At 36.8% G+C, this 72,089-nt stretch overlaps 1 protein-coding gene across 1 annotated transcript; it reads left to right on the top strand.

Annotated features, from left to right (window-relative positions):
* Window positions 1-18,080: 18,080 nt before the first annotated feature.
* Window positions 18,081-46,961, top strand: HPGD (15-hydroxyprostaglandin dehydrogenase). Its single transcript, XM_012454688.3, has 7 exons — window positions 18,081-18,210; window positions 18,518-18,641; window positions 21,668-21,774; window positions 30,676-30,772; window positions 41,585-41,661; window positions 43,861-44,024; window positions 45,089-46,961. Exons 1-7 carry the CDS (start codon window positions 18,118-18,120, stop codon window positions 45,225-45,227), a joined length of 801 nt encoding a protein of 266 aa, XP_012310111.1. The 5' UTR covers window positions 18,081-18,117; the 3' UTR covers window positions 45,228-46,961.
* Window positions 46,962-72,089: the final 25,128 nt, after the last annotated feature.

Genomic DNA, 72,089 nt, shown 5'->3' on the forward strand with positions numbered 1-72,089 from the left:
ATGGCTGGAATCTTAATGTGTTTTTTTAATTATTATTCTTGTTTTCTTCATGCTGCATAATTATTTTAATATTTATAAATGTTGCTTACGTGAATAGTTCATTCTTTTCTTGGTGAGTCGCAATCTGTTCTATGGAAGTTATCACTATTTGTTTACCTATTTATCTGTTAATGGACATTTGAGCTGTTTCTGGTTTTGGGTTATTACAAATAAAATGGCATATTTGAAGTATACAGTTTGATGTTTTGATATGCTTATGCTCTTGAAACTGAAAATTTCTTCCTGTACTTACAACATATAAAATTACGTATACAAAGACAGACTTGACCTTTTGTAATGGATATTTTATATGTAGACACAAATGGAGAGGGATGTATTATGAAGCTCTAGGAGCCCTCCTCCAATCTTCTATCATTATTTATCATTTCATAGCCATTCTTCTTTCATCTGCCTCCACACATTGCTAGGTGATTTTACTTACAATTCCAGACACCACGTCATTTAATGCATATTTTTTTCAGGATACACTTCTATAACATAGGTGTTCTTTCATAGCTCTAATAACTCTAATACAAAATAAAAGTACATTAAAATATTAAAAATGGATAAGCAAATGAGTTGATAACCAAATAAAAATACTATACGTGATCAGTAAGCATATGAAAAATATTCAACCTCACTAACAATAAAGATATACACATTTAAATAAAAACAAATATTTAATTTTTTCTTACCCACATTTGGCAAAGATGTAAATGAGTGACACTATTTGATAGTTAGAAGGGATATGGTCACTTTCAAATTAATTGGTGGGAGAATACATTGGTATCTCATTTTTGATTTTTAGTTTTTGCTTTGACAGTCTGGGTCTCACTCTGTTGCCCAGGCTGGAGTGCAGTGGTGTGATCACAGCTCATTGCAACCACGAACTCCTGGGATCAAGCAGATATCCTGTCTCAGCTTCCCAAGATGCTGGAACTAGAGGTAAACACCACCATGCCCAGCTAATTTTTAACATTTTTGTTGTAGAGACAGAGTCTCACTATGCTACCCATGCGTGGTCTTTAACTCCAGGCCTCAAGGCTATCCTCTCACCTCAGCCTCCCAAAGCACTGGGATTACAAGCATGAGCCACTGCATCCCACCAGTATCACACTTTTGGAAGGTAATTTGGCAAATTCTTTTAACTCAGAAATTTTACTTTTAGGAATTTAATGTAAGGACATAACTAGAAAACTTCAAAAAAGTGTAAAAAATACAAATAATCTAAATGTCCAAAAATGGATATTGGTAAATTAACTTATGAAATTTTGGTATATTGGAATACATATAGAATGCAGTTTTGTCATTTAAAATAGTACTGTTAATACAATGGCAAATATATTTTAATTTATGTGCCAAATTTCAAAATATCTTCTTAATAACTTCACTTGTCATGAACAGAAATGATAAAATTAGCAAAATATGTATGGTTTATTATGTATCACATTAATTATTATATAAATACAACTAAGATCAACTTACATATTTAAATGTGAACATTTTGTTTCATGTGGTTAGCAAAGTCATGAATATTTTGACAATATTCTGTCAATCCCAATCAATATTTAGTCAATTATGTTCTCTTTGTAGACCACATAATTATTTTGTTTACTATTTTTTAATTAACACATTGTAATTGTACACATTTAGGGGATACAATTTGATGTTCTGATACATGTATATGTTGTATAATAATCAAATTAGGGTAGCTAGCATATACATTACCTCATGCATTTTTCATTTCTTTATAGTGAGAACATTCAAAAAACCTTTCTTTAAGCTATTTTGTAATATACAATATCTTACAGTTAACTATCTTCACCCTATTGTGCAAAAGGACACCAGAACTTACTTCTATTTTCTTGTAACTTTGTACCTGTTGACCAACCTCTCTTCATCCTCCCCAATCTCTAATTTTCTCCCAGTGTATGTAACCAGTGTTCTGCTCTCTACTTCTATGCGATCAACCTTTTTATAGATTCCATTTCAAAATGTTAACTTTAAAAAGCAAGTTATTAAGCCACATATTTTTTTCATATGCCTTCTCAAATCCAGAATTGTTTTGCCTACTAGACTTTAAAGTCTGGAAATTATATCAAAAAAGAGGTTAGTTTTGTACGAGAAATTCTTATTGAACCTATGCTGGCTCACTAAGAATGGGGGAGGAAGAAGGATGCCATTCATTATTGTTGAGCTCACTAAGAGCTCAGAAATAATTGGTTAAATATTGAAGCATAGAATTATGCTGCAGATGGATATCAACGTCACCTCAGTATGATTTCTGGAATTTATAAATGATAACCACTTTCCTAGGCCTACTCCCCTTACCATCTTGACCTGTCTTTTGAAAACATGGCCATTTGTACATTTCTGGTATCTGGTACCCATCATGTTCTCCTCCAAATTTGTTCACAGCAGTTCTTTAATCACAAAAGAAAATGCTTAGACACTGAAGAATGTCATTCATTGGGATTAATAATTATTACTCATTCTAAAAGTATCCAGATCATCTGTTCATTCTTCTAAACCCCTTGTGGTTTCAGACCATTTTTGCTTTGTTCTTTCCAGTTCAAATAATGTTCTCCTGGATAAAGAAGACTATAAATAAACTAGCACTGTGAAACAGGGGTTCATCTGACTGGGTCTGCCAAATTTAGCCTGCCTGCTTGCTTTTGGTTACCTGCTTTTTTTTTCTTTTATGACGCTGAAGGCCACAGTAGGTGAAGGCTGTACCACTGAACAATGAAACTTAACCTTCATTAGCTACATTATAAATTGAACATTTATAATGGTAATGGTTATTTTTCAGGAATGTGGAACAGCTCCTGACCAGTTCAAACTGGTTGACTCTTCAGCTGTGCCTGTGTAAAGGCTGGAGAGATGGCATTTTGATATCAGAGGACAAAAAATTCCACCCTCAGATCATAATACCATCATTTTCTACAAATACGTCCTATGAAATGCCATAAACCCCAACTGTGTTTGCATAGATCACTGATTGTCTCATTTCCACCCCCCCACCACTGGCAATCATCTTTCCCCACGTCTTAGACAACCCTATTTCTGTAACCTATTAATATCCCTAAGCCTTATCTTCAGGGAGGTGGAGCTGAGACCTGTTCCACCTTCTCACTGGCTGCCTGGTGAATAGTCCATCTCTTTTGCAAAACATCATCTCAGTGATCGACTTGCTGCAGTTGAGCAGAAAGAACCTGGTTGATGATCATTGTAGAAGCTGTAGATACTCGATTATTCACTGTCATCTGTTGTATCAACTATTCTGTCTCCTCTCCACCTTCATGTAGACATAGATACAGATATCTTGTTTAGCATAAGAGCATTTTTAAAGAGCATTTTTTATTTTTAAAGAGCATTTTTAAAGAGCATCTTTAATTTTAAAGAGCATTTTTATTACCCTCCCCATGATGTAGAAACCTCAGTTATTTGGAAGCCTTCACCTTCGTAAACTTTTCTTCAAACCTTGTGCATTTCTTTCCATCCTTCTACCAATCTCCAGGTAGACAGCTCTTTCTTATTGCCTTCTCAACTCTGGTGTTTCTTCCTTAGAAGCCTCCTTTCACAACTGATCTCATGGAATCCTTCTTCCTCCCCCATTCATGTCCCTCTATGCCAATCTTGTGTTCTTAGTTTTGTTTCACTTATCACTACCTGCAATAATTACTTTTTCTAGCTCCTTCAACTAGAAAGTGAGCACCATGAAGATAGGAATAGTACTGTCCCCTTAGAGCCTATTACTGACCCAATCACATACGAAATGACACATAGTACCTGTTGAATACAGTGCTGATATTCCAAACATTAACTGATACAGCACAGGCAATAAAGAATCAGAAGAGATGCGAGCTGTGAACGATGGGAGGTGCCCTACTGGTGAGTATAGACTGCAGAGTAGCCTTCGCCAAATGAATAGGTAAATTTAAGCATATCTCATCTACTACCTGACTAAGAATTATCCCTGTTTTTCCTGTTTGCTTCTTTAGAACATCTTTCATATTCTTATTTACAATATTGATCATTTTTAGTTGGAAAGCAGAACTTCATTTAAGTCTCACAAATATTTTAATAGATTTTTTATATTGATCTGTAGTCATTAGATATCTTTCATACTTTCTCTGAACTTTCCACAGTCTCAGGTTGGAAAGACTAATACTAATCCAAGCATTTATCTCTTTGGTCAACAGGCATACTGAGACGCCAAAACTATTTTACAAATCAGTTCTTTTTTTTGGATTAAAATTCAACACAGAGTCATACTTTTCACCTCATCTATCTTCAGACACTCAAAATGGACAATGTTTATCAGATTTTTTCATATGCTTTGTTCTTTCAGTAGAAAATAGACAAAATTTACCACCCCCTCAGATAAAGCTTTCACTCTGTGCCACATGTTACTCACTCTACTGACATTCATCAGATAATAAATTGTTTAAAGTCAGGACTTATTTCTTCTTACGTTTCTTTTCATTCCTGCCAACAAGCACCAGACCTTGACTATAAGCGAGACCATTGCATTTAAGTTGAATTGAAATGAGTGTACTGATTTATCCAAGCTAGCCTTTTTTTTTTTTTTTTTTTTTTTTGATATGGACTTTCACACTGTCGCCCAGGCTGGAGTGCAATGGTGCAGTCTCAGCTCAACTGCAGCCTCTGTCTCCCGGGTTCAAGCAATTCTCCTACCTCAGCCTCCAAAGTAGCTGGGATTATAGGTGCCCACCACCACACCTGGCTGATTTTTCGTATTTTTTGTAGAGACGGAGTTTCACTATGTTGGCCAGGCTGGTCTCAAACTCCTAACCTCATGATCCACCCACCGTGGCCTTTCAAAGTGCTGGGATTACAGGCGTGAGCCACCGCGCTTGGCCTAAGCTAGACTTTTATAGGTACTACAGATAAATAATAATTTCACATTTCTCTTTATCCTTTATCCTTTATCCTTTTTTTATTGGCCCACTTAGTCCTTTAGATTTTTGGCTTTCATTTGTGCATATGCTTTCTACCTCCTTAGGCCCTTTTTCAGATCTGTTTCCTTAATACAACAGATAGGCTGACCCTGCCATATTTCAGTTCCGACTGCCATCTCACTAACTCAGTAATGTTGAGATCCTGTTTACCTACTTATGGTTCAATCTAAATTTCATTGTATTCATTACTGGCACTCACATTTTATAATCCTTCTTCTTTTGCTTTCATTTAAGAGTTGCAAGGAAACCCAAAGTATCTGGGTTTAAATTTTATCTAGTAATTTCCCCTTTCCTCTAAACATGTTGCTAAAGTCCAGTCTCTCAAAACGAGTTCTAGTTTTGCAGGAATTCACTGAGTTCAGCTAGGATTTGATGATCTTTCTAGTACTGTGCTATGTGCTTCACATACATCTTATCATTTAACCCTCGTGAGAATACCCTATAAAAACTATTATTGCTATCTCAAGTTTTATACAACTGATCTGGAAAAAACTAAGAAACTCACCTCTGGTTACAGGCTGTAAGCTGGTATCCATGTTTCCTGCTTTATTTAGGAAGAGCTTACTTCCCATTCTTCATTCTGAAACTCAGTGCAGAAAGTCTTGCTGCTTAGCACCACCTAAACATATAGTTATCTTATGTCCAAGATCTTATTCCTAGTATAAAAATTCTAAAATTTGCTTACAGATAGCAAATATTTCTTCTAGAAATATTATTCGTTTCCTGATAAATCACAAAGAGTTGGTAGTAGATAATGAGCATAAGAAAATGTGGCAGTCTCTCAGATGTGTAGCAGAATAATACTGTCACAAGGCATAGGGTGGCGTTATATTGGTCAGTTCTGGCATTTACTTACAGAGTGAAATTGGAACAATTTACCAAATATCTCTAAGGTTCATTTTCTTCTTCCATAGATTGGAAGAAATAATAGATCCAATCTCATGGCATCATTTTAGGAAATAAATGAGATAATGTGTGTAAACCTTTAGGTATAATGTCTATTGCAAAGTAAGCCTTTAAAAAATGAGAACTGTCATCATCATCATCATCATTGCCATCACCATTATCATTATTTTGGAGACTCTGGGAGAGTAATATACACCTGTTTAACTATATCAAGCCACAGTAACCCTGAACATCATAATACGTACCTCTTCCTAGTCTAATGTGAGATTTCTGGGTAGCTTCCAGTACCTATAAATCCTGTTATTTTTCTCTTCACAAAGACAGCTATGCAGTACAAAATGTACTCCATGGGAACGCTTGATCTAGCTTGTAAGTATAAGCCCATCAATAATAACTGTGTGACACAAGAAAAGATACTTAATTGTTTTAATCTACTTATCTATAAAATGAAGGAAATGAAACAGACCATAAACAGCAAAGTCTCTATCCAAACTAAAGTTCTGAGATTTCTTATTGCCCAGCTCTGTCTTGTGGTAAATAATTAACATCTATGGTTGCAAAGAATAAATTATTCTCCAGTTCCAGTTCACCGAACTGATGTCTAGCTCTCTGAGAATATTACATTATTTTAATTCCAAAAATAACAAGATGCAGCAATTCTGCTGTCTAGTAGAAATTAATAAGCTAGTGACCTGAAAAAAAATCGACGTAATGCCAAGTAGACATACTGTAATAATGCATTCTTGAAATAAGTATAGTCACTTGTGACTGTTAACAGCCCCATTTATCCTGACAAAATCCCTGCAAAGTATCTAAATAGTTTGTAACAGAAACATTGTTTGTTTTGGCAGGAGAAAGAAAAACCTTATGCAAAACAAGAAATTTGCATATTTTGCCTAAAATTACCCATAGCATTGAGGAGCAATCTAGAAGAAACTGGACCTGTGAACTTCCAGCTGAGTGTCTGTAAGGAGAAAGAAAACTGAGATAAACAGATGGGGAATAAGGAAGGAGACGTTTTCTTCTTTCCTTCATTCATATCTGAACTCCCTACCAAAAAACAGATGAGGCCAATTCCAAAAGTGTCTTTTCTTAAAAGAAGTTTCACAATAGTGCTATATTCTCTCCACACAGTGAAACTGTACAAAAACTGAACTTGGGTCACTGGGAAGATATCTGATCTTATCCCACTGTCAAGCCAATCGCTTTCTATTATTAGCATTACTTAGAGCTTCCCCTCCTGGACAATCTCTTTGCTTCTGAGCAGAGGAAGAACTTGATTTCTGGGCAGGACACTAAGATGCCTATTCTTGGAAACTTATGCTATTGTTTTCTTCCTTCCTTCCTTCCTTCTTTTCTTCTCTCCTCCTCCCTTTCTCTGTCTCTCTTACACACACACACACACACACACACACACGCCAGAATGACTATAATGTTTATAAAATGGACACCAAGTATTATCAAGTATATGGAGCAACCAGAGTCCTCACATGGTTTCTGGTAGAAGTGGGATTTAGTACAATATCTTTGGAAATCAGTCTGACACATTATATGCCAAAATTGAAGATACAGACATTCTAGAACCCAGCTATTGCTGCACTCCTAGGAATGTATGCAATAGAAAGGAATACATGTGTATACCAAGAAATACGTACAAGAATGATCTCCACAGTGTTATTCCTAATAGTCAGACAACCAACAGGTTCTTTAGCAATAGATTGCTAAATAATATGTGGTGTTATCACACAATGGAGCAGCTCAGAGCAATGAACATGAACAAACTCTGCTATATACAGTAATCTAGATAATCTTACCAGTGTGGAATACTGAACAAAAGAATAGAAAAAAAAAAAGGAGTGTTCTAACTCTCAGAACCAAAAATATATTCACTGATTAATGTTTCGTTGACCTTAGTTTATAAAGGATATTAAATTTAAAAAGTCTTAAGACTTTATGAAAGATGGAAAAAGGGCCTTCTCAAAGTTGTCTTTGAGAAGCTTCTGAAAATTGTCTTCTCTTAATACCAGGTACTGAGAAATAGGGCCTGTTTTGACACCAACTGAAAAGACACTCAAGTCACTAGTGAACCATTAGTAACATATTTCCATTCAAGATTCCACCTCGTTTCTCCACAGAGGACTTTGGTTGTTCATTTGAGTGTTTTGAGGTTTAGGTCAGTTTTGCTAGGACCTTCCAGAGGGCCTCAGACAGGAGTGTCTGATAAGATCTCCTATTGGATAATCACAGGATGAATAAAGTCATTTTCTCCACTATGCATGGGAGGGTCCAAACAGTATGTGGAATTGCTTAAGTGCAGAAAACTTGCATTTCCTTCTCCCCATCATAATATGAAATTAGAAAATGCTAATCTGACTACTCGTCCATAACCAAGAGGGTTACACTGTAAAAAGGGCCAGTCCTAAAGAATTTTCTAGGACTCGTATGGTTTGGCAGTGTCCCCACCCAAATATCATCTTGAATTGTAGCTCCCATAATTCCCATGTATTGTGAGAGGGAGCCGGTGGGAGACAATTGAATCATGGGGGTGGTTTCCCCCATACTGTCCTCATGGTAGTGAATAACTCTCACAAGAGCTGATCATTTTATAAGGGCTCTTCCCTTTCACTTGGCTCTTATTCTCTCTTATCTGCTGCTATATAAGGCATGTCTTTTGCCCTCTGCCATGATTGCAAGGCTTTCCCAGCCACGTGCAACTGTGAGCCCATTAAACCTCTTTTTCTGTCTAAATTACCCAGTCTTGCGTATGTCTTTATCAGCAGCGTGAAAACAGACGAATACAAGGACTACCCAAAAGTTCAGAAAGAATAGATACATCTCAAAGATGAAACATCTCAGTCAAGTAGAAAGAAGTTTCCTTCCCCAAATTTAAAAACCAAATGTATAAGCTGACATCCAGTATTATACACAACATATTTTCTTTTCATTATTATGAAGAGTATGACAAAGGCAAAAATGGAAAATGCAGATAAGAGTGGGTGATTGTCACTGGAAGTTTTACTGATGTTCTTCCCCTTGAATCTGTCCTGTCAAGTCAGTTCTTGTGGTTAGCATCATGATGGAGCATTCTACTCCCTTTCTGTTCTCAGGAGGGATGCCTGAATTTCTTTTAGATTCTATAACAGTCAAACAGGCAAAATACAGTTGCTGTGGTTCCATTGCCCCTGAGTGCAATTCATTCTCCAAGTTAAACCGAGATAATCCTTCAAACACCCAAAGCTGAGTAATCTCTTTAGGTTTTAAAGCCATTCAGTGACTTCCCATTGTCTGAGAATGAAATATGAAGTCCATTTCATGGCTTAAAATGTCCTTAGTGGTCTGCCTCCTTCCTTTTTCTCCAGCCTCATCTGCCATTCTGTCATCCCTCATCAGCATCTTATGTTCTAGTCTTTCTTTTAATTGTTCAGATACACAGTATTCTCCCTTTCTCCTAGATACAAGAATTTTCAGCTCCCTCTGTTTGTACTACCCCTTCTCTGCTTCTCCTAACTTCTGTTTTACCCATAAACATTTTTCAGACTTCAGGAGAAATAGCACTTCCTACAGGAGACTTGCCTCTCCACCTCATCATGTTAAGCCCCTCTGACATGGGCTCCCATATAACTGCCTGTGACCAAATTATTGTCTGCATCCCCAAAAGGGCTCCAGGCTCCAGGGAGGTAAGACCATTTGTTTTATTTACTGCATGTATTCATGGCCTAAAGCAGGACATATCTTTGTTGAATAAATTGTACAAATTATATGAGCACAACATATTAAGTAAAAGTTACTTTAAAGTAGTTGTTTATAGCTGATACCACCCAATATTGGAACACATGTGTAGAAATTCTTCAAAGATTCTTCTTCCTTGGTCTTCAGGTCTGCCTGTAAGTGATGAATTTCTTTTCCTCTTTTTCTGCATCACAGATTATCACCACTTGAGCATTTGGCAACTGAATAACTTTGACCATTAGATTCTTCTCCCATTACTGAACTGGATGGCCTTTCAACTCTTGCCATTTCATGGGAATGCGTGACGCTTTGCTAATTACAAGTCACAATACTGGCTCAATCCTTAACGCATCCGTCTGTCGGTTTCTCCAATATCGCTTGGTCAATAAACAGAATGCCATTTCCAGACTGGAAAATCTATATGTTGTGGGCTGAATTGTGTATCCCCCGCCCCCAAATCCTTATGTCGAAGCACTAATGCCAAATACCTGAGAATATTAGAGCCTTTAAAGAGGAGATTAAATTTACTTGAAGGTAGAGCCTTTAAAGAGGTGATTAAATTAACATAAGGCCAAGAGTGTGGGCTGTCATCCAAGCTGGCTAGTGTGCTTATTAGAAGAGGAAATTCGGACACTCACACGGGCACACATTCGCAGAGGAAAAGCCATGTGAGGACACAGCAAGAAGGCGGCCATCTGAAAGCCAAGGAGAGAGGCTTAAAGAAACCAAACCTGCCAACACTTTGATCTGGGACTTCCAGTCTCAGGAACTGTGAGAAAATAAATTTCTGTTGTTTAAGCCACCAAATCTATGTTGTTTTGTTATAGCAGCCCTTGGCATTTCTAACACCAAGAAAAGTTAGAAATATTTCACTGGTATTCTGGAGCTGAAAGTCTATCTGTATCATCATTCTTTCTCCATTTTCAACTAAGTGTCTCTTAATCCAGAAATAAATATGAATATTAAGGAAGAAATTTAATAAGAATATTCCATTGATTGCCAAATTTGTGCCAGGCATTGTACTGGGTGCTTCAAGGAATGTCAATTTGTTCTCCTTTTAACAGCTCAGGATCAGAGAGGTTAAGTAATCACCCCAAGATCATACAATTAGCAAAGGGGATGAGATAGCATTTGAATATAGATCTGTCTAAGAGAATTGAGTGGAATAGACAGAGCAAAGGCTTTGGATGTGTACCCAAGTTTGTTGCTTATTTCCAGAATCAATTACTTGTCTTTCATGAGTCTCAATTTCTTCATCTATAAAATGAGGATAATACTACTTACCTTGCAGGGTTAGTAAAAAGACTAAATGAAATAACATAGAAAAGAACAAAAAACAGCCAAGCGGTGGCTCGTGCCTGTCACCCCAGCACTTTGGGAGGCCGAGGCTGTCAGATCCTGAGGTCAGGAGATCGAGACCATCCTAGCCATGGTGAAACCCTGTCTCTACTAAAATACAAAAAATTAGCCAGGCTTGGTGGCACGTGCCTGTAATCCCAGCTACTCAGGGGGCTGAGGCAGGGGAATCGCTTGAACCCAGGAGATGAAGGTTGCAGTGAGCTGAGATCTCGCCACTGCACTCCAGTCTGGCAACAGACCAAGACTCTGTCTCAGAAACAAAAACAAAAACAAAACAACAACAACAAAGAAAAAAGCAAAGAACAGAAACAGCAGCTATTAAAAAAAAAAAAAAGCTCCTCTGTTGTAGCTTGTGGTAGCAAAGCCAAGACAAGACCCTAGACGCCAGTACTCACAGTAACTGCCTTATACCAGCAGTGTTTTTGTTTGTTTCAATAAAGAAAACGCTTATTTTTGTATTGATTTATATGTGATTATTCCAAAATTCAGTAAACATGTCTATCAGGTGAGTGGCTGGCCTCTCTCCGAGCCGGGGCCTGTGAGTGAGTGCATCTTGGAATGCGTGTGCTCACCACTGTGCATGTGGTAAAGGAGAAATCAGTTTAAGACTAGGCTGGCCCAATGGGTCAGAACTGAGCTGACAGACACTGGAGTATGTGAAAATATATATTTGCTCAAAGAGTAATGATTTCAGTCTATTCTCAACTTGTATTTCTTAAATAAATCACTATTCAAACAGGGCTAAAAGTACTGCTCAGCTACAGTTATCTCAAAATGCAAAGTTGAAAAAAGAAGTAATACTCAGGGATCGGCCACGCCTTGAGTCAAAGCCTCCTCCCTCCTCCTTCATTTTCTAGATAAGTGACCTTGACCAGACTTCCCAAACTCCTTAAACCTGTTTTTCTTATCTGTAAAATGACCACAATAATAACTACCTCACAGCTTGGCTGTAAATAATAAATGTAATTATATATGTATAATGCTTAATGATAATAGCATTTATATAACGTTTGCTATGTGCCCATCACTGGTCTAAGCACTTGATTTGTATTTAACTTAGTATAGTCTTTACAACAACTTTATGAAATAGGTGCTGTTATTATCCTCATTTTACTGATGAGGAAGCTGAGATTCAGAGAAATTAAGTAAATCTCCAAAGGTCACACAGTTAGTAGATGGTAGAGCTGGATTCAGACCTAAGCGGTCTGATTCCAGAGGCTGTGCTTGCAGATAGTAAGAGAGGTCTGCTTCTGAGTAAACGTTCAATACACAATACTTATAATTGCATTAAAGGAATAATCAACCCTCTTAACTGTGCATCATTGTATTGTATTTGTTTTTATTTTAAGATAACTTTGTGTGAAAAGGAAATACAGCTCTCTGCATGCTAGGAAGCCATGTGTTGGTTAAAACATACCCACTTGGCCGGGCGCGGTGGCTCACGCCTGTAATCCCAGCACTTTGGGAGGCCGAGGCATGTGGATCACGAGGTCAAGAGATCGAGACCATCCTGGTCAACATTGTGAAACCCCGTCTCTACTAAAAATACAAAAAATTAGCTGGGCATGGTGGCGCGTGCCTGTAATCCCAGCTACTCAGGAGGCTGAGGCAGGAGAATTGCCTGAACCCAGGAGGCAGAGGTTGCGGTGAGCCGAGATCGCACCATTGCACTCCAGCCTGGGTAACAAGAGCGAAACTCCGTCTCAAAACAAACAAACAAAAACATACCCACTCGTCAAGCCTTCAGGCCTTTGCCATACGATACCTGCTCCTCTGAATATCCTTGCCCTCTCACTTTCTTCAACTGTTTTCCTATGCAGCTATCAAATATCTACCATGGAAACACCAATCACACGATCATAAGGAGCTTACTGTCTCTGGGTGTCTTCAAAGAGGGCTGTGCCTTTTTCTCTGGATCCCTTCCAGCTGAGGCAGTGCAGGGCCACTCAAAGTATATGCGCAATACATGCTGACCGGAGAAAAGTATAGATAAATATGAGCTATGTGTTCAAGAGAAGATGGAAAATTTTAATAGGATGCTGAGATTTCCCATGTGCTGTGATTATCTTTTTATATAATAGTAAGAAATATAATGGGTTTTTGGAGAAGAATGTTCTCATATGTTATACTAAAAGTGCATTTTGAATTTAAAATATCTATGGACTTTGGGAGGCCGAGGTGGGTGGATCACGAGGTCAAGAGATCGAGACCATCCTGGTCAACATGGTGAAACCCCGTCTCTACTAAAAATACAAAAAATTAGGTGGGCATGGTGGCGCGTGCCTGTAATCCCAGCTACTCAGGAGGCTGAGGCAGGAGAATTGCCTGAACCCAGGAGGCGGAGGTAGCGGTGAGCCGAGATCACACCATTGCACTCCAGCCTGGGTAACAAGAGCGAAACTCCGTCTCAAAAAAAAAAAAAAAAAAAAAAAATCTATGGAATATTATGTGCAGTATATTCTAAAACCAAAAAAGAACTGCTTACCCAGTCCACATATACCCACTCCTCTGATTTTTGATATGCGTTTCTCAGCTTCTATGCTCAGGGTATTATTTACTTTCACTTACATTCCCTATATATTTCTATTATCACAGTGATCTGTGCTATTAAAAACCTAATTCTTGGCCAAAACAAAGTTAAATTTGAGATAGACCATCATTCACATAATTTTGTGAAAACATTCTTACTATAGGCTATACAGATTCAGTGTCCCTTATCAAAGTGCTTAGGACTAGAAGCATTTCAGATTTCAGAATTACTTTTTGGATTTCGCAATATTTACACATACATAATGAGATACCTTGGTGATGGGACCTAAGTCTAACCACAAAATTCATGTTTCATATACATATGATACATATAGCCTGAAAAAATCTTAGAGGTCTTAATAATTTTGTACATGAAACAAAGTTTGTATTATGTGCTTACATGTGGAATTTTCTTCTTGTCATGTTTCAGATTTTTGGAGCACTTTCTAACAAAAACTTTCATTTACAAAAGATTATTGCATAGGAGTGGAAGCCAGGGAAGCAGCGTATAATGACACTATCTTTATTTTGCTAGATAAGTAAGTAATTTATGTCTATTTGCAGACTTTATGGCAATAAGTAATCGAGTAGGTTGGCCAATTTGGTTGGCCTAATTGCCATCTACCAAAAAAGATTTAATTTGCTTAGTGTCTCATATGATTTGGTCATCAGGGACATTTGGGAGGATTTTTCTATTGGGAGGTATATTAGGTTAGGCTGTGATAGCAAATAGAAGCAAACATGTAAAGGCCCAACAAGTTAGAAGTTTATAGCTTGCTTACATCACAGTCCAGGAAGGCTCAGATTTTGGAGCATTTTGGATTTCAGATTTGTAGATTAGGGATGCCAAACCTGTGACTGACGCAAGGTTTCCTGGCATGTAAAGAAGAGCCACAAGTAAGACATGGGGCATGGAACGCCTGAGATGCAATGCCCAGAAGTTTAGATATTTTAAGGATTTCAAACGTGAGAGTATCTAAACATGATCAGATCCGTTTTAGAACTTTTCTTAAGAGAAGTGCAGAAGCTGAATTGGATTTTTAAAATGTGGAGCAATGAAATGAAGTAAGTCAGGCACAGAAAGATAAATACTGCATATTCTCAGTCAAATGGGAAAGCTAAAAAATAGCTTACAGAAGTAGAGAGTAGAATTGTGGTTATTAGAGGCTGGGAAGGGTATGGGGATGTGTGTACGGGGAGAGATTGGTTAATGGATATGAAGTAACAGCTAGATTAGAGAATAAGTTCTAGTGTTTTCTAAAACTGTAGGGTAAATATGGTTAACAACAATTTAGCGTATATATTCTAAAAGCTAGAAGAGAGGATTTTGAATGTATACAACACAAACCAATGGTAAATATTTGAGGTTATAAACATGCTAATGATCAAATATCCTGATACATGTATTGATATATCACTCTGTACATATATACATCTATCTCTCTGTACATATAGATCACATAAATATGCACAGTTATTACATGTCAACTAAAAAGGGAAAAAAATCCTTCCTTACAAAGATCATGGTTTGATAAACAGTTTAATTCACTGTAATAAAGTGCCCCACAATGCGAAAATAACAAATAAAGGGAATTTGGAGGCAGTGAGAAGCTGATTTTGCTGACATGGGAGAAAATAGGAATCTGGTCAGTGGCAGTGGAAACTGAGAGGCGGGAAAGGGATGAAGGGGCATGAATTCTTCTCTAGACCTCAGTCCTTCCTATCTACTAAAAAAAAAACAAAAACCTATACCTCACATTTTTCTCTATTTCACAAATACTATTCATAAATATTTCAGAAGTAATATGTTGGGACTAATATTAATGTATTATTACTCTGTGCCAGGCTCTGTAATAGTGTTTCATATGCTTTTTTCATACCTAATTTAATTTTCACTATTTTTTTTTTTAGGAATGCTTACTTTATAATAAGGAATCTGCGACACAGAGTTGAAGCAACTCGCCCAAGGTTACACAGCTGGTCAGTAGCAGACACGAGATCCAAACCCGGTTTGTCTGAATCCAATGCTGGTGCCCTTGTGCCTCACCCACCCAGCCCCAAACTGCTTCCTGTTCTTCCAGTTGTCACTCTCCTTGACTCCTTGCACTTGGACCTCAATCCATCTTTTCTTAAAAGAAAAACTTATTTGCTGTGTAATCTTTTCAACTACTGCCCAGTCCATTTCTCTTTCCACGTAACCTTGGTCTTCAGTCCATGACAATATCTATCTTCTCACAGGCCATTTTCTCCTTTAATTTCAACTGTTCAGTTTTTGCACCTTCTAAATTTACTCACACTAAACATTGTCCTGAGAAATTCAAAATATTTCTCCATCCTTTATTCCCTGGTGCTCACCTGAGTACTTTGCATTATTAACCACTTCTTTCTCCTTGAAGCTGCTTCTCCCCACAAGGGCTGCAAACCTGTGCTCTCCCAACATGTCCCTGTGTCACCCCAGCAGTTCCCTTTCTGTCTTTTTTGACAGTTTCTTCTGCCTCAACCTCCTGAGTAGCTCGGATTACAGGCGCCTGCCACCATGCCCAGCTCATTTTTGTATTTTTAGTAGAGACAGGGTTTCACCATGTTGGCTAGGCTGGTCTCGAACTCCTGACCTCAGGTGATCCGCCTGCATCAGCCTCCCAAAGTGTTGGGATTGCAGGCCTGAGCCACCGGGAGAGTTCCTTCATCAGAAACTTCTATGTTCTGTGCAAGCTATTAGAGGAACTGAAATTTTGTTTGGTTCCTTTTCTTTTTGTCTTCTACTGTTATTTTCTTTCAATATGAACCCTTTATTTACCCTTCATATTACTTTTTTTTTTCTTAAAATGGAGTTTCACTCTGTTGTCAGGCTGGAGTGCAGTGGCCCTATCCCAGCTCACTGCAAACTCCGCCCCCCGGTTCAAGCGATTCTCCTGCCTCAGCTTCCCGAGTAGCTGAGACTACAGGCGCATGCCACCATACCCAGCTATTTTTTGTATTTTTAGTAGAGACAGGGTTTCATCATGTTGGTCAGGATGGTCTCGATCTCTTGACCTCATGATCCTCCCACCTCCGCCTCCCAAAGTGCTGGGACTACAGGTATGAGCCACCGCACTTGGCCCATATTACAATTTTAATTATCATGCTAGAATACAAATACCTATCTTCTGTCTTAATTTCTCAACATTTTGTCAAGACCTAATCTAAAATCAATGCTAAAGACATTTGCTTAGCGGCTTACCGACCTCACAACAACACACATTTTAGGCAGCTTCCTCATATACTCCCTCCCAGCTGAGCCAGCCACCTTTCCGTGTCTCCCTCGGAAACAGGCAAAGAAGATATAAACAGGATTCATACTACTGTTAGTCTCAATCTTTTGCTCAACTCCCATTTCTCTCAAGTATTTAGATTTTATTTTTCTTTAAGAAAATAGATGCCAGCTGGGCACAGTGGCTCATGCCTTAATCTCAGCACTTTGGGAGTCCACAGCGGGAGGATCGCTTGAGCCCTGGAGACTGAGATTGCAGTGAGCTGGGATTGCGCCACCGCATTCTAGTCAGGGAGACAGAACGAGAACCTATCTGAAGAAAAAGAAAAAAAAAAAAAGTCAACCAATTAAGTTTACAAAATTAAAATTGCAGCCTGCCGCTGACAACATGAGAAAAAGAGACAAAGTCAGTGGAATAGCTTTGCTGAATGCAAATCAGCAAACAGCTAGTACTGGAGTTCCTGGAGAGCAAGGAACCTCTGTCCCAACCAAACTTGACTCAGAGCTTCCAAAGTTGGTTGCATTCCATTGAGCCGACAATTTGCTAGGCTTCCAGCGACGCTGGAAGGCATATGCAAGTAGAGGATGACAAATCTTGTGGGGCATCTCAAGGTGACACACAATTGATACTGATCAGAAACACAACGCCAAGGAGACTCTTCAGCCCTCGCCTTGAAATGTTATGATTCCAGATTTTCAGGACAGAGCAGAGTCCACTTCTCATCTCCAGTATCCGTAAAAATCTGTCCAAATTGCAACTAAGAAAAAAACAATGGTGTTATTACTTCTGCTCCCCATCACCCTCAACCCCAGTCATTATGAGATGGGAACTCACATACAACTTTGAGACAAAAGAGCAACAAGTTTGCTTTATGGTTTGCTTGTCTGGTTCCGGGTGCGGGGTGGGGGTGGGGCAGGGTGGGGTGCAGGAATCCAAGCTTCCAAGCCTCTGCTCCGCTCTCCTGCTATCGGGTTGGTCTTTAGGGCACTGAAGGAAACTCCTTTTCAGAAATAACCTTTTAACTTTTCTTGTGTCAGCGGTCTGCCAATCACGGAGCCAGAGGCTGAGTGGAGTGAGTCTCTGCGCAGGGCTGCGAGTCGCGAAGGCAAAGATCGCGAAGCTTGGCGCTCAGCGCGCTCCGGGGCCAGGTGACACAGCTGTGGATTCCCCGGCGGGCGCTGGCCTGACAGTTTCCTCCCCGCCCACTGGCAGGAGCGCCCCGCCAGGCTGCACGCGCGCGCGCAGGGGGGTGACATAAAAGCCGCGGCCGCGCGGAGACGCGGAGTTCGCCCACTGCGCGCCCCAGCAGCGGCTGCACCATGCATGTGAACGGCAAAGTGGCGCTGGTGACCGGCGCGGCGCAAGGCATAGGCAGAGCCTTTGCAGAGGCGCTGCTGCTCAAGGGCGCCAAGGTAAGCCCGGCGCCCGGCCGCGGAAACTCCTGCCCACCCACTCGCTGGGAGATTCGCCCCGCCGCGCCGCGCCGCCGGGGGTGCGCCGCGGAGACTGGAAGGCCGACCCCCGAGTGCCCGCTCTGCCACTTGCAAAATTTGCCGAAGCCGAGGCTGTGTGCAGACCTCGAAAAGTGGCTGGGCGGGAACCCGAACCTAATTGCCACGATTCAGGTCCAGGAGGGGAGCCTCTTGTGTGTTTCTTGTTTGTCCGTCTCTTTCTTTCACTGGCTGCGCAGGCCCGCGATTCCTCTCCTCTTGTCTATAGGTAGCGCTGGTGGATTGGAATCTCGAAGCAGGTGTACAGTGTAAAGCTGCCCTGGATGAGCAGTTTGAACCTCAGAAGACTCTGTTCATCCAGTGCGATGTGGCTGACCAGCAGCAGCTGAGAGGTAAGACAGGAGAATCAACCTATCGACTGGGAACAGGCCCTGAGCAAGCGACAACCTGAAGGCCGCCGGGCCAGGGGGCCCTGGGTGCCGCCTCCGCTGCCTCCTCGAGAGCAGCTACCTTGAAGCTCCAAAAGACACTTTGGACTGATAGGTTTCCCTCTGACAGCCCAATAACTGTAAAACCGAACAGAAAGGCAAGACTGCTGGAGAAATCCTTTTAATGTAGTCATTTGGCAGCACTTAATGTAATCAAAATTCCTTTATATATTCCAAGACAGTGCTGCTGCAGTAATTATTAAATGGTGGAAATTGCAGACAAAACTTGGAAAGTTAGGCTGAGGGACTGTGATAAACAGCTTCTCCCAGAAAGCCGGATCCAGTGACAATCCAATGTGGCAGTGTTTTTCTTTTAAACATACCAGAATACAAGTCCAAGGATCATCATCACAGAAGTGCTCGATGCTTTTGACCAGATGTTTAATCTGGCTTTTCCCCCAACGAGATGGTACTTTAAAATAATAATAGTAATCATAATAAACTGTACAGTGTTAGAATTGTAGTGGAAACATCTCTATCAGCCTTTCCTCATGCTTTCCTGTTTCCGGCTACTCACTTAAAATAGACCAATCTACTTGTGAAATATCAGGGACAATATTGGGATACACAATAAACAGCTTTGATTATAAAGCTGTTTATTTTTTTGTAAACCTGTTGGAGAACTTGAGAGTGCCCCAATAAACTTACAGGAAACAAAAATTCTGGAGAAAACCCAGAAAAGTAAAATATTTGTATTTCACAAGTTTTATTCAAAGGGACTGAGTAAATTGTTAGGCACTTTTAAATCAAGGGGACCGAAAACTGTTGTAAATCTTATTCCAGTGCCCCTGTTCTTAGAGGGACATCAAATGTAAATTTATTTTTAAATTTTAAAATATTCTGCAAGAGAATGAAAATGAATTGATGTGTTAGAAGGGAGTGGTGTACCTACAGTTAAGAGAAATTGTTTTAAAGGAAATTACATCATTGAAATCTGAAAATGCTAATGAAGACCTATAACACAGATGACAAGCATGAGCAGAACAGATTTGTAAACACAATACAAGAGGAACATATTGTGCCAGAGGATAATTACGTTGATTGCACGTGATATTTTGGATCAAGGATAGAGCCAGGTCAAATCTCAACATTCATGCTAATAGAATAAGGAACAGTATAGATAACCTGAAAGCCATTTCTGTCTCAACTTACATAGTTTCACAAATGACATTTAACCACAATTGTTTTTTCCCAGTATTTAAAATTAGTACCTTGGCTATAAACACATTCCTTAAGGATAAATGATTGTGGAGGAGGAAAAAAACTCAGACACATAATGAGTGACTAGGGAAGGCATGTTGGTCATGAGAAATCCACATGTTGTCTGGACATCAGCATTTGTTTGCATCTAAGGAAAATATGACACTGATTCTTCCAATTTCAGTATTTAATGATGCCTACAACTTTAACAACCGTTTAGACATATGGAAACCATAAAAATATAAGGAGAAAAGGTTCTTGGAGATGATCTAGACATAACTTATTTTACGAATGAACAAATTGCAGCCAAGAGAGTTTAGATAAATTGTAAAGAGTACCCAGCATATAAATGTCAGCAAGAGCTAGACTATAAGTTGCTTCAGGCTGGAATTCAATGGGATGTCAGAAAACAAGATGGTATACTATACATTGGTAAGGCCAGAGTATAAGAAATACAGTGGACAACAGCATGAGGAAAGAAAATTGAAGAGGCAAGTAAACATACATATTTAACACCCTCATTTTCCAAAAGGTGGAGGTTGTTTAACATGCTTAGAATGGAAGGAGAAAAACAAATACTGGGGGACCTTTTCTGGACCCAATTTGAGATCTTAAGAAACAGTTTTAAAATTCCATGAAAAAGTAAACAGTTAGTATTTTGTTGTCCTTCCATTCCAGTACAGTGAGTGTAAAAGGTGCATGTTAGAAATTCTTGAAAATGCTTTTAGCGATTAACTAGCATAGTAATTTATCCACATGGGAACTGATGATCCATGTCTTCTCCAACATGTCTGGTGGATGTTAATGACTGTATGAATTTCAATCAAAATAAAGTTTATGCTGATCTACTTTTTTCTAAAGGACTACATATGTTGGCCTGGAGATCTGAGAATATATTTCTGTCGTATAGAAAAACAACCACAATTTTTATCCAAAGTGTAAAGTAATCGAAGTAGAATGAATGATCAAAGGCCTAGGGAAAGAGTTTAAATCAATTAGAACTATGTCAGAGGCTGCTTTGAGAAACAATAGACATGTGATTGGACAGTGTAATGAAAGACATTCATGCCTCAGAATCCATGCCAACTTTATCCTGTTTGAGCATAGTTTTATACAAACCAGTAATTTGAAGTAGTAATAATAGTGAGAAGGAAGAAAAGAAGGAAATAGTAAACATAGAAGTTTCAGTAATCAAATAAAATCAACTGAATGAAAAGTAGACTTTTACTAAGGTATAAAAACCCCCCAAAATATGCATAATAGATCTAAATACACAAGAATGCTTGTATTTATATAATACTTCATGGATTTAATATAGCTTATAGAAAAGGATATTTACCATAGTCTAAGCTACAGAGCTCCAGTAACTTCTTAGGGGCTAAAAGATGTTGCTTGCCCTAACTGACTTCAAGGAGTACTTAGCTTAGGATGCTCAGTTCTCTAAAAGTTACTGCTTATAGAACTTCAATGTGCATACAGATCATCTAAGGATATGTTAAACTTAAGATTCTTACTCAGTTTGTCTGTAGTGTCTGTAAAATTCTGCACTCTTACCAAGCTGCTAGTCCACAAACCACACATTGAGAAGCAAGGAATTAAGACACAGCTCGTGAGTATAATGTTTACTATGAGGGTAAATGAACTAAAATTCCTCCCATGGCATAGGACATGACTTAAATGTATACATGGAAAATAAGAATGTATCAATAATATATATATTTTTTAATCAGATACTTTTAGAAAAGTTGTAGACCACTTTGGAAGATTGGACATTTTGGTCAATAATGCTGGAGTGAATAATGAGAAAAACTGGGAAAAAACTCTGCAAATAAATTTGGTGAGTTATCTTAACTATGTTTTTTTGCCTACAATTATTTAATAACATGATGTTTATAAAGAAAAAAAGGTTCTTGATGTCACAGAAACCAAATGGCCTACAATGTAGAAAAAAGGGAAGTTATAGAAAGCTAGAGAAAAGCATTTCCTTTTATAAAAAGGAAGAAATTCAATTATGAGAGTAACTGTCTTAAAATATTAGAAAGAGGCATGAATAAAATATCATTGATTGCTTAACTCAAGGCTTGGCAGACTATGACCTGCAGGCTAAAAGTAACTTTTATATTTTTAAATAGTTGAGACATTCAAAAGAAGAATAACATGAATATAGGAAATTCAAATTTCAATGTCTATAAAGTTTTATTGGAACGCAGTCACTCATTTAAGTATTGTTAATGGCTATTTTCATGCTACAGGGGCAAAGTTGAATAGCTGTAACAAAGATCCTATTGCATTCAGTGACTAAAGTATTTACAATCTGGCCCTTTACAGAAAAATCTTGTCAACCATTGACTAATTTATTTAAAACTAAATCTTAATCAAATGCCAATAATGTAACAGAAAAGAAGATTAAAGTGACAGTTGCACTTTGTAACTAGTAGGACTTTTTATCTGAAAGTTTGTGGTTCGTGTATGTGTGTGTGTGTGTGTGTGTGTGTGTGTGTGTATGTGTGATTTCCACAATGTTTGATAATTATTTAGCTCTTAAAAATGGTGGAATTAAAAAACAAAAAAAATAAAATTTTCTGTTTTAGCCATTGAATCATGATTTTGTTGGTTATCTCATTCTATAAATACCCTTGACATAAGATATTGGAGTTTAGTAAAAATCAAACTTTAACTAAAACAAAATGTCAGATAGGCTATGCCTGGGGTCACCCTACCCTTGCTAAGGTCATCCTTACCAATCTTGCAAGGCAGGTAACTGTGAAGTACAATGTGGCCACTGTGTGTATAAAGGTACAGGGAGTGGCCTCCTACTTCATGATATCTTCCTAGTAGATTATGAACTCCATAAAAACAAGAACTGGGTTATGTTTTTCTTTGTTTCCCTCCCAGTAATCAATACAGTAGCTTGAAGATAGTGTTTAGTCAATAAATTTTTGGCTTAAATTGAAATGCCCATGAGTAATTACCTAACTGCTATAATAACGTGATAGAGGCAATGAGGATGACACTACTTCATGAAAGAGCTAACTCTTGTCAGTCCTACCTTGAGAAAAATACAAAATTGCTCCCTAAACTTGACAGATACCTAAAATCCATTTTCCTTTTATTTTTTTTTACATTTAAAAATTATATTTGTTGGTTTTTCTTTTTCAACTTTTAGGTTCAGGGTGTACATGTGCCGATTTGTTACACTGGTAAATTGTGTGTCATTGAGGTTTGGTGTACAGAGGACTTCATCACCCAGATAGTGGTCACAGCACCCCATAGTTTTCCCACTATCACTCTCCTCCCACCCTCCATCCCCAAGTAGACCTTGGTGATGGTTGTTCCCCGATTTGTATCCATATGTGCTCAATGTTTAGTTCCCATGTGTAACTGAGAACATGAGGTATTTGGTCTTCTGTTCCTGCAGTAATATGCTTCGGATAATGGCCTCCAGCTGCATCCATGTTGCCACAAAGAACATGATTTCCTTTTTATGGCTGCATAGTGTTCCATGCTGTATATGTACCCATTTTCTTTATCCAGTCCACCACTGATGGGCATCTAGATTGATTCTATGTCTTTTCTATTGTGAATAGTGTTATGATGAACATATGAGTGCTGTGCCTTTTTGGTAGAATGATTTATGTTCCTTTGAGTACATACCCAGTAATGGGGTTGCTGGGTTGAATGGTAGTTCTGTGAGAACTTTTAAGTTCTTTGAGAAAGCTCCAAAATGTACACCTGTTACTTTTATTTTTTTACTTTTTAATGATAGCCTTTCTGACTGGTGTGAAATTGTATTTCATTTTGGTTCTGATTTGCATTTCTCTGATAATTAGTGATATTGAGCATTTTTTATGTTGTTGGCCATGTGTCTGTCTTCTTCTGAGAAGTATTCACAAAAGTGTGTTTATGTCCTTTGCCCATTATTTAATGGGTTGTTTGCTTTTTGCTTCGTTAAAGTTCCTTATATATTCTGTGTATTAGACCTTTGTCAGGTTCATCATTTGCAAATATTTTCCCCAGTTCTGTAGTTATCTGTTTACTGCTTTGATGATTTCTTTTGCTGTGCAGAAGCTCTTTATAAAGTTCAATTAGCTCCTATCTAATTTTGATTTTGTCACAATTACTTTTAAAGACTTCATCATGAGATCTTTGCCATGGCCTGTGTTCAGAATGGGGTTTTTTGTGTGTGTGATTTCTTCTTGGATTTTTATAGTTTTAGATTTTACATTTAAGTCTTTAATTCATCTTGAGTTGATTTTTTTAAATGATGTAAGGAAGGGGTCCAGTTTCAATCTTCTGCATATGGCTACCTGCTTATCTCAACACCATTTATTGAAACAAGCATTCTTTCCCCAAGCTTGTTTTTGTCAATTTTGTCAAAGATCAGATGATTGTAGGTATACAGCTTTATTTCTGGCTTCCCCATTCTGTTCCATTGGTCTGTGTATCTGCTTTACAACCAGTACTATGCTGTTTTGGTTACTGTAGCCTTGTATAGTTTGAAGTCGAGTAGTGTGATGCCTCCAGCTTTGTTCATTTTACTTAGGATTGCTTTGGCTATTCTGACTAATTTTGGACTGCATATGAATTTTAGAATAGTCTTTTTTTAATTCTGTGGAAATGATGATGGTAGTTTGATAGGAATAGCATTGAATCTGTAAATTGCTTTGGACAGGATGGCCATTTTAACAATATTGATTCTTCCTATCCATGAACATGGAATGTTTCTTCATTTAACAATGTCATCTCTGATTCCTTTCAGCAGTGTTTCATAATTATCATTGTAGAGATCTTTCCTCACTGGTCAGCTGTATTCATAGGTATTTTATTTTTTTGTGGCTGTTGTAAATGGCATTATTGATTTGCCTCTCAGCTTGGACATTATTAGTGTTTGGAAATATTGCTGATATTTGTACATTAGTTTTATATCCTGAAACTTAACTGAAATTGTTTGTCAGTTCTAAGAGCTTTTTGGGCACAGACTATGGGGTTTTCTAGATATAGAATCATATCGTTTGCAAAAAAAGAGTTAAACTTCCTCTCTTCCTATTTAGATGCCCTTTATTTCTTTCTCTTGCCAGATTGCTCTGGCTTGGAGTTCCAGTACTATGTTGAATAGGAGTCATGAGAGTGGGCACCCTTGTCTTGTTTCAGCTGTCAAGGGGAATGCTTCCAGTTTTTTCCTACTCAGTATGATGTTGGCTTTATGTTACTCCAATGTTCGAATGTTACATCATTCAGGACTTTTTAACATGAAAGGATGTAGAGTTTTACCTAAAATCTTTTAATCAAGAAAGAATATTCTATTTTACAGTATGAATACCCTCCTTGCAGTTCTTTTAAAACTTTTTATGTGTACCTGGTTCATTATATTTGAAAACAACTTGAAACTGTCAAGTTTGTCTCAAAATCTTTTTGGGATTCTAATTGCAAATATACACACATGTGTTTGGAGAGATCTGATAGCTGATTTTCCTAAGTTGAGACAGTTCTGTGATCTTCTTCTACTTTAGGAGAAATGTAGTGAAATGAAATATTCCGACTGTGAATATGTACAAATAGGAAAGTCTGGAAGACCAGGGGAATTTTATTGTGATTCTTTAGTTATAACTAACAGTCCTAGTTCCTTCTCCATTGAAATTTAGCCAGCCTTTATTTTTCTTGGGACTCTCCTGATCTAGGCCACTTTTTAGCTTACCATCAGAAATTGATGACATATGTTTACATGGAGACAACACCAATGTGTTTTGTTTGTAACATATTTTTAAGTAAAATTGTTACCAATGGCTTACTTAAAAATGTGTTACTTCCCCTCCTACCTAAACCGATTGCAAGAGTAGAGTCTGACCAATTATTGTCCTTCCAACTTGGTTATCTCTGTCACTATAATGGAAATATTTGTGTGTAGTTTATATAATCCTTTTTAAAAACTCTTCTCTGGATTTAATTTGCCTCCTTGGGTCTTATACAATTGCATGCTTTTCCTTGTGTGTGTTTTTCTTGTATTACTGCCCATGTCAGATAGTAACCTTTTAAAGGACGTTACCATACATCTCTCCCTCTTCTGAAATATTATACAATATACTTATACCATACTTATAGGGCTTGCCAGTTTTTTTTAATTTTACTAGAATTGTTTTAATATATATGTAATTCATGCTAGTAAACCACAAATTCTTTCAAGGCAGAAAGCTATTGTTTTGTGTCCTTATAGATGTTAGTTAATAGTTACTGGGTCAACTGCCATTACCTGTATATGATATATTGCATACATGAGAGTATTCACTTCTATGTTTCAGTACATTGCTTTCCAAACACATTAGTGCTTCCAAACAGTATCATCTGTCCTTCCACTTTTACTCCTTATCAAATTTACTCCTTATTTTTCACTTTGCTGATCTCATCCCTCTTCCCATACAAGGAATACACTAAACCTCTTCCTAGTCTTTTGTTTCCATTAGGCTATTTTATACTTCCTCCTTAGTTTGAAGCCAACAACAGCAGCATTATTTATAGCTGTTCAGAACACATAAGAAATGTTCAGGAAAGAATGAGTCTTTGCAAAACTATCAACAATTAGTCTTTGCCAACTATCAATGCTGGCAATTGGGCAGATGTAAACTTAACTTTGACTATTGGTATGGTAATTCTGTCATGTACTTTTGTAACTTTCTGAAGTTTCAATAAACCTAAATGTATTCATCCCAACTGATGTGAAACTTATACTCTAATTTTGACATTTAACTAATATATGTTGAATCCCTTAACCCATTTATGCCAGAGGTTGCATTTTTTTTTTGTCTTTGCATGAGTGAAAAATCAGACCCTGGTGATGACCTTGAGCAGGAGATCTAAATAACTCTCACACGCTTAGCATTCCAATAATGGAACACTAGGCATAAGTGGGTTAATATAGTCAAATAGGATTTAAACAAAATATATGACTATTGCTGGTCATTTTGTTTTTCAGAAATGTACTTATTGACTAGATTTGCATTGGGAAAGATATTTATTTGAGATTAGTCAAAATTAGAATCCAGTCCTAAATCTATAGTTTATGAACTGTTATTTAATTTCTATCATCTTGAATTTCCAAGGGGGGAAGGTGAACACCCTATCTCTAATGACTGTTACACTTAAATAAACCATAGTGTATGTGAAGCATCCAGCACAGTGCCACTGCATAGAATTCATTCAGTAAATTGCACTTCCCTTCCAGAGCATCAAAATCATTTTCTGGCCAGCCGCGGTGGCTCATGCCTGTAATCCCAACACTTTGGGAAGCTGAGGAAGGTGGATCAGTTGATGTCAGGAGTTTGAGACCACCTGGCCAACATGGTGAAACCCCGTCTCCACTAAACATACACACACACACACACAAAAAAAAAAAAAAAAAAAAAAAAAATTAGCCCAGCCTGGTGGTAAGCACCTATAGTCCCAGCTACTACAGGAGGCTGAGGCAGGAGAATCACTTTAGCCCAGGAGGTGTAGGTTGCACTGAGCTAAGATTGTGCCACTGCAGTCCATCCTGGGCAACAGAGCATGACCCTGTCTCAAAAAATAATAAATAAATAAACTACATTTTCTCACTCTCTTATTTTATTCCATTACTCTGCCCTCCTTTAGCTCTAATGATGAGTTGAAGAAGTGGATAGAGCCTTGTTATCAAATATGTTCTCTTTTCTTGGCCCCTAAGGATGTCGATTAGAAATTGCATTAGTACTATTTGCTGTAACTGGTACACTATAATTGAAAGATCCAGTTATCTATAGTTAGGCAGAGTTTGCCAAATTGTAAGTTGCTCCAGTAAAGGGCAAGACAATAACATTAACCCCTAAAACATGCAAAAATAGGAAAATTTTGAACATGAAAAAATGAGATAAAAAGGAATTTAGAAAAAATCATCAGCTATATTAGTATTTCTTGAAAGCTGGGCTGAAGAAAACACAGGGAACCTGAAAAGCAAAGTTGCATGATTTATGTACTAGAAGTTTTTTTTTTTTAAAAACTACAGTATAGTGCAAGAACCATAAATAAACTAAGAAGAATGCCCGTATGGAGGAAGATGAGATAGGGGAAATGGAGAAATCACAGATTGGAAATGTCAGTAGTGAAAAAACTGAGAGAAAGAGTGGGGGAGAGAGACAGAGAGAGAGAGTGTGTGTGTGTGTGTGTGTGTGTGTGTGTGTGTGTTATAGGAAGACATGGTGCCTGATAAGATAAACAAGTAGGCTATTACCATTTATTGATTTATCTTTATTACTAGAGAATTGTTCCCAGTATAGGGGAATTTATGAGAGTGATTTTAAGTTATAGCATGCTTTAATTAGTAAAAGAAAAAAAAAGTTAAGATTCGGAATACAATACAATAACAATTTCATTTCATTATTACATATAAAAGCTGTCTTTTTGTAACCAAAAATATCAATTAATCATGTGTTAATTAGAACATTTTGTCAATAATTGCATTTTTAAAGTTCTCTGGGTGAAATTAGATGTAAGATTTTCTTTTCTTTAGGAGTTAATTACAAAATTTAACTACCTTCACAAAATGGCTAAAATCATACTACAGATTTCAGTTATTTTTTGTTTGCATCTAGAAAGGTCTGTAATTTTAATTTTTTCTATGTGCTTGATATTATAATGACATAATCTATAAGATACATAAACATTGCTAAGAACAAAAAAATTTAAAATAGAATAGGAAACATTTTAGTCTATGGTTTTCTAACAATTTTTCTAATATGTTTTATAGATACACATGCATGTATAATCTAGAATAAGGAATAAATTGTTATTGTAATGGAGGAAAAGGGAAAAATATCATTTGTACACAGCCAAAGTCTTAGACCCTGTCTTGTAGATTCATCCTTTGAACTCTTTCATTTGAAAAATTGTCCAGTTCTTAACCTGATAATGGATAAGAAAAATAATCCCTTGCCTTCCTCCACCAAAGACTTAAAGATAAATATTGCTTTTTTAAAAAAATTAAAAATAAACATTAAACATTCCCAAATTTTCTATCTGGCTTCCTCTTGTTCATGTTAAAAACACAACAGTGGCGTGTCAGCAAAGCTGTAAATACCTGAGAATAAAAGCATAGTGCCAATATGCATGAACAGAAATTCTGTTCAGACATGCTGGGGACTTCTGCAGAAACTAACAGAATCTAACTGGCTTCAGTAATTTCAGCCATCTACATCTTTTTCTGCTTATATAAACAATTAATATTTTGGTTTTCTTTTGTAAAGGAAATCATGCAGAGATTTTATGCATTCTCCCTAAGCCTACTTAATATCAAACTGACACATGGCTTAAGTGAATAGAATCTCCAATTTACTTTTTTGTTCTAGAGCTACTATTAGGTAGTAGAAGTATATCTGAATGCTTGTCAAAAAAAAAAACTTCAAAAGGAATTTTTTGAAATAAAAAGAAGGTAAACACATGTGTACCCTCTGTTTCAGACTCATTGTATCATTTTCTTTACAGTACTGTAAAGCATTAAAAAAATAGGAATTAAGATGTCAGAAAAAGAATTTTTCTTTTTAACAAGGCTGAGCTGGAAGGGATAGGAATGTTTAAATCCAAAAGGAAAACTAAGGTTTGAAATATCAATTTGATCTCACAAGGGTTTTTTTTTCTTTCTTTCTTTTGGCAGTCATTAGAATAAAAACAGGAAAAGTGCTTACACATGGATATGAGTGGCAAAACGGTAAACTATCAAAAGGATAGCTGTAAGCAGTGATTAATACAATTTAGTGATAGACATTACTAAAGACCAGATGCCGAACTAACTGAAAATCACTACTTAAACTGGATGAAACATTTATGTGATTTCACACAACAGAGTTCAGGATTGCTTGATCTTACCGGTCAATGGTATTATCAGAGCCCAGGGTCCTGTCCTTCCTCCCACCTGCCATTCTTTATGTTGGTGTCATCTTCAGGAAACTCAGAAATATGGAATGTCCATTTAAGTTACGGCATTCGTGTAGAGCAGGCAGTGTAACCATTTCTTCTGGTTTAAGAGCAACAAGAAGTTTCTCAGCAGCAACCATCCTGTTCCCATCTCTAGCTGATTGCCTCCCAGGTCTCACTGACCAAAACTGGGTCACCTGCTGGCTCTTAAACCAGCCACTGTCAAAAAGAATGAGATTTCTATGACTGAATTAAATTAATTAATCAGTGCCTGTGTCTGCATTATATTTGAGGAGATCATCTTCCTCTGTATTATATAGAATTTTGATTAGAAAGAAAAAAGGAAAAAATAAAAACTGTAGGAAATCAAGAGTAAGCACAATTCTATATTCCAAGATCCAAGAGAATTAAACAGAGTAGATAAGTGTGGAATACTGAGACATGAGAACCACATGCAGAGAAGATGGGTAAATAAGTTTTGTGTCCAAAATTTAGAAAACAAGAAGAATGTATGGAATTATTGAAGATGTTGAGAATTGAATGGAAGTAACAAACATTGTTGAAATTCAACTTGTAGCATAAAATCTCATATTTGGCAACTAAGTGAAGTTTCACAGATATATGACAAGCGCCACAATGATTAGGCAAACAGAATCCAGGGTTAATGACTAGCTTTAGAAACAAAGCTCTTTTAAAATATTTCATTGACAATATTTGCAGAAATCTCCCTAGATATCTGGAATACCTATAAAAACTTTGGTGTGTGAAAATATGGTAAACGATAATGACTACATTCCTTTTCTCCCTTGTGCCTCTGGATTAGGTTTCTGTTATCAGTGGAACCTATCTTGGCTTGGATTACATGAGTAAGCAAAATGGAGGTGAAGGAGGCATCATTATCAATATGTCATCTTTAGCAGGTAAGGGCAATTATTACATTAAATGTAACATTTTCTTACAGGTAACTTGGACCACAGAAACAAATCTTCAAAGTATATTTATTATCAACTCAAGTTTGAAATGGAAAATCTGATTTTTTATAGTTCCATGGAATATTCTATTGCATAATATCACAAGTTTGAAAAATATGTTTATATTAACTTGTGGCTTTTAAAATTATCTTACTGCAGTACTGTTTGAAAATATATGTATATATTTTTTCAGAGTCACTGTTTTTCAAAGGTTGTTGTGAGATGCCTAAGCAATATACATGGGAAAGCACTTTTGGCAAAGTAAAAAGCACTAACGTGAAGTTAAGGTGTCTCTGCTCCCGTGTGATTTTAGTAAGAGTGTGTAATTTTAAAATATAGTATAAATCATAGTTAAGGTATGTTAAACTAACAAATAAAGCCAAACATGCCATGACTTACATATAGTATAAGCATATTCCTTACTCGTACATCAGTCCAAGGCAAGGTCCTTGTTGCAGGTACCTCTTCTGTATGCAGACACTTGAAATGCTGGCTGGCAGAAGTTCTGCTATCTTTAGCAGGGAGCTCCCAAGGTTACTCTAGAACTGGTGGATTCCTTTCCCTTTAGAAGAGAGAGAAAAGAAACATGGAGGAGGCATGGCTACTCTTTTAAAAACCTCAGCTGAATAAGGGCAGACATTATTCTGCTCACATTTCAGTAAGGAACTTGAGCTCACGTTTCACCTAACTATAAGAGAATCTGTCTGGGAAATGCAGTCTAGCTGTGTGCCTAAGGGAAGAATGGATTTCAAGGGCAGCTAATCATTTTTCCCACAGCATGCAATCCTAAACTATATTGTTTTCAGAGCAGTATGATTTAGTATCAGCTGATATCTTATCCCTAGCTTTAAACCTGTGACTGGATTTTTTGGAGCAACTGAGTCAAGTGACTTTACTTTTTCAAACTCTAGGAAAAAATCATCAATGGCTCTTGAATAGTTCAAATGAAATTGTAAAGTTTAGGAAGTCTGATCAATATGGACAGCAAATCTAAGCTGTGTCCAAAAAAAGTGAGGCTTTTAAAAATTATCTTCTTGGTTTTAGTTAGTGTGGGGATTTGAAAATAGGAATTTCAGCCCCATGTCCCACCCCAACTTGGCATCCCAGCTCCACTGATTTGGGAAGTTGGGTTTGGAGGTACCTGTGACTGAACTGCTGTCTGATTCTCAGTATTTTTCTCATCCCTCTAGGGATGATTATCAGATGGTCCTTTTACAACACTGTAAAGCTGCCACCAGAGGAGATTTAGAAGTCTCCTTTAGAAGTTCTCAAAAATAAAGTAGCATCTCATTTTCTGGGTTGCTCAAAGTCAAAATCATGTCCCTAAAGCTATTACAAACCTAATTCTATACATTTTTCAGGGTAATCAGGTTATTTTTCCTAGTAGCACAACTACTTATAAATTATAACATTTTAATTCTAATGATACTTTCAAAGGTGAGAGCATGGGCAATATTTGAAAGGGATATGTGTTCCGGAGAGGGTCAGATGTTAAGCTGTGGGAGACTGAAACCCTAAAGCAAATTGGCTAAGTTAAATCTATACTATTTTGAAGTAAAATTATAAGAAAAAAACAAGTGACTGGAGAATTAAAAAGAGATATTTAAAATTTCCTTAAAAGTTTAAATCTTTAAAAACCTGCTGGGGCTGTGATCAAGATTGATACTTCTGTGTATTCTTTTATAAAGCTAAGAGGGCCAGTAAAGTTTGGAGTACCATGAATATCATACAGGGAGCCCCTGGATGATATATCACCAGAGGCACTGATTTCATTCTTTGAAAGGCTGAAAGCCTCAGGGTTGGATCAATTTAGGATGATCTGGGAGAAATTCTGTACCATACTAGGGTGCTTACATGCCCCAGAGAGCATGAATAAAGAAATGCAATGTAGTATTGCTGCCTTTTATCTGATTAAAATATTTAAATATATAATGTTATTTATTGAGCACTGTTTACCTGGTATCATTTTAAACACTGTGCATTATCTCATTTAATCCTCACAAAAACCTTGTGAGGTAAATTCTGTAATTTCCATTTTGAAAATGAGGAAACTAAGGCAGGAGAAGTGTAGTAAGCCTCGGAGCTGGAATTCACGTGCAAATAGCCTGGTACAAATCTTCTTAGAATTTTAACCCCTAGATTATCTATCTATCTCTAATGCCTATGAGTTTATTTGTTAATCTACCTGTATTTATCTCAGCCTAACAGAAAAGTAAAAGAAACTGAAATCTTTTGACTTAAAGAGACGCTTGCAATTTGCTAGTCTCTTCAGGCCTCATGGGCATAGCTCTAATCTCACGGCTACATTACTAAACCTTCAGTGAAATCTTAAGCTTTTGCACTATTTGACACTTCCAGCAAAGTCCTAAAAATATTTGGGGAGCTTACCAGTGTCACAAGTCAAAACAGGTCATTAGGAAGAGCAGTTTAAGGTTTGCAATTCGATGTCCCCTTTGCTTTGTTGGCTAGGAGCTTGCTTTATCATCCTGCTCACCCCCACCCCCGGAGTATTAATCTTCTTCTTACCTATGTCAGATACAATATTTGCAATCATGTGTGGGGATTTCTCTATTCATGCAGGTAAAACGATGACTTCATATAAATTCAGTGAAAAAGATTTCTTTGGTTTTAAATTACTTTCCTGGCACTGGTACAATTTAATGAATAACATTGCATTACACACTGCTTCTCCATCTGATTTTCCTCCCCATGTGCAAGGCAACACTATGCAAAATGGTTAAATAGCTTAAGTTTATCATTGTGCCCTCTGCTGGGTTTATTACCCTCCATTTTCAGGAGTCGTCCTTGGCACCCTCCCTTCGCAATTCCAACCTCCACACCTCTTGTGTTTATACTGTTTCCACACTGGCCATGTGGACAGTCCGTGCTACTACTTTTCTCATCCACTAACGTGCCTCATCTCGCAGTCTTAAAATGAATTGCCTTGTATTTTGTCAACCAACCAAGAGCCTCCAATTCTTCCTATGATGAAATTCATTTGATAAAAATTCAGGATATTGTAATAATGGAACAAGGCAAAAGAGGCCTCCTCTATCTTCATCGTTCCCTCAGAAATGGTACCAACAATTTTATGCCCTTGAGTCATAGCATGTAGAGAGAGGTGAGAGGACCAAAAAAATCTTTAAGGAGTTATCAGAGTACTTCTAATATTTGCCTACCTGTGTTTTCCAAACCTTCCTTCCTCACAGATTATTTTTTCCTGTTTTTCTCCATACTGCTTACTCTATTGAAGGAATGGCTGTGGGTAATATTCAGTATTCAACCCAACAGATCTATCCTCATGATCTCTGGCATGGATGCAGCTGAATCCTTCACTGTCACAGTAAAACCTTAAGTTGGCACACTGGTTTGGGTAGAGAAGTTAATGAGTAATGACCATTGACGCAGACAGAGTATCAAATGCAATTAATAGGTTCAACAAATGAGTAGTTAAGTAGACAGTGACTCCTCAGCAGATTGTGGGATGGGTGTGCTCTGGTCTGGAGTTCCAGAAGTTATTCTGACTGTTGTTAACCCACATGGACTTTTCAACACAAGTTTCTGTTTATAAACATAATACACAAACAGACACTAACTTTGCCACATCCATCCTGAACCATTAAAACAAAGTTGGAAGGAACAATAGAAGAACAAAGTCTGGTTCAATGCAGATAATCAAACAGCTGTGCTGCCATAAAACATCCCATAAAAGTCCAATGCTCTTCTTACATATTTAATTGCCTCAAACTGTGGGAAAGGAAATGCAATTGTCACAGGGAAAGGAGGCTCTCTGCTGACCCTGCTACATATTCGGTTAGTGAGGCTGTGGGGTTCACCTGGGACATTCTCTGTCACTCAGTAGCATTTTGTGAGAGTATGATACCATGAGGATCTTATTTACTCAGAAGTGAAAACGTTGGAGTCTCAAGAAAATACTTGAAAATCATAGAAAATTTTCAGCATGTCTTAAGTGACAACCCAGTGACATATCCACTCGTGCGGTTAAGTTTTATTTATGTTAAGGTAGAAGTGCTAAAACAACTACCTTAAATAAAAAATTAAAATTAATCAAACATATGTTGAGCATTTGCAGAAGAGAAATGGAGATGTTAAAGTAATGAGGCAAAGTTTCTTCCCCAAGAGCTGTATATCAGCGTCTCTTATCAAGATGACAGAACCAAATAATTTCCATGCCATAGACTATTTAAACAGAAGTAGCGGCCAGGTGTGGTGGCTAACACCTATAAACACAATGCTTTGGGAGGCCAAGGCAGGAGGATCACTTGAGGCCAGGAATTAGAGACCAGCATGGGCAACAAAGCGAGACCTCATCACTATAAAATATTTTATAAATTAGCTGGGTGTGGTGGTGTGCACTTGTGGTCCTAGCTACTCAGGAGGCTGAGGTGGGAGAATTTCTTCAGCCCAAAAGTTCACAGCTGCAGTGAGCTATGATTGTGCTACTGCACTCCAGCCTAGGCAACATAGTGAGACCTTGTCTCTCAGAAAAAAAAAAATTTTTTTCAAAAATCCCAGAAGCATGATATTTAAGTTGCAAGGCCTTGGGACTCCAATGGCCTGAAGAATGGACTAGAACATCCAGAAATTTCAGGTGAAATAAAACATTGATCGTCTTCTTCTATCTCCTGGCCAAAAGTAAAAAAATCACATGGTACCACTGTCTACTACTGCTCTTGTGATAAGGAAGGGGGCCTAACACATATTTAGCAACTACTAAGCTCCAGGCATTGTGGCAAACTGTTGGCTTTATGGCCTCCACATTTAACGTTTACAAGTCTCTACAATAGAGGTCAATTTAATTATCTCCAAGTTATAGTTGAACGATGAATCTCAAACACTTGAAAAATGTGGGAATTAGCAGTGGTAATAAAAGCAATTTTATTTTGCTCCATTTTAGCCTGTGTCATAGAATGGATGAACTGTTCCTGTGCGGTGAATCTTAAGTGCTCAGATGCCAACTGTGATGAGTATGGGAGCCACCCTTCCTGCTTAGTGCTGGCAAAGTTCTCCATGTCAGTCCACAGAGACTGGTGTCCATTTTGCTGTCTTTGGGCTTAAAATAGTTAAAAAGACATATATCAGAAGCAATCAGTAGGAATGTTTACATATTTGTAAATGAGACATTCTGAAGGATAGATGAGAATTTCAGGGTTTCTTAGCATAGGAATGAGAGGGCTAGTGAGAAATGAATAGTCTCCTAGAATGGCACTTCTCAGACTTTCATGTATCTAGGGACTTTGTCAGGTGCAGATTCTGATTTCAGTAGGACAGAGATGGGTCCTGAAATTGTGCTCCCAGGTAATACCACTCCGTGGACCACACTTAAGCAGCCAGCCACTGGTGTGGATCAGGATGGTTATTCTTTGATGGGTAAGGAAGCTTCTCAGTTTCCTCTGACCACAGCCTGGGCAACAGCTGAACGCTAGTAGCAACTCTGAGTCACTGGGAAGTTCTATGAGACTTAATCTTTCTGGGAAGATTTTTGTTATAGAACATATAGTGATTTTATGAAAGCATGTGTCATTTTTTAATGGCATGTCACACTCTAACGCATAACTTAATGGCAACCATAAGGACAAGGAAAAAAGCCATCAGATAAGGTGTTCCATTATGTAGAAAAATCACAAATGAGGAAGTTCACCAATTACTTTGGTCAGCTTTATGCACGAACCACAGATAAATATATTCTCACTAGTTCTCCCTTTTTTCCTCATGTTGGAGAAGTGGTTAAAACAGACAGATGGATTCACGGGTTTTTTGTTGGTGGTGGTTGTAAAGAAAATGTGACAGCTTTAGGTTCCTGCTTTTTTAGCACAGTTACAGAACTCCAGGTTAGCACATGAGAATCAGCATCCTTAGATTCACAATTTATTTTCCTAAGTTGAATTTTCAGCCTTTTTATACAGTCCATTTTACATAGTTTCTCTCCCCTTAGAAACAAACCATGTTTGTGGCTTCAATATGACTGCCCTATCTGAAGAGATTTCTGTTTTTGCAAAAAAATCTTTTTGAGCCTTTTACCTTCTGTGAAATAAAGACGTTAAAATTGGCTTTTGTAAATATGGGTAGAAAGATTATGAAGAATAGAAGAACTAATGTAGAGATGGAATTTAAATTCTATTTTTCTAAGTGACTTTCTTTGTTCTGTTAGTACACATGTAATTTTCAGATATTTTAAATGCTTTCAGGTATTTTAAATGTTATATACAATTATCTCATCAGTCTAATTGTTTAGTGTTCTTATCCTGAGTGGTTTTAGAAAACATTTCTTTGTTTTGTGGGTAGAATTTCTCCCTCTACTGATTTTTTTTTTCTGTGACTTCACAGTTATAACAGACATAGATCTGGTACGAATTATACTTGGTATATTTTAGAAAGAGCCATTTTGCATTTGTATAAATAAATTTGCACAATGGTGGGCCGATCATAAGTACTGAAAAATACTATCCTTAACTATTTTAATATAAGGTATTCATTTTTAAGCACAAAGACAAGATTTCTCACAATGTTAAACAAAATGCCATTTCTTTAAAAGCAGAGACACTCTCTCATGGTCACAATCCTTTGTTTTATTGTTGTTGCTATTCTTAAATCCCTTAACATTGTGACAAAATAATTTCCACGTGCTCCCTCATTTTGGGAATGAATGTGCAAGATTAAAACAAAAACAAAAACATATTCATTACAGCAACTGGTCCTGTAGTCATTATATTGGTATCTGGTTATTCAAGGTGGAATTCAACTGGCTATTATACCTTCACCCTGCAGCGAAGGTCCTCCCACTGGTTTCATACATTTCCATTGAATATATTTAAAATATTACTTCATTATACTTTGCACTTAAAAGGAACTGAACACATAGTTCTTATGTGAGTTTACTTCTGTAAGTCCTGTTGGTTTAGGCTTGGAAACTGTCTAGTTTGCCAAGGTTCAGAAATCCAACCAAATTAGAACACTAGACAAGACTTGTGGCATTTTAGTGCAAAAGATACATTTTATGAAAAAGTACAGTGTGGATGAACAGATAAGTCAATAAAATAATTTGAGGTGTTTCATCTGGATCCCTCTTGATGTTGTATAGTCTATAGGTTTGGATAAAGGTATAATAACATATATCCACCACTATAATATCAACCATAATGGTTTACTACCCTAGAAACCCTGTTATCCACCTGTTCTTCCCTTTTTCCCACCAGCTCCTGGTAACCACTGATCTTTCAACTGTCTCCATAGTTTTGCCTTTTCCAGATGTCATATAGTTAGAATCATACAATATGTAGCCTCTTCAGATTGGCTTCTTTCACTTAGTAATATGCATTGAGGTTTCCTCCATATCTTTTCATGGCTTGATAGCCCTTTGCTAGTGTTGAATATTATTTCATTATCTGAATATACGACAGTTTATTTCTTCATTCAATTACTAAAGGACACCCAATGCTTCCAGGTTTGGGCAATTATAAATAAAGCTGCTATAAACATCCACACACAGGTTTTTGTGAAAGCATGTTTTCAATTATTTGGGTAAATGCCAAGGAATTGAATGTTGGATTGTATTATAAGAGTATGTTTACTTTGAAAGAAATTGCCAAATTATCTTCCAAAGTGGCTGTACCATTTTGCATTCACACCAGCAATAAATTAGACTTCCTGCTGCTTTACATAGTCATCAATATTTGGTGTTTTCAGCACTTAAATTTTAGCCATTCTAATGTGTGTAGTAGAACCTCATTGCTGTTTTAATTTGAAATTTCCTAAAATATCTGATATTATCATATTTTCTTTTTTGTTTGTTTGTGTGGTTTGTTTTTTGTTTTGTTTTTGAGATGGAATCTCACTCTATTGCCCAGGCTAAGCATCCACTATAGTTTAAGGAGAGGAAACAGCTAGGAATATTACAAAAAAATAACCCAAGACTCCCTTTCTAGAGTTCAAGGCATAGTAACAACTCTTGGCTGGAGATAACTATTTTAAATTTGAGAGAGAGAGACACACACACACACACACACACACAGAGAGAGAGAGAGAGAGAGAGAGAGAGAGAGAGAGTCACACAGTCACACAAAGAAAGAGACAAATTTAGAGAAATAATTTTTATCCTCAGGAGTGAATAAAATTCCATAGGGAAAGAGTGTTCATAGAAAAGCAAAGAGGACCAGGGATATCTCGAGTTTTCCATCATGTTTATGGGTCTGGGCAAGGAAGAGAACCAGCAAAGGACATGGAGAAGAGGCTGCCAGTGAATGTGAGGTAGGAGACCAGCTGGGAGAAAGAAATATTTCAAGGAAAGCATGGTTGTGCTAGTTGCTGTAGGGGAAGGGATCGAGCAAAATGAGACAGAGAGTTAGCCTTGGCAAGCTATTGCTCATTGGCAACCTCCACAAGATCTGTTTGACTGGAGTGAGCAGATGAAAGCCTGATTAGAATGAGTTGTAGAGCAAATGGGAGGTCAGCAAAGTAGAGACATGCAAGGCGTATCATAACTCTTCTGAGGACTTTCCATTGGAAACAGAAATGGGGGGTGGTAGCTGGAGAAATGCTAAAAAGGTATTATGTTTTAGATGGGTAATACTGAGATACATTTATTTCTTAGAGTGATTCTGATTTGTTTCTGTACTTGATACCAGTGACCAATGTCTGAAATTGATTTGTGTAGGCTTTGATCTAATATTAAAAAGTAAAGGGCTGGTGCTGTGGCTCAAGCCTGTAATCCCAGCACTTTGGGAGGCCAAGGCATGTGGATTGCCTTGGAAGGAAAGAGAGGGAGGGAGGAGGAGGGAGAAAGAGTGAGAGAGAGAGGAAGAAAGAAAGTGAAAGCAATGCAAGGATAAACATTTTGCAGGATAGCAGTGAAAATATCATTAGAATGTTACAAGATTTATAAAACCAAGTGCCATTTAAAAATTGCAGGCAAATTCTTGCACCTTCCAGTTGCATTTACAATTCTAACTTTAAGGAAAGTATGTATGTTGTCCTTGCTTGTTACCAGAACCCACTAAGCAGTAAATATTTTATTTCTCTCACCTCTGTGATACCTTGAACTTTCTGGGGTTTCAGAGTTCATCACCTCTGCATACGTAACAAAAATTCAATTTGAATTCATCTTTGACAACCCTTATGAACAATGTCTTTGTATTTCTTGTGGCTGTGTCAACTCATTTATCTCTGATTAAGGTTCATGCTGCATTTCCTTCTATATATGAACATTGATTGTCCTATAACCACTGCCTTTGTCTCATAAACATTTAAGGACTGGGTAAAGCAGGGACTAACAAGAACCAGAAACAGCAACTCCTGGTTATACTTATTTATTCCCTTTATCTTCCACTCCTGGTATACCTATGTAGCCTGTGAAAACATAAATTCTTGTGGACTGACACTGACAAACTTAATTAACTTACACACTTTACTTAACAACAATAACAACAACAAGAGAACCAACATATTAACAATACTTTGAGATCACTGGGTGGACATACTAGGTGTGATCTACCATCCTCAGGGATTTAAACTGCCCTTGTGCAAACATACTTTATAAATTGAGACCTGGCAGGCACCCAGGGAGTGGTTAAGGTCTGCATTTATTGCTGAACTTTGGCCCAACACCCTCAACTGATTGGTGACATTCTGGGAATAGTTAGCTGGGTGGAGATGAGCATGTCTCAGCAGAATAATTTGGTATTATTAGCATGACATTTGATATTAAATATAGTATTATAGTAATCAGGGATCATGGTTTCTTGACTCAGAGAAGTCACAAACTTAAAAACCATTCAAACAAGTTAATCCAAATTACTTAAAAACAAATACAAGAATGACTCTGGTTCCATTTTGACTGTTGGTTAGAGAATTAACAGTTATGAGAAATAAGCTTGATAGTAATAGCTACTACAGTAAAATAGGTTTTTCTTGTTGTTGTTTTGTTTCTTTGTGGTGAGATGAGCTAGGCTGAAATCGGGGGAGAAGAGATGCGATAGGTATATGCTATAATGCTGCTTTTTCTCTCCAGACCATGAATTTAATCGGTTACTATTGTGCATATGTGGGAAATTAAAAATTAAAACTTTCTGTAATTGACTAAATTTCACAGTTGACTGCATAATTACAAAAGGAAATAAAATAGGACCACAAAGGTTTATTTCTGTCCTCCTAAGTCATAGGGCAAAAAGATGTAGGCGTCTACAACAGAGCAAATAAAAATAAATTAATTTTAATTTTCTTAAACTTTGGGAGGCATTGTTCAAGACAGATTGGTGACAGGAAATTGTATACTAACTTATAGTGAAGACTAATAATCTCCAAGATTCTCTGAAGATTGAAATTCCCTCAGCCATTTGGAAGCCTTAAAAATGTAGAATATACACTTTTTAAAATCCAGGCTTAAAAATTGAAAAGTAGATGGTAATTTACTGAGTTTTAAGATGATTTTCTTTGCGTTTTAGATACCATTTACTTTCCTTAGCTTTCCAGAAGGCCCGGGGAGGCAGAAAAACATGTATCACTCTTGGCTGTATCTCTTGGTGTAACTTACTTACTATAAAATCTGGACAGCATGGGTCAGGGAGCGAATAAACTACACTTAGATTACTGAGTTTTACAAAGCGATCTGACTTTATGTTAATGTGTTATTCAGATTCATCTTAAATTGAAATCATCACAAAATATTCGTTTGCATTGTCATTTTTGGGTAGTCTGCTTATTTTTTTAATCAAAGCATTTGAAGGTTGTATTTGTTTGTTTCAGGGCTCATACCTGTTGCACAGCAGCCGGTTTATTGTGCTTCAAAGCATGGCATAGTTGGATTCACACGCTCAGCAGCGGTGAGGCTACAACAACCATTATATCTCATTTTATCTGTGTATACGTTTATAAAACATGAATTCTGTAGAGAGGAATCACTTGAGAAATCAATACATTTGGATAAAAGATGGAAAAAAGCATACTTCCATCTTTATTATAAAAAATAGTTTTCAGATCATATAAAGGACCAAATAAATAATAGACTCATTTTTCAATGAAGTAGATTCTAAACACAGATATGTTATTAAAAATGTATTAAGGATAAATAATGGGGAGATAATACTTATTTCCAAAACTAATTCCAAATTTAAATATTATTAACTTCAGGTTTTCTGAAATAGAAGATGCATAGGCCCCAGACATTATTTGTCACCAGAGATATGATGAAGATGAGTAAGAACATGGAGCTGGAAGGAGGGGTGGGGCCACACATTTACTTGACAGAGTGGTCAAGAATAATGTCTCCATGAGGCCTAGGGTGAAAGGTGTACAGAGCTTAGAAAAACACTTTAGACCTAATTGATCACATGCATTGATGATATGAGGTGAGAATGCCTGCCTTTCTATAACTCACAAAAGGGCATCTTGAATGGGGTCTGGTAAGCAAGGGGAAAGTAGGATGAGATATGACTCAAGACACCAGTAGAACCCAGACCAAAGGTGGCTGAGGGCCACAGTTGTGAGCTTGGATTTTATTCTCAGTGTAACCATCCATGGGGTTTTTACACACAGGAATGATAAGATCAGATTTACTTTTTAAGATTATTCTGCCTGCTGTCTGGAAATTGTATTACAAAGGACAAGTGTAAAAGCAGAAAGAACAGTTGTACAGGGTCTCTGGGTGGTTCATCTAGGTGAGACAGAGAGGAGTCAGTGAGATGAAGAGAAAAATATAATCAAAGAACTACTAGGACACAGAAAAAACAGATGCACAAATGTTAAATGTTCAGCCAAAATGGAAGATAAGTAGTTCTCACACTTAATTTGAGTGTACATTATTACCTAATTTGCAAAGACTTAATCTTCAGATAGACTTCATATAAAGCTCTCTTATAAAGCAAAGTAAATCTTAAAGACCAGAAATTATATTTAAAATTACAAGACTGGAAACTTCTAAAGTCAGTTCACATTATTCAGGGTAGTTATGTTCCATGAAGTCACTTGCGAACGCTACGTTAGTGACTACTGAACCATTGCTTTTAGGGGAAATACTGGGTTAAGTTCCTGAAAGCCTCTGGTCACAAAATTCCAAGCAACCAGTCAACACATAACCTTGTTTTATGTGTATCCCTGTTTAAAGACACTTTATTTATTATATATTGTATGAACACTGAATTCATTACTAAAGCACTTATTACTCATGCCTGACCAAAGCTTATCTAACACAAATATTTTCTATAAGACACATCAATCTTCTTGCACTAAAGAACACTCCACAGCACTTCTACAGTGGATTTGGTAGTCATTTTAAACAGCAGAATTACCAATAAAAAAGCACAAAAATTAGAGAAACATAGCAAGGCAGAGTCTAGTCTTAACGTGACCTCAGCAGGAACATGCACATTAGTGACTCAGATTTCTCACTGCTCTGTGCATGTCCACAAATAACCACAAATGCTCCACAAGTATTGATTTCCAGGGTCACAAGTAAATTTTAGCAAGCAAATTTGGCAAATTTGTTCATATGTAATCCATGAATAATGAGACTTGACTAATTTTTTTAGTAATCGCAAATAAAATCAACAGTTTGTAAATTAAGCCAAATAATATTAGTCTGAAAATACTATCGTGCAGAATATTAAGAGTCTATAGAATCAAAGTTCTAAACATTTTCACCAAAATTATTTTTTAAGTATTATTTGTTATACAACCGCAATATTTGAAAGAAAACTTGGGATATCAATTCTAAGTCTCCGCTGCTTAGCTTCAGGTTCCTTCAGAGTTCAGTATATAAGAGAAGCTTACATAATTGTTTCCAAAAGTTGTCCAGTAATACTGATTTTTAAAAAATTAATTAGGTAAGACTTTCAGGAATTAATACAATACTTTAGGTATGTGTTCTTTTCCTGTCTTTCTATTCACCAGTCATTGTTATACAGCTGGAAGGATATCTGACTAGTATTTTTTACATGAGAGTATTGTAAGATGCTTTAATGATCAGTTTGTCCTGTGCTATATGTTTATGAAACTGCTGAAACCTACAACCTTCTCATTGGCAGTTGGCTGCTAATCTTATGAACAGTGGTGTGAGACTGAACGCCATTTGCCCAGGCTTTGTTAACACGCCCATCCTTGAATCAATTGAAAAAGAAGAAACCATGGGACAATATATAGAATATAAGGATCATATCAAGGATATGATGAAATACTATGGAATTTTGGAGTAAGTAAAACTACACTATTTTCTTTTAAATGGTGAAGCAAAGTATTATTTAGACAAGCAATAAAAAGGGAAAAAATAAGCTTATACATTTGAGAAATTAACACAAGTGTCAAACTTTTGGTTTAGCAAACTCTCTGGGAAAAAACATTTTTTTTTCTGGGTTTAGGAATAGAATGTAAGTTTATACATTATGAATATTACTTTGAAATATGGAAAATGCTTCATTACTACCTTCAGCCATAAAGTTGATATTTAGTCACCTTTGAAGGCAATGATATCTTCTCTGCCTAAATTCTAAGCAATATTAAAACATACTCTTTGTGAAATATTGTAAGGTTCCATAACTTCAACCACTTTCTTAAGAAATAGTTGATACACATGCATACATGCACACATACTTACTCAGTGAATTATGTCTGAGTTAGAGTAGTTAGGGATTTCATAGCACAGAATCATAGTTATCATGTTTAAGAATCAGACTTGAGGTCAAATCTTGGCTCTACCACTAACCATGAACTTACCCATCATACCTCTAAATGCTTCAATTGTCTCACATATAAAATAGAGATAATATTATAACAAACTTAGGGACTTTGTGAAACTTAAATAAAATGATACATGTAAGGTACTTAAAACAGCAACTGGCAAAAAATAAGGTGTTCAGTAAATGCTAGCTGTTATATTTCTACAGATATAATAACATTTATATCTGGTAAGTCTAAGATCAACTGATATGATAAAGATGAGAAAAGTGATCATTTGCTCAGTGAAAATAATGAGTATAAATTCCTCCTGCCAAAATGTTAGAAGGTTACAGCTAAATTTATCAAATAATTTAGTTAATATCCAATTGAAAAAAATCTAATTGAATAAATCAGATAAATGGGATATCTAATCTAAATATCTAATATGTAATTAAATAAAAATTGGAAGTAGCAATAGCTTAATGACATACATTTCCCTATAACATGTTCAATATAATAGATTCTTCAGAAATTAATTTAAAATGAAGTGATAATATGCCTCAATCTTTAGTTTCAAAATACTGTTTTCTCTATTTTTAGCCCACCATTGATTGCCAATGGATTGATAACACTCATTGAAGATGATGCTTTAAATGGTGCTATTATGAAGATCACAGCTTCTAAGGGAATTCATTTTCAGGACTATGATACAACTCCATTTCAAGCAAAAACTCAATGAACAGCTTATATATCAGCCATAAGTGAAAATAAGCACAAATGACTTATATTCAGACCCTATCTTCATTTGAATATAGCTTTTAATGAAGTATTATAGTTTGAAGTTTTCCTTCATGCATTTGATGATAAACGTTTTCTAAAATTTTAGTTAAGTTTATGGATAAAAATTATGAATTATTAAAAATGTGATGTGGACCAAAGCTAGGTTGTAATCTCAATGGTCTAAAAAATGATGAAAACAAAGGATATTCAAGGAATATTCTGCCTTTAAAAAAAAAAACAAAGTGTATTTATATCTGTGCTTCATAAATATTAATATTTTTCAGAACATCATTTTAAAGGAGATACTTGAATTGTTATTTAAATCAAACCAGATGTAAAACACTCACGTATATAAAGTTCATACTTTAAAAGAGGAAAGCTACTTAACAATGACAAATATTTCGTAATATTTTCTACTTACATACCATCTTTCAGCTGAACAATTTCAGTTCTTTCAAGAGCTTCTTAAAGTAGCATACTTGGGGTCAGTAGTTAAGGAATAACCTACGGTGTAAACATATCCCAGATGAAAACTGATGAATGAAAAAAATGACAGAAAGTAACTGATTGACACTGTTGATTCACAGTTCAGCCTCCCATCTGGGAAAGACATTTCTTTCCTCTGCTCACTTTAAGAACTTTGACTCCAAAAATCTCAGGAATTAAACTTTTAACAGTTACAGCAATAAAGGATAGTTAGTACTCCCAAAATGTTATATTTAAGATATGCTCAACAAGAAAAAAATGCAAATGTAATTTTTTTCAAATTACTTTTTTGTTGACTTGTACCAATTTCAAAAGTATCTAACCTTCAATAAAATTTTTTTATTCTTATCTCCATACATTACTTGTTTTTTTATGTATAGCTATCAACAAAATGAAACCACTTTTGCCACAGCCACAACTGTAAATGTTTTTGTACCTATGCTGAAATTTATAACAACATCGATGTAAAAATAGCTGTGGTATTTTGCTTTTTTTGCTGTCAGCTATCTTAAGAAAGAATCATTAAATACACCTCCTTTGGGTAACACTCTTTACAAGAAGTAAGTAATGCTAATAACAGTGAAAGCACAAGATTTCCAATTCAGTCGTTTTCTCAAAAAAAAAATCTCAAATGTGACTCACCCTGTCTGCTAACTCCAGACCTCCCAGCTTGAAGCAAAATCTAACCATGTGAGATTGATGTGGATTTCCTAGAAGTACTGAAATGTTACCATATCTTGCCTTGTTTTAATTCTGCTATAGAAAACTATTGCCTTCACTTTTAAGGAGTAATTCAAATATGAGTAACTGCAGTCTAGATTTTCATTTAATGTATTAAAGAAAAAGTAATGAACATCAATGAACATCTGATAGAGATAAATTATAAATAGGCACAAGCTTGTTTGTATGTTCTGGCAGTGACCAATCAGCAAATGATGTAGGTATGCCCAGTATCACTTATCTTATATATTTTTCCTCTGTCATATAAATAATATAAACTTTTCACTTATGGACAATTTTTTGGACTAGTTGCCTTCAATATACATTTTGCTTTGAATTATTTTCTTTTCAAATCAATAAACTATGTAGACATTTAAAATCAAAAATCAAATAGAACTGGAAAAATGTGAGTTATATAAGTTAAAAACTAACTTTAAATCTTATCTTCTATAGGTAGCTCTAAATAAATTCATACTGTTATATGATATCTCCGTATACTGGTTGAGAAAATAATTAAATTGAAGTGTGGGGAAGGGAGACCTTGGTTTATTGTATTTTTCAGTGAAAATCCTAATGTAAATGGTACATATATTTTTCAAATGTGGTTTTCTTAGTAAAATGAAGTTGATACTCTCAGAACAGCAAAACTAGAAATACGTAGACATGGAGAAAAAGGTCAAGACTTGATAATGACATTGAAATGTCCTACAAATTTTATTTTCTCATATAAATACAAATTTAGATACTTGTAATATCATTTAACATAGAAGTGTTTATATGACAATTTCTGCTTACTTTTGCTCTTTTTATAAATTTAGCATACTGAAGAGGTCTGAGAATACAAATTTTGAAAAAAGTTCAAGGTATTTCACATACTACATATCATCTGATGCATAGTTTTTCTTAAATTAGAATTTCAAAGGAAAATTGGTGCACAGGAAAGGCGATTGGATCCAGGGTCAGAGTTGCTGTCATGGGATCTCCATCTCCTTTTCTTTTGTTAGCTTCCCTTCTGGGCAGCTCTCTCACATGGTGACTTCCCGGATCTACAGGCCTGATTCCCAGCAGCTTTCACCAAAACAAGAACTGATTTGGCCTTGCCTAGGTTATGTGCCCACTACTGAGACAGTCCTTGTGGTCAGAGAGATGGCTAATCTGCCTGCCCAGAAGGAGATGGTGTGCCTCCTCAGAGCTGGTAGAATTAGGGAGTGGGAGGGAGACAGGAGACGTGGGCAGGACATTGACCTGAGTCCTATGGACTAAGATAAGCAGAAGGAAAATTTCCAAAAGGAAAATTATGCTGTCATTACCAGAAAGTAGGTGAATGCATGTTGAGGTGACAAAAGCAATAGATAGCTGCTGTAGAGGAAGACAGAGTGAGTAAAAGATTAGTTACGTCTTTTTATTTATTTATTTATTTATTTATTTATTTTGAGTTTTGCTCTTGTTGCCCTGGCTGGAGTGCAATAGGGAGATCTCTGCTCACTGCAATCCCTGCCTCCCAGCTTCAAGTGATTCTCCTGTCTCAGCCTCCTGAGTAGCTGGGGTTACAGGCATGTGCCACGACACCGGGCTAATTTTTGTGTTTTTAGTAGAAATGGGGGTTTCCTCATGTTGGTCAGGCTGATCTCAAACTCCCAACCTCAGGTGATACACCTGCCTCAGCTCCCCAAAGTGCTGGGATTACAGGCATGAGCCACCGTGCCTGCCCGATTAGTCACATCTTAATCCTTTGAATAAGTTTGCATACTATTTTAGTTCCTATAACATGCCTAAACCCATGATTTCCAAAGTGTGTGAAAAACTAGATCACACTGGATAGGATATGACAAAAGAGAAGATAATGAATAGAAAATACAGGAGGCATCTCATGCATATATGATTGTACTCATTCTTAATATAAAATGTATTTATCATTGTGAATCACAGTAAAAAAGTTCAAAAGCTACTTGCTTTAATATTGACTGCAAAAATGCAATCATTGCCTCTAGATTTGCTTTGTTTTTGAGTTTCTGAATATATGACCACCTTAATTTTACCATTACATTAGAGCTTATTAGCCTTTTCTCTTTTCTTTCTATTTTTGAATATTTTTTTATTGTATTTTAGGTTCTGGGGTACATGTTCAGATCATGAAGGATTGTTGCATAGATACATACATGGCAATGTGGTTTGCTGCCTCCATCCCCTCATCACCTATATCTGGCATTTCTCCCCATGTTATCCCTCCCTAACCTCCCTACCCCCCACTGTCCCTCCCCTAGTCCCCTGCAACAGACCCCAGTGTGTGATGCTCCCCTCCCTGTGTCCATGTGTTCTCATTATTCAACACCCACCTATGAGTGAGAACATGTGGTATTTGATTTTCTGTTCTTGTGTCAGTTTGCTAAGAATGATGGTTTCCAGATTCATTCATGTCCCTAAAAAAGACATGAACTCATTATTTTTTATGGTGGCATAGTATTCCATGGTGTATATGTGCCACATTTTCCTTGTTCAGTCTATCATCGTTGGGCATTTGGGATGGTTCCAGGTCTTTGCTATTGCAAAGAAACAATCATTAGAGTGAACTGGCAACCAACAGAATGGGAAAAAATGTTGGCAGTCTACCCATCTGACAAAGGGCTAATCTCCAGAATCTACAAAGAACTAAAACAGATTTACAAGAAAAAAATAAACCCATTCAAAAGTGAGCAAAGGACATGAACAGACACTTTTCAAAGGAAGACATATATGAGGCCAACAAACAAATGAAAAAATGCTAATCATCACGGGCCATTAGAGAAATGCAAATCAAAACCACATTGAGATACTATCTCATGGCAGTTAGAATGGCAATCATTAAAAAATCTGGAGACAATAGATGCTGGAGAGGATGTGGAGAAATAGGAACACTTTTACACTGTTGGTGAGAGTGTAAATTAGTTCAACCATTGTGGAAGACAGTGTGGTGATTCCTCAAGGACCTAGAAATAGAAATTCTATTTGACCCAGCAGTCACATTACTGGATATATACCCAAAGGATTATAAATCATTCTGTTATAAAGACACATGCACATGTATGTTCATTGTGGCCTTTTTTCTTTTCTTTCTTTTTTTCTGAAACAAAGTCTCACTTTGTCACCCAGGCTGGAGTGCAATGGCGTAACATGGTTTACTGCAATCTCAACTTTCTGAGTTCAAGTGATCCTCTGGCCTCAGCCTCGAAAGAAGCTAGGATCACAGGCATGCACCACCAAGCCTGACTAGTTTTTGCATTTTTAAAAATCCTCCTGTTTCAGTATTAGCATTGTTTCTAACTCTTCTTACTAAAATCTCATTGTTGGCATATAGTTACATGAAATTGTATAAGATTTCTAAGGTTATCTTTAAACTATAAAACTATCTCTTCTCCCCGGTTTTCAAGTAACATTTCCACGCATAACATTCACTCACTCAACAAATAATAATTGGCTGGGTGTAGTGGCTCATGCCTGTAATCCCAGCACTTTGGGATGCCGAGGCAAGCAGATCACTAGGCCAGGAGTTCGAGACCAATCTGCCCAACATGGTGAAACCTCATCTCTACTAAAAAATAAAAAACACAGAAATTAGCTATACGTGGTGGCAGGCATCTGTAATCCTAGCTATTCAGGAGGCTGACGAAGGAAGCCAGGAAGCAGAGGTTGCAGTGAACCGAGATCACACCGCTGCACTCCACCCTGGGTGACAAAGTGAGACTGTCTCAAAACAACAAAACAAACACAAATAATTATTGAGAAATTGTGTTTTTGATAAATGTATGTTTACCATGTTTAATATACATGTTTAAATATATTATATTCTATGTAGATATTAGTGCAGACACGTATCAATTATTAGGTCCAATATGGAAAACAGCATTTGAGTCCCAAAGACATAAACTAGTAATAGTTATAAAGATCTTGGAAGAGCTCAAGAGCCAAACATGGGTGATGAGGCAACCTAGAAAGAGCAGGAAGGCTCCTCCAGAACTGGTCAATTCAGGGTAATACCAGTGCCAAGGAAGCAATGGGAGGCTGCCAATCAAAGCTGGGACTACAGAGCAGGGGCTGTGAGGTGGGTGGTGGAATCCTGGAGGAGACAGCCACTGCCAGAGATGCCACCCCAAGAGAGTCGACAGGGAGGAAATACCGTGAAATCGCCTCTTCAATATCCTGTCAGTATCTCTCAGCTAAGAAGGGAGTTAGGAAAATGTCATTTTCAGGGTCAGCCCTTTGTATTCAGAGCAGAGCAGGACAAGGGAAGGTTGTAGATTTGAGAACCAACAGGCATATGGCATACATTTTCTATTTTTCCCTGCTACAATACAGATCTGGACTTGCTACTTACTCCCTGCTAAAGCTTGTTTTTGTTGTATTGTTTTATTTTGAGAGGGAGTTTCACTCTTGTTGTCCAGGCTGGAGTGTAGTGGCATGATCTCAGCTCACTGCAATGTCCATCTCCCAGGTTCAAGCAATTCTCCTCCTGCTGCCTCCCAAGTAGCTGGGATTACAGGTGCCCACCACCATGCCTGGCTAATTTTTTGTGTTTTTAGTAGAGACAGGGTTTCACTATGTTGACCAGGCTAGTCTAGAACTCCTGACCTCAGGTGATCCACTCACCTCGGCCTCCCAAAGTGCTGGGATTACAGGCATGAGCCACCGCACCCAGCCTAAAGCTTGTTTTTAAGACTCATGAGTAAAGATATCACTCTAATTCCATAGGTAATCAATGGTGTGATGTTTCCAGAATCTAGTCCCAGAGTAGCTAATGGTCCTGTAGTCATTTACATATAACTAAGAGTCTATGCATTTTGCTATGCAGATGTATGGATTTATTACTAATTCCTATCACTAATCCTTAAAATCATTTGTCTTACTACTGTGATTTTAAATATGTGTTCAAAAAATACTGTCTCACTCTTATAAGTGCTATGAAGGAAACAAGGCTACTGAGCATGGGCTGGGCACAGTGGCTCACACTTGTAATCCCAGTACTTTTGGGAGGCCAATGTAGGCAGATCACTTTAGGTCAGGTATTCGAGACCAGCCTGGGCAACATAGCAAAACCCCATCTCTACCAAAAAAATACAGAAAAATTAGCCAGGCATGGTGGTGGGTACCTGTAGTCCCAGCTACTTGGAGGCTGAAGTGGGAGGATTGCTTGAACCTGGGAGGCAGAGGTTGCAATGAGCTGAGCTCACGCCACTGCACACCAGCCTGGGTGACAGAATGAGACCCTGTCTCAAAAATAAATAAATAAAACATGTTGACTGTCTTGTTAGATCCTACTACAGTTTTAAGCTCAACCTGCTATGTTTACATTGAAAGAGGATAAACTGGTAAATTCCTGGATTTAGGTTACCTTAAAGTAATTTCATGTTAGTGAGATACCATTATTTAATATCTAATGTACATATTTATGTAAATTTTTATTGGCCCCTAAATTTGTGTGTGTGTGTACATGTGTGTGTGTAGAACTGGACTAGATCAATGGCTTTCAAATGTTTTGCTCCTATACCCACAAAATAATTTTTATAACTATGTATTCTTTGTAATCATTGAGTAAGAGTAGCAAATACAATGGGTTTTTTTTTTTTCCTTTACCCACACAGAAATGCAATGCTCTATTCAGTGAGCAGCTTTTCATGAGGTTGTTCAGGATTTTTCTACCTTGTAGCTCTCCTGTCTATGGCTTTCAAATCATTTACTTCCAGTCAGTGAACTGGAGAAGAAAGAATGGGGCAGGCGTGGCAGCTTCTTGAACATTTCAGGCTGGAAGTAACATGCACTATTTTTACTCATCATCCACTGGGGAGACTAGTCCCATGACCCTTTCTAAATGCAAGGGATACTGGGAAATGGAGAAACTGCAGTGATGCCTCCCAGAAACAACTCTACACACTACAGGGTGACTGAGTTATTGACCGAAAAATCACCTGTGTCTTTGCCATACTTACTATCCCTATAAATCCCTTGCTCCTCACACTGAAAACATTTTACTCCTACTCAAGTGTAACATCCTAAAATCCTATGCAGTTACTATACCTAATTTAGATTCAGAATCACCAGCAGACGCACAGTCCTCCCTGTCAGGATGCACATGGCTTCTCATGATCTAGTGATCTATGAACTTAAAAGACAATTTCTCTCACCTGCTATATGTGTCCACACACACACACACAAATATAAACACCATAATGATGAGCAGAAAAAGAAAACCTGCAATAAAATACCTCATTTGGAAAATAAAAGAATGGGATATACACAGCAGTCAGTGGCCAATAGCAATGAGACCGTCCCATCTTGTAGGCATTATGAGGTCTCTCTTCCCTGGCGGTGGGGAATTTCCTTGCTGATACTGAAATCTTCAATTTGGGATTCATGATTTTACCATTGTGCCCAGGAGCCTCTCACTCTAACTTGGTGAATTTTTTCTATGTCTATTATCCTCCATCTTTCTGTGTCAAATCTTCTGGGAAGTTGCGGAGTTTACACGTACTGTGTCCTATCAATGCAAGTTTCTTTGACACGCAACGCTTGTTTTAAGTCTTAAACAATTAAAAGCTTTTTTTTTTTCTTGAGACAGTCTCATTCTGTAGCCCATGATGAAGTGCAATGACAAGATCTCTGCTCACTGCAACTTCCGCCTCCCAGGCTCGCTATGCTCCTGCCTCAGCCTCCCAAGTAGCTGGAATTACAAGCATGCACCAGCACGCCCGGCTAATTTTTGTACTTTTAGTAGAGACGGGGTTTTGCCATGTTGGCCATGCTGGTCTCCAACTCCTGACCTGAGGTGATCTACCCACCTCAGCCTCCCAAAGTGCAGGGATTACAGGTCTAAGCTACCATGCCTGGCCCAGTTAAAAGCTTTTTAATTCTGATGTGGGATTTTTTCAGCTGTGCATTGTATTAAAAAATTAGTAGGCTCTGATCTATTTACTTCTGGTCAATTTCATTTGCTTTAAAACACTGAAATATGTTTAAAATCATAATTAAGTCATTGATAACCATAATTTTCAAGCCTGATATATTATTTTGCACCCTACTCACTCACTATTCCTCTCTTCTTTCAACGTAATGGGAGTACACTGAGAAAAGTGTGATAGAATTCACACTTGGAATTTGTGTCATAACTAAGGTTTAAGGGATCCTTCATGCAGAAAAGTTTTCTGACTATTTCTGTGCTTAGAGACTATAAGAGCAGTTGACATTTCCAACCAAAAAGTCTCCACATTTTTTGATTATCTCTTCTTTAAGTTTTTATTGCAAACAAGGCAATTTCAGCCTGAGCTCACCTCTTGGTTCTATACTTTGCTAGATGTAATCAGAAAACACCAAAACATACAATTATCATTCTATCTTCCAACCCCTTCACCTAAGAAATTGGCCTTGGTAGGCATGGGAGGGAACATACTCACCCAATGTTCTATCTTTTCCTAACATGGTCCTCCACTTTTCTAGCCTCACCGCCACTACTCCCCTGTGAAACCAATGGTGCATACATTAGGTTTGTTGTTGCTTGGCGGCATTTCACTTATGGAATCAATCTGTATTAGCTAAGGTAATGCTTGGTATTATAGGAGATAATTCCCCAAATTGCAGGGGCTTAACAAAATAAAAATTTATTACTCTCAGATGCAAGAATTCAATGCAGGTGTATGTAGAGTGGGCAGCATTCCAAGGATTCAGGTCCTTTACATTTTATAGCTCCACCGTCTCGCAGAGCCTTGAGATCTACTCAAGAGGGCTGACACAGCACACCTGCTCCTTAACCACTTCAGGCTGTTCTGATGCCCTTTGTAGAGCTACTCAAACAGCTCCGCCTGGGTGCAAGGCTGGGTTTTGGTGCTGGAAAATGTAACCCCTGCCTGGGAAGTCACTTTCCAGCAACAGCTCTACTCTTTGGAAAGGGGAAGTATTAACCTTTGGTGGAGAGCTGGCTATTTCTGCCATACCCCTCTCATATTTTTAAGCTTAAATATAAGATTAAATTCATTACCAAGTAGGTACTTTTTGTATATTTTCATATTGGCTGTAAAAATGTTCAATGGATAATAAATACCATAACCATTTTATGAACCTTATTATCCACTTTAAAATTCAAGAACATGCTCCTTCTCAAGAGTCAGAAATTTTGTTTTATCATTTAACGCATAGTTACTTCCTCTACAGAATTTTATTCTAAATATTTTTCTGTGAATTTTATGATCATAGCTCTCTGCAACAAATACCCACATGCACATTGAATTTTGAATTTTGTTTTTCATATAAGGTCTAAGTAGATTTGATATGGTTAAAGTAGTTAATATACAATTGATCAAAATAACAATGATACTAATATTTTGTAAAATGTTTAAATTTTAACAGCTTTAGGGGTATAAGTGGGTTTTGGTTACATGGATGAATTGTATACTGGTGAAGTCTAAGATTTTTATGTATCTGTCACCCAAGTAGTGCACATTGTACCCAATAGGTAGTTTTTCATGCTAAATGCCCTTCCCATCCTGCCCTCCTTCTGAGTTTCCAGTGTCAATTATATCACTCTGTATCCCTTTGCATACCCACAGCTTAGTTCCCACTTATAAGTGAGAACATGCTGTATCTGGTATTCAATTCCTGAGTTACTTCATTTAGAATAAAGGCCTCCAGTTCCATCCAAGTTGCTGCAAAAGACATTACTTCATCTTTTTAATGACTGAATAGTATTCCATGGGATATATATATTATTCCATATCTTCACAATTGTGAATTGTGCTGCAATAAACATATGCATGCAGGTGTATTCTTGATATAGTGACTTCTTTTCCTTTGGGCAGTAGGATTTCTGGATTGAATAGTAGATCTATTTTTAGTTCTTTAAGAAATCTCAATAGTGTTTTCCACTGAGGTTGTACTAGTTTACATTCCCACCAGCAGTGTATAAGCATTCCATTTTCACCACATCCATGCCAACATATAACGTTTTCTTTTTTAATAATGACCATTCTGGCTGGGGTAAGGTGGCATCTAATTGCAGTTTTAATTGGCATTTTCTTGGATGACTAGTGATGTTGAGCATTTTTTTAGTGTCTGTGAACATTTATATATCTTCTGTTGAGAAACGTCTATTCATGCTCTTTGCCCACTTTTTTAATGGGATTTTTTTTTCTGGCTAATTTGTTTGAGTCCCTTGTAAATTCTGGATAGAAGTCCTTTGTCAGATGCATAACTGGCAGATATTTTCTCCCATTCTGTAGGTCATCTGCTTATTCTGATCATTATTTATTCTTGCTATGCAGAAACGTTTTAGTTTACTTACATCCCATTTATTTATTTCTGATTGTTGCATTTGCTTTGGGGGTCTTAATCATAAATTCTTTGCCTAGGCCAATGTCCAGAGGAATTTCTTCTAGGTTTTCTTGTACAATTTTCTTTGGTTTCAGATCTTAAATACAGGTGTTTAATCCATCCTGAGGTACTTTTTGTATATTGTAAAAGACAGGGATCCCATTTTATTCTTCTACATGTGGTCATTCTATTTTCCTAGCACTAAATAGGTTGTCCTTTCCCCAATTTATGTTTCTGTACATTGTGTCAAAGATCAGTTGGTTGGTAGTCTATGCCTTTGTTTCTGGATTCTCTATTCTTTTCCATTTTTTTTTTTTTTTTTTTTTACCAGTACCATGCTGTTTTGGTTACTATAGCCTTGTATATTTCTGAAGTTCAGTAATGTGATGCCTTCAGATTTATTCTTTTTGCTTAGGATTGCTTTGGCTATTTGGGCTCTTTGTTGATTTCATATGAATTTTAGGATTTTTTTTCTAGTTCTGTGAAAAATGATGTTGGTAGGAATTGCACAGAATCTATAGATTGCTTTGGGCAGTATGGTCATTTTCACAACGTTTCTTCTAATGCATGAGCATGGTGTATATTTCTGTTTGTTTGTCTCATCTATGATTTCTTTCAGCAGTGTTCTACCGTTCTCCTTGTAGAGATCTTTCACCTCCTTGGTTAAGTATATTCCTAGGGTTTTTTTTTTTTTTCTTTGCAGTTATTTAAAAAGGGAATGAGTTCTTCATTTGATTCATAGCTTTGTCATTGTTGATGTATTGCAGTGCTGTTGATTTGTGTATATTGACTTTGTAACCTGAGACTTTACTGAGTTCATTTATTAGATCTAGGAGTCTTTGAGGAGTGTTCAGGGATTTCTTGGTATGAAATCGTATTACTGTCGGACAACTTGATTTCCTCATTTCCAATTTGGATGCCCTTTATTTCTCTTGTCTGATTGCTCTGGCTAGGACTTCCAGTACTATGTTAATAGAAGTGGTGACAGTGAGCATCCTTGTCTTGTTCTAGTTTTTAGGGGAAATGCTTTCAACTTTTCCCTATTCAGTATGATGTTGTCTGTGAGTTTGTCATATATGACTTTTATTATTTTGAGATTGTTCTTTCTGTGCCTAGATTGTTAAAGGGTTTTATCACAAGGGGATGCTGGATTTTATTGAATGATTTTTCTTCATCTATTGAGATGATCATATGGTTTTTTTTTAATTCTGTTTCTGTGATGAATCACATTTTTTTTTGAGACAGGTTTTCACTGTTACCCAGGCTGAAGTGCAGTGGCATGATCAGAGCTCACTGCAGCCTCCACCTCATGGGCTGAAAATCCTCCTGCCTCAGCTTCCCAAGTAGTTGGGACCAGAGGTGCACACTACCATATCCAGCTAGTTTAGTAGTAGTAGTAGTAGTAGCAGCAGCAGCAGCAGCAGAGACAAGGTCTCACTATGCTGCCGAAGCTGGTCTCAAACTCAGCTTCCCAGAGTGGTGGAATTGCGAGTGTGAGCCATTGCACCCAGCTGAATCACATTTATTGATTAGCATAGCTTGAACTATGCCTGTAACCACAGAATGAAATCCACCTGATCATGGTGAATTATTTTTGTTTTGATATCCTATTGGATTTGATTTGAGTATATTTTGTTGAGGATTTTTGCATCTGTATTCATCAGGGGTATTAGCCTGGAGTTTCCTTTCTTTTTTACGGCCTTTCTTGGCTTTTGTATCAGGGTGAAACTGGCTTTGTAGAATGAAGTAGGGAAGATTCCTTCCTTCTTAATCTTTTGAAATACTTTCAGTGAAACTGGTACCAATTCTTTGAATGTCTGGTAGAATTCGGTTGTGACTCTGACTGGCTCTTGGCTTTTTGTTGTTGTTGGCAATTTATTTTATTACTGATTCAATCTTATTGCTTGTGATTGGTCTGTTCATGATTTCTATTTCTTCCTGATTCAAGCTAAGGGGGTTGTATGTTTCTAGGAATTTATGCATTTTCTCTAGATTTTCTATTCTATTTGCATTTAGGCGTTCATTGTAATCTCTAATAATCTTTTGTATTTTTGTGATGTCAGTTGAAATGTCTCCATTTTCACTACTAATTGAGCTTATTTGAATCTTTTCTTGGTTAATCTAGCCAGTGGTCTATCAATTTTTTATATTTTTTCAATGAACTAGCTTTTTGTTTCATTAATCTTTTGTATATTTTTGTTTCAATTTTATTTAGTTCTGCTCTTTGTTATTTCTTTTCTTTTCTTTCTTTCTTTGTCTTTTTCTTTCTTTCTTTCTTTATTCAGTTAGGGTCTTGCTCTGTGAGGGCCGTGGTGCGATCTCAGCTCACTGCAGCCTCAATCAACCTCTGAGGTTCAAACGATTCTCCCACCTCAGCACCAGCAAGTAGCAGGGACTTTAGGCACGCACCACCACGCCCAGCTAATTTTTGTATTTTTAGTAGAGATGAGGTTTCGCCATGTTGCCCAGGCTGGTGTCAAACTCCTGAGCTCAAGCAATCTGCCCATTTCAGCCTCCCAAAGTGCTGGAATTACAGGTGTGAGCCACCACACCTGGCCCCATGTAATTTATTTTCTTCTGCTAGCTTTGTCTTTGGTATGTTCTTATGTCTCTAGTTCCTCTAACTGGGATGTTAGGTTGTCAATTTGTGATTTTTAGTAATTTTTGATGTAAGAGTTTAGCACTATAAACTTTCCTCTACTGTTTTGCTTTATTCAAGAAGTTTTGATAACTTATGTCACTCTTATCATTCATTTAAAATAAAAAATTAATTTCCATCCTTTCATTGTTAAGCCAAAAAGCATTCAGGAGTTGATTGTTTCATTTCCATGTATATTTGTAGTTTTGGAATTGATTTCCAGTTTTATTCCTCTATAGTCTGAGGATATACTTGATATGATTTTTATTTATTAAAATTCATTGAGACTTGCTTTGTGGCTTATATGGTCTATTTTGGAGAATGTTCTGCGTGCTAATGAGAAGAATGTATATCTTGCAGTTCTTAGGTAGAATGTTCTGTAAACGTCTGTTAGGTCCATTTGTTCTAGAGTGTAGCTTAAGTCCAGTGTTTCCTTTTCGACTTTCAGCCTTGATGATCTGTCTAATGCTGTCGGCAGAGTGTTAAAGTCCCCCACTATTGTTGTGTTGCTGTATATCCTTTCTTAGGTCTAGTAGTAGTTGCTTTATGAATCTGGGACCTCTAGCATTAGGTGCATATATATTTAGGATTGTTATATCTTCTTGTTGAATTGATCCTTTTGTTATTTTATAATGACCTTCTTTCTCTTTTTTTACTGTTGTTGCTTTAAAGTCTGTTTTATCTTATATAAGAATAGCTGTTCCTACTCAGTTTTGATTTCCATGTGCATGAAATATCTTTATCCACAGATTTACCTTGAGTCTATAAGAACCCTTATGTGTTAGGTGTGCTCCTGAAGATAGCAGATATTTGATTTTTGATTTTTTTTAACTGATTCTGCCAATCTGCATCTTTTAAGTGGATCATTTAGGTCATTTGCATTTGATATTAATATTGAGATGTGAGATACTGTTCCAGCCATTATATTGACCAGCCCCTCCTCTTCCTCCTTCTCCTCAGCCTACTCAATGTGAAGACGAAGAGGATGAAGACCTTCTGATGATCCATTTCCACTTAATAAATAGTAAACATATTTCTCTAGCTTATGATTTTCTTAACATTTTCTTTTCTCTAACTTACTTTATTGCAAGAATATAGTATGTAATACATAAAATATACAAAATACGTGTTGACTATTAGTTATCGATAAGGCTTTTTGGTCAACAGTAGGCTATTGGTAGTTAAGTTAGGGAGAAGTCAGAAGTGTTATATGGATTTTTGAATGTGCAGGGAGTCGGTGCCCCAGTGCTTCATTGTTCAAGGTCAACTGCCATTGGGTAAGGGATCACATAGAAGGTCAGATCATCCCACACTCCTCTTTACTACCCTCCAGTTTTATCTGGTTTCAAATAAGATAAAATCCATCTCTGATTTCACCTATTTTCACTCCCCTTCTTTCTGACTTCACTCTAGCCTCACTAGCTTCTCTGCACCTTGAATGTGCCAAACATTTACCCTTTAGGAACTTGGCACTCACTCTTCACTCTGCCTAGATGGCTCTTTTCCTATGTATTTCCAAGAACCACTTAACTCTAATATTATGTCCTTAAAAATGGCATCCCGCAACTGTCACTCTAAATTAATCACTTACTTATCTCATTCTAGGTTATCACACCACACTTATTTTGTTTTCACCTTCATAGTGCTGATCCTTTATGAATTTATGTTAGTCATTTTCTTTCTTCATTATATTTTTTCTACCCTACCATATTATGAGCTCTATAAAAACAAAGACCTTACCTGTTTCAGTTCTTTACCTAATCACAGCATATAAAACAATGCATAGAATATGGTGTGCATCAGGTAAATATTTGTTGAATGAATGAATGTCTATTAAATGGGTAATGCTTACTAGACTGTCTTAAAAGGAATATAAATTTCCAAAACATGGAAGTTAATATGTTCATTCTTCGTATTGATCAGATGATTTCTGGGATACTGTGTTTGAGTCTAAGTATTACATTTTAAGAGGCTTTTGCCAATCTGGAGTTTGGATTTTATCTTAATGACAATGGGAGAAAAACACACAAAACTGTAAATACTTGGAATTGTCATAAGGAAATACAATAGACATAATTGCCTCCTGGAAACAGAACTATGAACGAGTAAAGGTGAAAGGGATGTACTTGTAGGTACCTTCAGAATTAAGACACTCCAAATGAAATGCCTTTGTAGTTTTCATTTGCAGAAAAATTAGCTATGATTGAGATGGATGAGGCTGATACCAGCTAGTCACATATTAGAGATTCTATATACAACATTTCTGTAAAAGTGAGAAGTTGGACTGAATGACCTTAAGAACTTCTTAAAATTTTTTTCTATTTTACTTACTAGATAACGTCATTGCAATTGAGTTGACACAAAGTAAATACAACTCATAGTGATATTTCCTTCATCAAAAAGGATCCTTATGGTATTCTCTCCCTATTTTGATTTCTTTCTAATTTTTTCTAATATTTGGTTTCTCCATTCCACTTACTACCTGAAGTATTTTGGTAGGAATGCTTCCAGAACCTTATGGCCCTAGTTTGCTACTTATGCTGTTGCTCCAATCTAATGCCACCTGGGTGCTTCCTTGCAGCCTCTGAGTCACAGTAGCCACCTAACGTTGGATAAATCCAATGTTCATTTTATCTAGATGTTGTGACAAAATGTTAGTTCATTAATGGCCTGGTCCATGCTTTCTGTTCATGTGGGTCAGAATGTGGGGTAGGGAGGTTACTCTAACAAGGATGATGTTTTCAGCATTAGTCTTCTTAAATAAATTTTATTGTCCTTATCTGATGACCACTGAACTGTCATGACAAAACTTATCTTTTTTGTTGTTTCCCTTTCCTCGACCTTATCAGTGGGAGAATAGTGTAAGTTTTTGTGACTAGCACAAGCAAATACCCAGCATTTTAAGGGGAGAACATGCTGCATTTGAAATTTATGAGATTGAGGGAGAAAGTTACATCTTTCTAGCATAGGATCTCTTTTTTTTTTTCTTTTGACGCGGAATCTTGCTCTGTCACCCAGGCTGGAATGCAATGGTGCCATCTTGGCTCACTGCAACCTCTGCCTCCCGGGTTCAAGCAATTCTCCTGCCTCCACCTCTCGAGTGGCTGGGACTACTACAGGCACCCACCACCATGGCTAGCTAATTTTTGTATTTAATAGAGACGGGATTTCACCATGTCAGCCAGGATGGTCTCGATCTCCTGACCTCGTGATCTGCCAGACTCGGCCTCCCAAAGTGCTGGGATTACAGGCATAAGCCACGACGCCTGGCCCTCTTTTATGTTTTTTCATTTCTCCTCTTCTGATCCATTTCTAATTGCACTGCCAAAAGCCAAGTTCTCATTGATCTTGTGTGTATTAATGCATTTTGATTTTTTTTGTAGCTACTCTCAAGTCTCCAGTTTCTGTTCTAGTCAATTAGCCCTAAATATTATTGGTGGTATAATCTATCTAACACATGCCTCTAATTCCAGAGGGATGAAGTCCAGCCCTCCAGCCAGAACCTTCACAATCAGACCACAATTCACCATTCAGCCCTTATCTGGGCTACTCCTTATCAAATTATAAGCTTCCCTAAATTCCACCTGGCTTTGCCTACCTTATTCCCATTTTATACTCATCTGTAAATCTTCCCAATATTGAAATGGGTAGGAGAGGAAGCAGGAGAATGGTTAGGGTGGAATTCCTGCAAATGGAAGAAAATGAAGATCAGGAGATGTGTGGGGAGTGGCGGGAGTTTTAGGGTAAAGATACTATGAAGAGATTTGGTTAAATCACAGAGAAGTACGCTTTTTATATTTAGCCTAGTATAAAACATAAGGAATAGATTTCTGAATTTAATTTTCTGCATACAGATGTTTGTAATCATTGTTGATTCAGATTCAATTAGAGAATGAATAAGCTTTTCATATTATAATTGTAGCACCTAAGACAGACAAGCAGACCTTTCCCTGTCTCACTGGTCCATAGCAATACTCACTACTTGTTGGTTGATTTGAACCATATAATGGTGGAGGTCTATCAGTTGTAACCAAAACTGTCCTTTCTGTCACAGAATTTCATCTACTGGATGTGTTCTAAAACATCCCAAGTTAGGCCCCAGCATTGCTGGGTTGCTTCTGTATCTCAAATTATTTCACACACAGTATAACAGAGTAGTGATTGATCTCTGTTTCCCATTATCTTTATCCATCTTATTACAAGTTGTGGTGAATGACTAATGAAGAATGTTGGACTCCAAACAATTCTGTTTTCTGTTATTGCTGTAAAATATTAAAAACTTGAAGGAAAAATGAAAAAACAAAGGAAAGTAACACTACTTGGTGAGTTCTTCACATATACAGACAGACACACACACAAACACAGCTTGATGAGCAGAAAGCCAGAATGGATAGAAATAATAGTTTCCACTAAAACTTACTCTTTTAAATGATTACTCTTTTTTCAAAGAGATTTTTAAGGCAAATGCTGGTTTTTTGTTTTTTTTTTTTTGTTTGTTTTGTTTTTTTTACTTACTCACTCTTGACTAAGTATTTTATAGTACAGGGAAAAGCTTAAGTCAACTCCATAGTAATTCTCAATCATAAACTTCCTTGAATCCCTCCCTGTTGGTGTTCTTGTGCTTTATGTAGAAACAAAAAGTTTAAAAAGGGGAAATCAGTCATTTTTTGAACTCCCCTTTAACTTATAGTCAATCAAGTCTGTTGTGTTTCAGCTAATCTATAACGAATCTTATTTTTATGATGTTTTCATCTGCATGTAAAACACTAAAGAAATGGCCAGGCATGGTGGTTTATGTCTGTAATCCTACAACTTTGAGAAGCTGAGGCAGGTGGATCACCTGAGGTCAGGAGTTCAAGACCAGCCTGGCCAACATGGTGAAGCCCTGTCTCTACTAAAAATACAAAAATTAGTGGGCATGATGTTGGGTGCCTTTAATCACAGCTACTAAAGAGGCTGAGGCAGGAGAAGTGCTTGAACCTGGGAGGTGGAAGTTGCAGTGAGCGAGATTGCACCACTGTACTTCAGCCTTGTTGACAGAAGGAGACTCTGTCTCCACAAAAAAAATAAATAAATAAAAAATAAAAAAGTAAAAAAATACTTAAAAACTAAAGAAATGAAATACTTTTCTGTTCTTTCTTGTTCCACTACCTAAAGAATGGGACAAACTCATTTTACTTCATTTGAATACTTGTTATAGTCTAAAATAGGCCTTTCCCCCAGTATCAGGGAAATTGGTGAGGAAAGTTAAACAATCTTCTTAGATTTCTTAAGCAGGATCTTTACTGAGTGAATCTGTAATTTTAATTTGTAATATTGTGAATTCCAAGAATATCAGTTGATCTACCTTTAATTTTTTTTTCAGAGACAGGGTCTTGGAGTTCAGTGGTACAATAATAGGTCATTGCAGCCTCACATTCCTGGGCTCAAGTTATCCTCCCACTGTAACCTCCTGAGGAGGCAGCACAGCAGGTGCATTCTACCATGCCTAGCTAATTTTTAAAAATTGTTTGTAGAGAGGGATTCTCACTATTTTGTCCAGGCTGGAATTGAACTCCTGACCTCAAATGATCCCCCAGTCTTAACCTTGCAAAGTGCTGGGATGACAGATATGAGCCACTGTACCAAACCAGATCTGCCTTTAATTTGACATACATTTATTGAAAAGCCACCCAACTCCAAGCGTAATACTAGAAGCTAAAAAGCCAAAAATAAATACCCTATGTGCCTGCCTTCAGGGAGCTCACAATTGTGTTTGGAAAACCAACATGTAAGGAAGAAAAAGACATAATTTTATGTTATAATGATTGTAATTGATTTATGTATAAGGTTAATAGGCAATTATAATGAGAACTCTGCCTGAGTGGGTCAGGGAAGGAGAAGGTTTCATAAAATAGAAGCCTTGAGCAGAGCCTTGAAAGATTCTTAGGAGTTTGGGAGGAGGGATGTTCCAGGCAGAAAGACACTGCATAATTAGTTCAAAAAACTATAACCAGTTTTCTGATTATATTTCTCTATGAGTTTAGTATAGAACTTGGTGTTGGAAGCAAGCATGAAGCATCCTGAGTGCCATTCTAAGAGGTTTGCAGTTTGTCTTGGCAATGGGGAACTTTTTATGGATGTTAATCAAGAAGTTACCTGAACAGGTTTCTGTTTGGAGTTGGTTCAGAATAAAACAGATAAGAGTGAACCTGAAAGTCTGAAGAATTAAGTGGAAGAATTTTGCAACATTCCATAGAATAGATGATAGAGGTCTTAATAAATGCAGTAACAATGGAGCTAAAGAGGTAAACACAGGCGGGAGCACAATTAGGGAATCAGAATCCAGTGTCAGGTTGGAACTGAGCAGTGAAAAGGAAGAATGGCTCTAGAATAATTCAGAGGATTTTAGATCCTGTGCACAAAGTTTTAAAACACATCAGGGTGCAGCACGGTGGCTCACACTTGTAATCCCAGCACTTTGGGAGGCCAAGGCAGAAAGATCATTTAAGCCCAGTAGTTCTAGACCAGCTTGGGCAACAGAGAATTAAAAAAAAAAAAATCCTGGTATGGTAGCACAAGCCTGTAGTCTCAGCTACTCAGGAGGCAAGATGATCACTTGAATCCAGGAGTTCTAGGTTGCAGTGAGTCATGATTGTGCCACTGCACTCCAGCCTGGGCAATAGAGCAACACCTTGTCTAAAAAAAATTTTTTTTAACACATCAGCAGCATCATTCATATTTATTAAAGGCATACTGTGTTCCAGATACTGTGCCAGGCACTGTATATCTAATCCTGTAATAACCATATTAGACAATACCATGATTGTTCCAATATTACAAAATGAATGAGTTTAAACTCCCTTGGAAAGATCATTGAAATATAACTAATATCTTCAATCTTGCACTAGAATCACTTTTCAACACATTTTGGTACTTATTATTTGTTATTAATATTTATTACTACTTTCCCAGATCCACATGAGTCAGGGATCAGATATTAAAGCCATTTTACTTTAATATATGAAGAAATTTACTGATCTGGAAAAAAAAGCAGCTCAAGCATAAGCATCTTAGTCTCATTGTTGCCAAGGTGGAGAGCTTTTCTGGCTGCCTCTCACTGCACTACTCTTATTAGGGAAGCTATTGTCTTCACTGGCTTTGTGCTATTTCACAAATGTACAATTCTGCAACAGAGACTCAAGGAACAATATAGATGAGTTAGAGCTGTTTGTTTCAAGTGAAAAAACAATCATCTCCAATTTCAGCATAATGACCAAAGTGTCTTACAGAACTCAAGAACAGGAATGTCACTAAAGGCAGGAATAACTGGAACTAGGCTCTCCAGAAGTGTTAGCACTCCTCCTTTCTTCTGGTTTATTTGAATCTTCTTTCCTCCCCTCTCTGTAGACTAGCATTTGCCAATGTAAGATTATATATTCTCTAAGGGTATTTATACATACATATAGACATGTATGTATGTGTGTATATATTTGTATATATATACACTCACACATATATGCATACATGAAAAAATTATTTTATATGTAATAGATATATTTTTACATGGTGAGAACAAATCATGGCTACTGGGATTTTCTTAAATTAATATTCAATTTATCCACATAAAAAGTTCTCAAATTTAATTTGTCTTAAGCCCTTAACTCTATGTAATCATAAAATTCTGTTTATAAATTCAGTAAAATTGAACAATTACTCTCAAAATGGTCTTTGACTAAATGAGTAACTCAGCAGAATTCACTAAGCAATCAGGCTTCTTACAATTTAATTTGATTGACAAACATTTTAGAAAGCACTTATAAAGTTAATGTATTTGATTTACTTTTTACTTGCCTAAATTGATAAGCAAAAGTTTCCAAGGTACTTAAATCACTCTAATAAATCAGACAAATTCAATTCATAAAAAATGGTAATTCTAAAGTTCTCTCAAAGATCCCAATACTCTCCATAGTCTTAGAACAATTCTCTTACGTTTTTCAATATAAATAACAAGTATAAATCAAATTTTAAGTTATAATTTTAAATGGGATTCAAAGGTCTCAACTCTCAGGTTCTCTAATAAGCCAATATGTTATGTGGCCTCAAAGATAGTCCCCAGTGATCCTTGTTTCCTGGTATCTACACTCCTATGTAACCCCTCTTGGGTGTTTGCTGGATATGGTGACTCCCTCCCAGAGAATAGGATGCATGAGAAATGATGTCACTTCCAAGATAAGGTTACAAAAAACAAAAATAAAAAACCTGGCTTCTGTCTATGGTGACCATTCACCCTCTCTTGATTGCTGGCTCTAATGAATTAAGTTTTCCTAAGAGGGCCCTTGTGGCAAAGAATCAAACGAGGCCTTCAACAACCAGTGAGAAACTGAAGCATTCAGTCCAACCACTCATGAGAAACTGAATTGTACTTACAACCATATAAATGAGCTTGACAACAGGTCCTTTCCCAGTTGAGTCTTCAGATGAAACTGTAGCCCCAGCCAACACCTTGACTGAAGCCTTGAAGAGATATTAAGGCAGAGAAATCCAAAAAATCTTTTCCTTGATTCCTGATCCACAGAAACTATGAACTAATAAAGTTTTGTTGCTTTAAGTCAACACAGTTTGGGGTAATTTGTTTTACAACAATAGATGACTAATATAGATACATATTAAACATTATAAATATTATATAACCAAATATGAATATATTGCTCTTAATACCAGAGCCTTAATACTATGGATTTTATATACTTAAATATTTCTATATTTAATTCTAAACCGCCCCAAAAAGCCAATTTTCTTAACTGAAGAAGGAACTAGTATCACCATCTCAGTGTGTAAAAAGTGCTATTGACTTCTGTGATTTGGGGGCAAGAGTGAGAGACCTGAAAGAAGAGCCATGCAGATTGATACATTTCCTGCCACTGACAACAGGGTTCAAGACATACCTTTGCTTAATATTTTCATTGGATTTGAATAAATGAATTTTGCTATCTGAGGGTTTAGCTAACATTTTTCACCACCTAATTGCATTTCATATTTCTTTTTTATGTTTTAAATACCATTTACTGGTCCTTGCATATGTTTTATGACTAGTTTGACTCAAATATCAGATTAATGATGACTCCTACTTTTTCCCGTCCACAAGGTAGAAAACATGGTCCTAATTGCTCCCAACACTGCTATCATAGTTACATTCCTGGCATATTAAAAGATAGAAACTTCCGTTTCTGAGTTTCCATTTCTAAAACTGTTCTAAGGACTCCAGTTGATACATGTGCCTGTCTCTGGACTAATCAACAGTGCCAGCAGGAAGAAATTATAGAAAAGGTCCCCTGATTCTCAAGTACACATGGGAATGAAGGGAAAGATGTCAGCCAGACAACCCCTTAGTTTTCCAATACATAGCCATTAAAACTCATGGAGTTAGATTTACATTGCTTTAATTTAAGTCGATAAAGAAACAATATTCTAATTCTTAGCTGGAAAAAATGAAAATTTCATAGTCATTGGACCCTTCCTGAACTCCTAATCTTTCTTATCCTTCTCTTCAAAGGCTTCTCTTCTATCCACATGTTCTTCATAACAATGATTCCCCCATGTCTGTCCTTCTGTGAAAGTACATAAAGCTCCACACCAATTCTCCCTTTTCAAAACTTGAACTTTGTAGCATGTAGGTGAGGAAAGACCCACAGCCAGGGCCAGAAGAGCAAAATCCAGCCATTTCACTTTCTAACCTTGAAACAATGATTTAATTTGTGTATAAGTACTTGGAAATGTTTCTAACTGTAAGCTGTATTAAGGACTCTAAAAAGCAACTTGTTGGAACAAGGTTAAAGCAAATAAGAGATAAATGTACAGAAGAATTTTAGACACCAGAGGAAGATAAAGAGGTTATACTTGGATAAAGAACCTCTGGTAGCAATAAAGTTTGGGATGGGAGCATGACAGCTATAGGCTGTGACTACCAGTTAAGAAACTAGTTATTTGATGCTTTCTGCCACTTATGTTTCCTTAGTTAAACATAATCATCTAAAAGTAAGGAAATTGAAGACAGATTTTCTCCTAGATTTTTTTTCTTCATGGATTTAAAACAAAATCACTGTAATAAAGAAGGTGAAATCATAAAGACATTAAATTAAAATTAGGTGGTAAAAAAATTAACTAAACAGTCAGATAGCAGAATTCATTTATTCAAATCCAATGGATATTAAGTAAAGGGATTTCCTGAGCTCTGTTGTAAGTGGTAGGAGAGGTGAGTGACAGCTATTGATAGGTGACATGGTAGCAACAAAATCTACAATGAAAGGTAATGATAAAGTAAATTGATTTGTAGATAATAACTCTTTAACATAATTTGTTCTTTCCTCAGAATTCTGTTTTTTTAGATGTATCCATGCTCTGTCTTGAGTCTCAGGATGGGCATTGTAAACCTCAGAAAAAAATTAGGTGAAATATATCAGTATGACTGAGTATCATCTTGGTCTTTTTTCTTTTAAATTAATTATGTGAGGCATCTCAGAACTTCTCCATAGGACTCGGAGTGAGAAGAGCCATTTAATTACACAGTACTTTGAATCTTTCACATGGCTAAGTATGTATGCCCAGTTCTATGAAATGAACAAAGATTTGATTCCTATAGAGGAGAAAGGAACTTTTTTTGCCAAACCAGGTATGAGTCACACACAGTCTTTCACTTTGACAAACAACGAACTATTTACCTCTGTTTTCCTTTACACTTTTCAGAGGTTGAAAGAAGAGACTCCATGTAAAGAAATTTGATGAATAATATTTTACTACATACTCAGAATTTATTACACCTTTACAAATGCACTCATATTTTTCTTTAGAAATATCCCTTCCCCGTTGTACTGTAGCCATGAACTTTGGAAGAATTGACTGTATCTCAGGTTCAAGTTATTTTACCTCACTTAAAATCGATATTGGTTCCATAAGGGCTTTTACCCAAACCCAGATCAATCAGCGTTTGTCTTTTTCCTGGCCACAGTGACTGGCCCAATCAGAGTAAATCTAGACTTTTGTTCAATGATTATCTAATGTGACACTCTTTCTCCCTTCTTGGATATGAACCAAGTAAGCTGTTGCCTGGTTGGTTATTATTGGCAGCCATTTTGTGAATATGATGGAAAACAGAATAGAGAGGAGGGAAGATCCAAGAGAATCACAGAAAATGGAGAGACTGCCTTAATCAAAACATATCTAGACTTTTCAGATATGTGAGCCAAGAAAATCTAGCTTATGATTTATGCTAATTTAAGTTGGGGATTTGTTACTTGCAACCAAAATCATTACTACTAATATGTTAAGTATCTATTAGGTTGGTGCAAAAGTAATTGCAGTTTCTGCCATTTAAAAGTAATGTAGTATTCATCCAGGGAATGAACACTAGAAAATAGCAAAGGTTAAACTAATTACTATCACATATTTTCATTCAATATAGCATTTCATAGCTTTAAGAATATCAGACAGAAATTCACACATACATAGTCAACTAATATTTGACAGAGGTGCCATAATACACAATGGGAAAAGAATAGCTGATTCAATTAGTGGTGTTGGGAAAACTGGATATCCACATGTAAAAGAATGAAATTGAACGCTTGCCTTATACCATGTACAAAAATGAACTAAAGCCTTAAATGAAAGAGTTGAAGCTACAAAACTCCTAGAGGAAAACACAGGGGACAGCTCCTTGACATTAGTCTTGGAAATGGTATTTCAGATATGACATCCAAAGCACATGCAACAGCAGCAAAAATAAACAAGTGAGACTACATCAACAAAAAGGCTTCTGCACAGCAAAGGAAATAATCAAAAAATGCAAAGACAACCTACAGAATGGGGGAAATATTTGCAAACCACAGATCTGGTAAGAGGTTAATAACCAAAATATGCAAGAAACTCACACAACTCACAAAAATCAAATAACCTGATTAAAAAATAGGCGAAGGATCCAAACAGACATTTTTCCAAAGAAGACATACAAATAGCAAACAGATATATGAAAAGGTGCTCAACGTCACCAATCATTAAGGAAATGTGAATCAAAACCACAGTGAAATATCACCTCACATCTGTTAGCATGACTGTCATAAAAAAGACAAGAAATAATAAATATTGGCAAGAATGTGGAGAAAACAGAACCCCTGCCTACTGTTGATGGGACTGTAAATTGGGACAATCATTTTGAAAACAGTATGAAAGTTCCTCAAAAACTAAAAATAGAACTACCACATGTACCAGCAATCTCTCTTCTGGGTATATAAACAAAGGAAATAAAATCAGTATTTGGAAGAGATATCTGCACTCCTGAGTTCATTGCAGTGTTATTCACAATAGACAAGCTTTGTAAACAATGTAACTGTTAATTGAAAGGTAAAACACACACACACACACACACACACACACAGAGGAATATTATTCAGTGAATAAAAAAGGAAATACTGCCTTTTGCAAAAACATGGATGAATTCGAAGAACATTGTTCTTAGTGGAATTAGCTAGGCACAGAAAGACAAATACTGCAAACACTGAATAATCGTACTTGCATGTGGAATCTTCAAAAGTGGAATTCATAGAAGCAGAGAGTAGAATGGTGGTTGACAGAGGCTGGAGTGTGGGGGAAATGTGGACATGTTATTCAAAAAGACAAACTTTCAGTTATGAGATGAACAAGTTCTGGGGATCTAATGTCCAACATGGTGACTATAGTTAATTATTGTACTTTATTGTATATTTGAGATTTGATAAAGGAGCATATTTTAAGTGAAACTTACCACACATTTAGACATACACAAATGGTAGGTACAGGTGATGAGGAATGTGTTCATTAATTTAATTGTGGTAATCATTACAAAATGTATAGGTATATCAAATCATCAAACTGTGTACTTTGAATATACACAATTTTTATTTGGCAATTAAATATTTTGAACTTAAGAAAAAAATACCAGGTGGAAAAATCTATGAGTTAATTAGGCCCAAGCACTCTTTCAATATTGCATATATGTAGTAGCTCATTCAACTGCTTTTTATAAGTGTTTGATGCCAACTTTGAAAGCCCTGGTTGAAAAATATGCCCAGAAAGCAACACATATCAGGGTTGCTTAATCTAATATCTTCTCTGTACTAACCAGATGCTCGATTATATAAAATACTGAATCTCAGTCATTCTTTTGAGATAAAACTTAGCATGATGTTAATATTCAAAATTATATTCTTAGATGGGCAAGGCAGAAGCTATTATTTGTTATTAAACAGCTCAGCAGACATTAGTTTATCAGATTAGCTTCAGCAGAGATAAGAACCCTAAGGAAATAGAATACATGTATTATTGGGTCAAGGAAAGTCCTGGAAGAAAGAGGTTTCTGGAGTTTGATGACCTATAGAGGAAGCAGGTCTGAGTGGGGAACAGATGATAAGGACAGATGAAGGTGAGGAAAGAGTAGTAGAGTGACAAAAATTATCCCCAAACTAAGCACACTTACTTTAGCTCCCCCGATGCCAGAACTTTGTAGAGAGTGTTTATGAATTCCGTCTTAGTGCTTGGACTGTGTATTTATATGACTATGAACCCTGACACCAACACTTGGCAAAATAACCAGAACATGTCCTAGCACAAGAACAGCTTTCAGGCCAGGAACTTGCT

This window comes from Aotus nancymaae, unplaced genomic scaffold (assembly GCF_030222135.1).
Source record: "Aotus nancymaae isolate 86718 unplaced genomic scaffold, 86718_ANA_hifiasm-v0.15.2.pri h1tg000115l, whole genome shotgun sequence".
NCBI lineage: Eukaryota > Metazoa > Chordata > Mammalia > Primates > Aotidae > Aotus > Aotus nancymaae.

Coding starts and splice junctions, on each gene's coding strand:
- HPGD (XM_012454688.3), top strand. CDS start 18,118: ATGCATGTGAACGGCAAAGTGGCGCTGGTGACCGGCGCGGCGCAAGGC. Junction 41,662..43,860: donor GATTCACACGCTCAGCAGCG/GTGAGGCTACAA, acceptor TCTCATTGGCAG/TTGGCTGCTAATCTTATGAA. Junction 44,025..45,088: donor AAATACTATGGAATTTTGGA/GTAAGTAAAACT, acceptor CTCTATTTTTAG/CCCACCATTGATTGCCAATG.